At 37.6% G+C, this 68804-nt stretch overlaps 4 protein-coding genes across 8 annotated transcripts; 1 reads left to right on the forward strand and 3 right to left on the reverse strand.

Moving 5' to 3' along the window:
- Nucleotides 1–4092: 4092 nt before the first annotated feature.
- On the reverse strand, nt 4093–32437 carry LOC129769198 (transmembrane protein 64). Of its 4 annotated transcripts, none has more exons than XM_055771301.1 (5): nt 32054–32437; nt 30748–31486; nt 11355–11478; nt 5257–5424; nt 4093–5192 (listed from the first exon to the last, which is right to left on the reverse strand). In XM_055771301.1, the coding sequence occupies exons 2-5, from the start codon at nt 31428–31430 to the stop codon at nt 5073–5075; spliced, it is 1095 nt and encodes a 364-aa protein (XP_055627276.1). In that variant the 5' UTR covers nt 31431–31486; nt 32054–32437; the 3' UTR covers nt 4093–5072. The 4 variants fall into 4 exon arrangements, with proteins under 4 accessions (XP_055627276.1, XP_055627278.1, XP_055627275.1 ...); XM_055771303.1 differs by having other exon boundaries at nt 31880–32437; XM_055771300.1 differs by having other exon boundaries at nt 31814–32437.
- Nucleotides 32438–36971: 4534 nt separating this feature from the next.
- On the reverse strand, nt 36972–43640 carry LOC129769125 (protein disulfide-isomerase). 2 transcript variants are annotated; one of them, XM_055771172.1, is made up of 4 exons: nt 43500–43640; nt 43048–43237; nt 37903–39173; nt 36972–37842 (listed from the first exon to the last, which is right to left on the reverse strand). In XM_055771172.1, exons 2-4 carry the CDS (start codon nt 43205–43207, stop codon nt 37783–37785), a joined length of 1491 nt encoding a protein of 496 aa, XP_055627147.1. In that variant the 5' UTR covers nt 43208–43237; nt 43500–43640; the 3' UTR covers nt 36972–37782. The 2 variants fall into 2 exon arrangements, with proteins under 2 accessions (XP_055627147.1, XP_055627146.1); XM_055771171.1 differs by lacking the exon at nt 43500–43640 and adding an exon at nt 43346–43372.
- Nucleotides 43641–49067: 5427 nt separating this feature from the next.
- LOC129767987 (tRNA (uracil-5-)-methyltransferase homolog A) lies at nt 49068–51331 on the forward strand. The gene is made up of 4 exons (XM_055769326.1): nt 49068–49367; nt 49430–50738; nt 50800–51176; nt 51235–51331. Exons 1-4 carry the CDS (start codon nt 49164–49166, stop codon nt 51268–51270), a joined length of 1926 nt encoding a protein of 641 aa, XP_055625301.1. The 5' UTR covers nt 49068–49163; the 3' UTR covers nt 51271–51331.
- Nucleotides 51332–54593: 3262 nt separating this feature from the next.
- LOC129767741 (beta-1,3-glucan-binding protein 2-like) lies at nt 54594–59068 on the reverse strand. Its single transcript, XM_055768901.1, has 3 exons — nt 58276–59068; nt 57915–58221; nt 54594–57861 (listed from the first exon to the last, which is right to left on the reverse strand). Exons 1-3 carry the CDS (start codon nt 59026–59028, stop codon nt 57305–57307), a joined length of 1617 nt encoding a protein of 538 aa, XP_055624876.1. The 5' UTR covers nt 59029–59068; the 3' UTR covers nt 54594–57304.
- Nucleotides 59069–68804: the final 9736 nt, after the last annotated feature.

Below are 68804 nucleotides of genomic sequence, written 5' to 3' on the forward strand. Positions count from 1 at the left end.
CCTCAATCCGTTGGTTTTCATCTTGGTAGTAAGGAGACCATATGACCGATGAATATTCCAGGATGGGGCGCACAATAGAACAGTACAGAGCTTTCAGGCAGTAGATATCCCTAAACTTTTTGGCAAAACGAAAGAGAAAACCCAGCTGCGAAGAGGCTTTAGATACGACGAGTGTAATGTGATCCTTGAAGGTAACTTTCGTATCAATCAGGATGCCCAAGTCCTTGATAGCCGATTCTCGCTGTAATTGTACACCTTCCAGACTGTAACCGAAGTGAAAAAGAGAGCGTTTACGTCCAAACGAAATTACCGCGCATTTGGACACGTTTAGTGACATTCTATTATTATGACACCATTTAGCGAATGTTTCTAACTGTTGTTGTAGAAAAACCGCGACTTGTGGCTGCTCAATCTTATAGAATAGCTTCAGGTCATCTGCATACGAGAGTTTGAGGCAGTTTAGTACGAAGTTGACATCATTCATGTATAGTAGGAATAGAAACGGTCCGAGATGACTTCCTTGGGGAACACCGGAGCAAGCTGGAAAGGGTTTCGAAACATGGTCTCCAATCTTGACAGACATGCTACGACCACATAGGTAAGATTCCAGCCAGAGTAACAGATCGCCATCCATGCCTAGTTTGCCAAGTTTAGCTATTGCGATTTGATGGTTCATTTCATCGAATGCTGCAGATAAATCCGTGTATATAGCTTCCACTTGCTGACGGTTTTCTATTTGACGAACTACATAGGAAGTGAAGCAAGTTAGGTAAGTCGTCGTTGAACGTTTTGGCATGAATCCGTGTTGGTCCTACGATATATAATGCGCGTATCTGTGCACTAACTCGTTAAGAATGATCAATTCAAATAGCTTGGACGTGGCACTTAACGCAGCTATACCGCGGTAATTCGAAACGACCGTTTTGCACCCTTTCTTGAACACAGGGAAAACATACGACTGTTTCCAATAGTTCGGAAATACGCCAGAGTTCAGTGAAAGATTAAACACTGTTGCGAGTGGTTTAGCCAGCGAATGCATGCAACGTTTGAGCACAAGTGATGGAATACCGTCAGGGCCACATCCCGTGGAGGACTTCAATTTCTTTCCTGCTGTGCTAACCATATCATCGGTGATTATAAACTGTAGCAAAGAAGTAGAAAACCGAGGAACGTTTAGGGTGGCAGCTGCCACATCCGGCGGATCGAGTTGTTCGTCAGTAAAGACGTTGCTGAATTGAGAGCGAAACATATCGGCAATGTCAGAGATCGTATCAGCCTCAATCAAACCGTTGGACATCGTTGAAGGCAGTCCAGTTTCCTTTCGTTGTTCATTTACGTAGCGCCAGAAACTTTTGGGGTTATTCTTGATGCGTCTTTGCAAATTGTCCTGATAAGCGTTGTACAGACGATTGTTAAGCTGTTTGTATTCGTTATTTAACTTCAAGTATCTATTCTTCGTAGAATCCGTACGGTATTTGGCGAACCGTCTGAGTGCAGCTCGTTTCATCTTCTTAAGAAATTTGAGATCGGCATTTGTCCAAGCTGGTTTCAACGGCTCGCGTTTGAACTTCAAAGGGACAAATTGGTCGATAGCATAAAGCAGGATACCAGAAATAGTAGAAGCAGCGAGGTTAGCGTCGCAATCTTGGAAAACTTCGTTCCACTGCACACGTAAAAAGAAATCGTTCATGCCATCGAAATCGGCCTTACTGAAATCGTAAAAAACGCTCTCAGTATTGTCGCAAAAGCGTTGTTGTGGACATATTTTCAATTCCGTTAGTATGGGAGGATGATGTCTACAGATTTTAACGAGCGGTGATGGAGCTTGCATAACCCTAACGTCCTGGCACAGCTCTTGACTAACGAAACACAAATCGAGCAAACGATTGTTTTCGTTTCCGATTCCACTCATCTGTTTGAGTCCAGCAGTGCAGTATGCATCAAACAATTTTCGCGATGTTAATCCAACCGAGGATCGAGAGTTGATCGGATAGAGCGATCCAACCGAATTGTGCTGCCACGATATCGTGCCCATGTTATAGTCGCCAATAATTATAATGTTATCTCTAGGTCCCATCTGTGAAATCACCCAGTAGAGCGAGTCAAGATGATTCTCAATCAGATCCGCGTCATTCACTCGATCGGGAGGAATATATACTACACATAGGTAGAGTTCTTCAAACATATCGCCCAGCTCTTCACTTCACTTCTTCACAATCGGAACTCGATGAGATAATACACGAAATATTTCTTCTAACGATTCGCACTATTTCGTCGTCACTACTTCCCTCGCTTTCAGATTTACTATTACGCCGTCCGGTGAACATTTTGAGGATGAAAAAAACAGGTGCGTCTAAAAAAAACGTGTTGGAATAAACAGGGGCCTATCAGAGTTGCGCAATTATTATTTTCATTCTCTTGCAACTTTTCAAACTTGCAACTTGCTTCTTCTTTTAGCTTTTTATCTACCAAGCGCAAAGAACAATGAAAACGAATCGCCTGGAAAGTCGGAGTTGCCAATGGTGCTATAGTTTATGACGATTATCTTCCCACAAAAGTGAAATATGTTATTGGTATGATATATTCACAGAATCTTCGCAATCGATTGAACAGAATATTCCATATTCTCCAATAAAATTGTAGTTATTCATCGTCATCGAATATAGTTTATAGAGCAAGTACGTCAGGTTGAACCAAGCGCCAAAAAATGTTTTTTGAGAAAAAAAATCAGGATAACGGTAAATCTCAAACATTTTTTTAAACCCTCATTTTTGGTGATTTTTCGGTTTTCTAAAAAACTTAAATTTTAACGTCAACTCTAGTAAATGAAGTTCGAATGAGGTAATATTTTGCATAGAGTATAAATCATGGAAATGAACATTTCTCAGGAAGTTCCGATTGAAAAATCGAGATAATTTTTTTTGACACCCAAAACCATACGTTTCGCCTCGTATTCCGATAAAAGTCCTAGACTGTCGATTATCGATTAAAAATTATCGAGATGACAGTAGATCTCATGCAATTTTAAGTTATTTGGCAATAAATTTTTTTTTCAAAAATCCCGATTTCCTGGAAAAGACCAGCCGGAATCATATGAGGTGAATACACGGATTTTTGTTGAGTCTTGTTTTCAATTAAAATTCATTAGAAAATAGTCGAGCGACAAGGCGTTTCATGCACCTACAATTGTGTAATATATCTCAAACATAACAGCTTATTGGCGTTAACCCCAGTTGAGGATGTTGAGAACTGTCCATAAACCACCCGGCTTTTATCCGTCTTGACGTTGTGGGATATGATCCTTAGAGCGGAGAATATTCTGCTTGGCCGTCAACGTGAAGGCATTACTGGGAAAAGCTGATGGTTTTCTGTTCTTGAGGTTATCGAAAAGAGCCCAATTCCTACCGTCTGGTTCTTACTTTTCAAGTAGCTGTTCACAAACAAACAAATGCCATCTGTGGCTGTCGGTAATTGTACGTCACACAATTGTCTTGTGTTTGAATTATTTCCATGAATTTGGGCGGTTTTGTTGATCTATCTTCGATTGTGAAGCCTCATGCCTACCATTCTACATCTTCGAACGTCTGAACAGTCCCTACGTTGTTCCGTCCCGTTAATCATCATTTTCAACACTACGAAATCACCCACAAAAATTTCCAAATTTCAAAATGTCGTTTACAACTCTACAGTTGCCCCCATTGATGGTTTAATACTTGGTCTGCCAAGAATCTAAGAAGGCCTACCGATGGCTCCCCTTCGTCTCATACACACTGATGGAAACGATTTCATTCGTGGAATCCGAAAAAATGAAGTTATGAAAAATGTATAAATGCTGTATGTTTGCACCAAAACAAGCGGTCCCAGGCGTATGTCTTACAGATTTTTTTTGCGGTCCTTAATATGTGAACAGAACATATTTTTCATGCTGAAATATTTTCTTTTCGTGTTTCCATCTCACTTTTAGTTCTTGCCACTTAATTCCGCGTATAATCGGAGTTCAACGAACGACTTTTCGCCCGAGATAATCATAGTGTTCAATGCTATCGGATGAGTTTCAGCTGATATATTCCTAAGTATTATCAATTTTGTGGTTTTTTATTTAGATTTTAGAGTCTTTTTAGGAATTCTTACGTTTATCATTACATCATTGGTTTTCTAATCTTTATACAGGAATATAGGACATAAATAACAAAGGACAGTGGACACTGAAACTGCATCCTTTGCGCTGCAAACGTCTCCTTTACTGCACTTAATTTTACCCTATTGATCGTTGACGTAAATTTCCGAGCATTTTTATCACATGTTACATATATACAAGATGATTAAAGGACATACGAGATTGTTGGAAAATCATTCAATATTTTTAAAAAATCATCCGCAAAATGCACAGAAAAATATTATCGTCAGTATATTTGTAAAAAACGGGAGAGGTTCAAAAAATTAAATATCAAATCAAGAAGAATACGAACGCGCGCACTGATTTGTACTATTCGATGGCTTAAATTTAATAATCCAATCTAGAGATTTCACCGATGCTGGAGAACAGCGAAAAACACTTGGTAGTGGGAAGATTTCTGAATGTGGGTATGAAACCTAAATTCTTAGATTCGTCGTTGATGTGACCACTAACCGTAAAATACAAGCGCAAATAAACAATATCAACATCTACCCGGTACACGTTTTTTGTCGCAAACATGCGGGAAGCGCCTTTTTGCATCGCTACTGACATGTAAATGTAATCACTATATCGCCGTTGTTCTATGTTCACGGTTTGGAAAACTTGTAAAACTATAACAGCCATTACACATACAAAACACTTGGACGGTTCATTAATAACAACTTAACGATAGACAAGACTTGATAGCAAAATTATTCGTTACAACTATAATAATTCCTCCAATTGGAAGGCTCTAGGATTCTGTCAGTTTCGTGGAAACAAAAAAAAACCATCATTAACCACAGATCATCTCGTAATAGTCTTTCCTTCTTTTAATACTTAACTTATATATTCGACTTGATTCGTTCTTTGTTTTCCGATCCACGGCTTTCACTCAGCTGTCCTCCAACAAATTCTATGCTTCAACTTCGATAATGATTTTCTCGTCTGAGTCCATATCTGACAACAGTGCTACGGATAGTTCTGTTCGTGCCTTCTGAATGACCCAAACCATCAACGCAGCACCAACAATAACCTGCAATGGACAAAATTGCATCAATGGAGTTATGTGTATTCCAAGAATGACAAAGTATAGTTACCTCTACCACAAACACACCGTACCCGGCTAGTCCAAGGGCTGCGTTATGATCGTTTAGCACTTCGTGGATCGAACGTAATTTTGAGCCCAGATACACGTTGATTGCCTGGGCAGGCAGCAAACCAATAACGGTACCTGTATGATAACTCCGCGAGTTTACTGCGCTGATCTATTGATAGTATTATGAAAAAATATTAGTGTTAATGAGAGAATTATATTCTATATTTTTCTTCCAAAAAAAATATATATTTGTATTAAGGCTGATATGGTTTGTTAATATAATGGAAATAAGAATTCATGTTATCCATATAATGGGGATCTTGAAGACTCACGTTATTTGAAAAACTATCAATTTCTACAGGATTCATTTTTAAAGAAATCGAAATGATCATTGAGTGTACGAAATCAAACAGAGCGCGTAAATGCAAGGTAGACCCCCGGGCGATCCTTCTCGAACCAAAAAATCTTATTGGACGCTCGAAACAGGCGTGCTGCTCCGCCCAATTGAATCTGATTGAAATGATTCATGTGATTGACTAAATTATTAGTGATGGAAAAGACACTAATCTACATTAATCCACAAATACCAAATTTATCATCCAAACATTATAATCTTCGAAAACAGTTTCAGGAAATTAAGAGCGATATCTACATCCGAAAGCTTGCAATTGCCGATCGTAAGCCCCACTATGACACACTGGGTTACGATTGTTCCAGTTTAAACTCGATCCAGTCATGCAGTCATCCTGAAATCTTCCTTTTTTAATATTATCCAGTTTTACCCAGTTTTTTTTTATATTTGTGCATCAGTTCTACCCATTTTATGTAAAATAAATTTACAATGTATAAATATTATTTTTCCCTCTACCTTTCTATTCATTGATCAATTTTGTTTTTGACATTTATCGTTCGATCAATTCAAGTTGTATTTACCTTGGATCGATTTTTCTTTTTCTGTCACACTCAACTCGGTGTTTTCTTTCTCTTGCCTACACTTCCGATTTCAATATGGTTAGCGCGCAATGCGTGTGGTGAAAATATACTGTTTTCAATAGTGTTTCATAGACACCTCATAGACTTCTGCGACAGGCTAGGCTTTAATTTGCTTCTTCCCATATCGTCCAGTTCGTCGTTGTTTTGTCTAAAATACCAAAACGAAGAGTTTTCAGGATTTTTTTCTCTATTATAGTGATTTTCAACAGATTTCGGCTGGTTCGTCACTTTTGCTTCCATTTTTGGAAGAATGTCGGGAGTGAGAATTGAGCTCGTGATCTCTGCGTGAGAGGTATGGATGTTACCACTACGCCAGATCGCCTCCATTTTTCAGGAATTCTGGAAGCTTGTTAAAGTTATAAAAAAACAGGGTATCGTATTTATTCTATTCTTTCTTTCTTTGTTTGTTTTTAAGAGGCTTTAAACTTTGCAGTTCATTCGCCTCTATTTATTCTATTTAACAGCCTACACAAGCAGCAACGTGCAACACTGTCTTTGAATTTATATAAATATCATATGTTCTTGCTCCTCCAAAACATTTTGAATTTCAGACCAATTGATCTACCATTCCGTCCACGACTGGTGCAATGTTCATAGCAAGAAAACGTACCCAAAATAGTTCATATAGCCCGTGTGCTATGCTGGCTTTGACTTTATGTAAACGTCAGATGTTATAGATCCTCCAAATCATTCTAAGGTTCAGAAGGTCATAACAGTGAATGTGCGCCATTGACTTTGATTGATATAAATATACAACCCAACTAAACTTGCTTCCGTTTTCGTTAATTGTATTTAGCAATAATAAGCAAAATCATAAAATTTCATGAACATGACAGTATAACACGACAAACATATTAAAAGGGTATATCACTATAAAAAAAGACAATAAATCAGTTTTTTTTAATTAAATTTAGAGGGAGATTGATAAAAAGCTTATTTGTTTTAAATCATATCAGAATTTATAATTTGTGGCTAAAATTGATTGTTAACATTGTTAACAAACATTCGATATTTTGAAAATTTCTAAAAATTTGATGTTCCACAAAATTCAACAAAAATAGTTTTACCATCTTGTGCTCATTTTTTAAATCTTCTACATGACCTCTACAGTGGAACCCCGATTATCCACGAGCGGATGATCCGCGGTGCAAATTATCCGCGGAAGCGAGTTCCATAGTAATTTCTATAGATCTTCCCAAAATTTGTCAGTTAGACGAGGGCGCTTGCTCTTTTGTTTTGATCACAGCTTTCATATTTTCTACAGTTGGATAGTTTAATGATTTGTGCATGCTGGAATATCCATATTTCACGTTTATACCTCATTTTTAGTCGCATATCGCGTTACTCGCGATTTTCGTTATTCGCGATGACCTAGCCAGATTATTTCGCGGATAATCAGGGTTCTACTGTAGATTGAAGATTTTGCTTGAATTGTTTATACCGATATGGCAGCGAAATTAAGAAAGATGGAAGTTGGGTGTCAAAGAACAAATGGTAGGGCGGTTAGAGAGCTTCAATTTAATTGATAGAAACATTCAAGTTTAATATGAATTTTTATGATAAAATAATAATAACACATAAAAAATTACTTTTAAGTTTTCACTTCTGAAATGTTATTGAAATTCACTAATTTAAATGTTCCACTACTATATCATGTACTCAATTTTTTTTCATCTTTCAAATGGAAGCAACAGAATCGTCTTCCGTAGCATACTTTTGAATGTAGAGCCAGATTGAGGCAACAGAGTCCGAAACAGAAAAAAAGGTCTTTTTCATTAAATATGATCGTCTATCACCTCCTGAGAGATTCTTTTATTTACTTTTTTTCATGTGAGAAAGGTGTTTTTTGACTTTAAGGGGATGAATAGAAAATTAAATTCTTCTTAAAATTAAATACAGGATTCGATAAGATACAGTGAAAAGAAATCGAAGACTGTATATAATCGAGTCCGCCCGGTATTTTAGATATCTCATCATATCTTTTTTCGTAAATAAAAAAGAGTACCAATTTTTTCTCAATGTATATTTTTTTCACGTTTGAACATCAATACTCTATCACTCATTCTGTGACACTATTTCGGCACGACTCATAGTTTTTGAGATATAAATTATCAAGGATTTCTCTTACTAAAATCGATACGCCCTATTTACCGGAATCGGTCACAGCGGACCGGTTTTTACCCGGGAGGTGCCACTGGACGACGTGATGAAGTGGATCACCAACTTTTTTCGCACCTTTTGGACTAAAAGTTGGTTAGCAGAGAATGGGCAGTTTCTCAGAAAAATTAAGGACTCGACTGTCAGGTTCAACGACGAGAAAAGAATGAGAGAACAACGAATCCTGTTCAGACTGAGGACCGATCACTGCTCGGTCTCACATGCATTCAACAGAGGACCTTTCCATCTTCTCTGCGACCACTGTCAAGTTCACAACTCCGCCGAACATTCCTGTAATATGATGATCTGCATGGAATTAGCGGGAGTATATGAGGTGTCTTTAGCGGCGATTTAGCGAGAGTAGCAGCGCTTTTTTACTACTTAAAAGATGCCGAACTATTTTTCAAAGTTTAGTGTCTGAACAATGGATCAGTCAAGAAGGTCCTTGTTCCTCCCCCTCCACGATGAAGGGGAATAAGAACACTTTGGCATCTTCAACGCTACGACTTCCTCTCCACTGGCCTGGAGCCATGGTCCGTGGACATCCTTGCCATCTGGTTCAGCAAGCAAACACTTTTTTTGTCAAATTATGTTTTGAAAATGGTTTTATATGTGTTTAATTTTTCGTGAAAGTCCAACTTTTATGTAATAATTTGATCTCAAACCATGCGACATTACTGACGATAAAGAGGCGAACCAGCCCAGGAGAACGAAAGCCTCTCAAATAAAGAATAGAAAAAAATATACGCCCTATTGAAAAGTTACAACAGCTAATGATGATGATGGTCCCGCCTCCTTCCCCTACAGAGATTTGAGCAAGACGAGTTATCTAAAAGATAATTTAGTTATTTTCTTCAACATTGAAATCAGTTAGGCAAACAAAAAAAAACAACGAACTGATTTTATTTACAGATATAAGTTCAAAAAATTGCAATGTCAAATGACAAGCCAATACTCAGTCATGTCCGCAACATAGCCGATACGGTCCCGACGAGGCCCTTGCAGCCGAGTGGTCCACCAGAGCACAAGCCCAACCGCCAGCCTTGTATTGGATTGACTATGAATATCCTCATCCAGAGAAATCGAGAAAATTCCCTTAACGAAAAATTTCTAGACCGGCACTTAGAAAACTTTCAATTTAATATCCTTTATATCTGTGTTAAGCGCGCGACGCTCAAACTTATGTAGACTACTTTTATTTTTTTAACTAATATAATATAAAACAACAAAATAAAAATAAATAAGTTACAAAGAAAAAGTCAAAAAATTCCCAATTGCTGTGGAAAACTCATATTTCCTCGAACCCAAACGGAATACAAACTTTCATTCGAATAAAAATACTCATGTTTTGTCATTTGTCGATTTCATTTGGAATTGCTATTTTCAAATGTCAACGAATGGGAGCTGAAACATGAAAAAAGGAGAAACGTCAAACCGAAAGAAAAGTTAGGCGTCTTGCATTGATTTATTGACTTTTTTGTTCCACACTAGCTGACCCTGAAAACGTTGTTCTGCCATAAAAATTATTTTCAGTGAATATTTTGGTTGGTAAAAAGAAAATAACGAAGGTATCGTAAGAGAGTTTGAATGCTATCGTAATATATATAAAATTGATCTGATTGATGATTGATCTGAAAGCAGTTTATCGGTCACGAAAACATTTGAGGACATCATTAAACATTAGATGGCAAATTCCAACAATTTTATGATTCTTACCTGACCATGCCGAATTTTCGTTGTGTGTGTTCAAAATATTTTTTTTTACTGGCTTCCATCACGTACAACTCTCGAAAAACAAGACAGATTGTAACGCCAATACCTGAGAGAGGAATATTTTCATAACAAACTGAAGTCAAAACATTTCAGCATCGACCACCAGGTGCGCTGCTAAAAAATGAGCAGGGATCTCGTTTTTTAAGTTTTAATTTAATAAGACAAAGTGCTGTTATTTTATGTCCATACGTCATGTCGAAAACACCAACAACTAAACATTCAACCAGAGGTCAAAGCATTCTACTCGAAACTGGTAACGACAGGAAAGTGCTGACAAATTGTTTATATTTTTATTTTGCAATAAAAAATGGGTCACTCTCGTTTCTATCCGATATTATTCGGCGGCGTGTGCGAATGAAGCATACGTCCGTTCCGTCGTTGGTGCTAAACGTCGACCAAGCGGTGCTGGGGCTTCTGGCAAGACGCGTGAAACGGAACAAACAAATGTAAAAATACTGTCGATGTCGCGATCACAAAGAAATAGATGAAAACTTGGGGCAGCAACACCGAGTTTCTCGCCAATCATTCCAATTTGTTTATTTTGCTGTCGCTACAAAACACGGCATTGAGCTTTCCACGTTGAAATTGTTTTCTTCTTCTGTTTTTTTTTCTAAGGTGACACGTTAACTCCTCACATGTTCTTGAATAATGAACGAAATGTTTGACGTTTGACGAAATGTCTCTCTCAGGTGTAAGTTCAGGATCGACTGTTCCAAAATGATCGCACATTACTACATATCCACTATATCAGCAGCTCTGTGTGGCTGCTATTTACGCAATAATTTCTCTCGAGTGTCGAAAGAAGCATTCGTTTTACGCTGAGTATGTGGAAAGCAATTTGAAAACGTAGTCACATCATTTCAGCGTTACGTTTGAAGGCAAATGAGGGAAATTCGAGTAACTCAATTGCATCCGGTGAAATGCTACCGGATTTTTGCGCACCAATAAGTGCCATTTCTCTCCCATAATACGGAATGTGCCGAAATTATAAGGAAAATCGGGTGGCCAAATAGCTCGAAATCGTCAAATTTTTGTCAATGGATTTATAGATAAATAAGTTCAGACTGATAAAATGAATAACGATGAATAACAGAGGGAACCGATAAAATGGATAAAAAAAAATACTATCTGTTTCATAATTATAGATAATTATTTTCATGTTTCTATGAAACTTACCCCGAAGATTGTGTTCTGCAATCCGAAAGGAATCGGCGTCAGTCTGGCGAATAATACTATCTTAAATGCGCGGGGTCCAGAAATCACGCGCAGAATGGCTCGACCCGTTTCGTTCTTAATTAATCTGAAATGCAATGAGAAACAACACGTGAATGAACTGATTCTTGTCGCTCGAACTGGTAAAATTATAGGGAGGCAAACAAAAGAAACCAATGAAATGGACAATAATTAAAATTTGTGTGTAAGTGAAACGCTCAGATTACGGTTGGTGATCGTGCAATTGAAGCTTCATCATTTCTCTGTTAATGACTCATATATTTGTTCGCATTTCTTGTCTTTGATAATATCAAAACGATGAACATTGGTTTCTAAAAAATCAATATTCACTGAGTCGAACTTTATTAGAGAATTTAGGATTCTATCTTAACATTGCTTAACATTCGAAAATTACGGTAGCCCAAACTCATCGTACCGAAACTGGTTCCAACGAATGAAAAGCGATGACATTGACGTCTTGATACAAAGTGTGGTACATATTACATATTATGAGGATTATACTGCCGTTTTACGCATAGTTGTCCCATGTTACCTTTTTACAATTTTAACTTTTCTTCATAAAACGATGTTTTCATGCATAATCTTTCGGAAAACACCAAAAAACTTATCGTTTGCTCCCAGCTTTTCAAAAAACAACATCAAGCTCAATTGTCCCATGTTGATATTCTAGACATAACTGTCCTTCTATCTATTATTTGTAGATTCATAATAAATAAATCGGTTCAAGTACAAGAATTTTATGTCCTGCTTTCAGCAGAACTAATGTACTCGGGTTTGGAAGAACGAACTAGTTCTCAAACAAATAAAAAAGTTTAACAGAACACGCGTACACCTTGTTAGCGAATGCCTAATAACAATGAGATTTATATTCTGCAAATGTGTTGCAGATCACTCTCTTCTTCATAAAACGATGTTTTCATGCATAATCTTTCGGAAAAACACCAAAAAAATTATTGTTTGCTCCCAGCTTTTCAAAAAACAACATCAAGTTCAATTGTCCCATGTTGTTATTCTAGGCATAATTGTCCTACCATATATTTTTGAACCGTAATCAAGCTTGATTGATTCAATTGAGGGGAATTCTTCACATTTCATTAAACAATCGTTTACTGCTCATAAAAACCCGGTGTATTGCCAAACTGAAATACTCAAAGCTTCTGGTAGACAAATATGCCATAAAACTTTGATTGCGTTTTTCTCAGTTGCTGATTTTGGAACATGAGACAACTATGCGTAGAACGGCAGTATAGTAAGGCAAATGCGGCTGCCGCTAGAGGTGTTTAGTGTTTGTGAATATGTAAAGTATGCTATCCAATCTGTAAATGAATAATGGATGGAATCAGAGTTTCTGCGGAATTCGGGATGGCGGTAACGCTGTTTGACCGACTCGTCCCGAATATAACAAAAATCTACACGATAAGTACTGACTCGCTCATAATACACGCTAGTTTGAAGCCAGCAGCATGAGTTTTGATAACAATTTCCCATCTCCATGGTGGAAGGAAAAATAAATTATGCTTTAATAACCATTATTCTCTTTCAAGGTTATTTTTTCTTGCTTTTCACACCGGTACGTTAAGTGTTCCACAACGACGACGGGCAATGGAATCTTCCGATAGAGTGATATGCAAATTAAAATTCAAACAGTATCGAAGCGTAGTAAAAACAAATGTACACTTCTCGCTCCTCTGAACTACTTCTACTACTCTCTTCATCCCATCCTCCAGTAGTCAAATACAAGCGATGGGATAAGGTTAACCGAAGAGATACTTAAGTAAAAACAAAAAAAGTATCGAAGCGTGTTTTATCGGCATCTACCGTCCTTCGTGTATCACATACATCTAACAGCGGAGACGTTTAGTAGATGCTGACGTATGTGTTTTTTTGTTGTTGTTGGCGAGGCAAGGTAAACGGCTATTCGTCACTCACATATAATGTTTGATTTTGTAGAGTGATGAGATTTTTTGTTCCAAGTGTGTTTATTCGTCGATATTAATTCCCAACAAAAGTACAGGTAAACCTGTTTTTATACGAGGGATAGGGATCGCAAAAGAAACGCATAATGCGTTGTCCATAATTACACAAGCAGCTTTGAAAACTAATTTTTCTTACACAATTTGAAAAAAAAACTATTTTTATAAGATAGACAGAGCCCGCAAAAAGTTTCATGTACAAATAAACTGAAATCTGATCTGAAAACTGATTCCGGTTTGAATCACCGTTCAATTTTCTTTTGTTTTTCCTACTGTATGTAGGTACATATTGCTTCATCGGTTGCGCGTCGAAACTTGCTGTGCTTAAAGCTAAATGTCAGAACTTGTTGCTATTAGAAATCATGTCATGCACAACATATTGCATTTGATGGAATATGAGAATATGAGGATGAGAATGATTGAGGGACTGGAAAATTTGGATGCAAACTCGCTCTGTCATTTGCAAACAAAATACGAACAAATTACAAAATTGTACGCCTTGAAATAAATCTTATCGTAATGGCCCAGGAACGTGAACGTCAATTATTATTAGATTCAAAAATTATTAATTTTTTATCTATATTTTTTTTATTAAGCGGCCTTCTCAGTTGTGCAAGTCTGAAAATCAACTTTTTGTTCCCTTGATACGCTCCTATTTACACGTTAGAATAAGTTATAACTTTCTCTTTCTCTCTTTTTTCTCTCCTCCTCTTTCTCTTTTTTTTTACATCTCTCTATCTTTCTTTCCATCCCTCCCTCTTTTCTTCTCTCTTTCTTTCTTTCCATCCCTCATTCTTTCCTTCTTTCTTTTTTTTTCTCTCTCTCTCTTGTACTTTTTACTTTATCAGAACGAGAATTATCCTTAAAAAATTGCTGCGAGTTTACCTGTTTGGAAAAGAGGACTGGCGTTATAGTGCTCCGGTTCGCATATACATAATACTCAGATTACATTTAATTTTTTTGACACAAAGGTTCATCTTATCAAGCACTTTTTTTTATCTATATGTATGATCGTTGCGAAAAGACTGAATAAGCTTTTCCAGAGTTGTTTTCAATACTCACAAAGGTTTTGATGTTTTTCAAAACAGTGCTACATAATTTCATGAAATCGGAATATCTGACGAATATAAGAAATAAATAAGAACGAGATTAAGTTTGAGGAACAACAATACCTTGTATGATGATTATGTACAAGTAACCGCAAGGTCATTGATGAGGGAATACGTTTCAGAGTGTAATAGTACTCAATAGAAACTTATTGAATTCAAAGTCAATATAATTAGATTTTATATAACATTTTCTCGTCTAATTCAAAGTAGAATCAATTTTAATGATGAAATCATAGCAAATATATCTATAATCAAAACATCAAATAACATCAAAATAAAAAAAAACCCAACAATTCATCCACAGCTGATCAACTGCTTGATGACAAGAACTTCAACTCTATGACCAGCATAAAAAATACGAGAAAACAAACATGTTCTAGGAGGAATTTTTGAGCTGCCTGAAAGATGGCGAAAGATGGCAGGAGATTGTAGATTACAGAATAAAATTGAATATATCTAGGTCTGCCTATAAAAATTATGCTTTTGTTTTCCCAAAAATCGGCACGAACTTTCCAGACAACTCAATATGAGCTATCCTGATTTCTTCTTGATTTTTGAAAATTATAGGTGGCAACACTGGTTACATCGATCAGTTGAATTCCACGGTTCGAAAGATGTTTCAAATGCATTAAGTTCATCGAGTCTACTATAGTAAACTATATTCGAATGTAGGCTTGCAGGCTCAACCGCAAAAAATTGCTCGAAAACGGAAGCTTTTAGGAAATTTATTGTTTCGAGCTTATGATTCGAAATAACCTTAACACTTCGACAATCGTACCAATCGACCAATAGTTTAACTTGTTGACTTGTTTTTATACAGTTTCCGGTACAATTTTTAAATAAATCTGGTATACGCGAAAAACATTCGCTTGAGCAGAGATGCCAACCTTCCTGATTTTTCATAATTTTCAGACTTTTTACAACGTTTCCTGATATTCTGAAAAGCACTCGTTTTCAAAAAAATTTCTCGAAATAACCTTATTCTTTCCTTTATTAGAATAAAAATCAACCGCATTGGGCTCCCTACAAATGTTTCGCTAGTTGGACACTGTCAAGATGTTATTTTTCGATATCACTATCGATCCTAGGGGAACCTCGCCATTCCAATGTAGTATTACTTACGTAGTTTTGACAGGCACTTCTTCTTCTTCTTCAATGGCACTAACGTTCCTAGAGGAACTTCGCCGTCTCAACGTAGTATTACTTGCGTCATTTTTATTAGTACTTAGTTGAGATTTCTATGCCAAATAACACGCCTTGAATGCATTCTGAGTGGCAAGCTCTAGAATACGCGTGATCACAGTGCAAGTCGGAGGAAATTTCTTTGACGAAAAATTCCCCCGACCAGAGCGGGAATCGAACCCGAACACCCAGCATGTTAGTTATGACGCAAACCACTCGGCCAAGGGAGCACAGGCACTTATTTCCATCAATCCATCAATCAATCTCTCCATGCACAGCATGCATGCATCTTTATTGTGGGTGCTTGAATGGATCTCCGAAACGAAGCTTTAGGGAAAATCAAGATAAAACTGATACCCTAAGGATTCCCGGATATTTTGAAGACCTCCAATATTTCTTTGGCCTCGAATGGTTACAGAACCTTTCTTAAAGGCGGTAGCACATCATAAAAAGTAAGTGATTTTAGCGATTTTCTCAACGACAAACTAAAGTACTATGATTGATCTGATGTCTTAGTTTTATTAGGTATATATTACTTAACAAACAAAAAAAAAAAATTAGTGTCAATTGGGCTATCTCCCGAATAGCCGCAACCGGTTTGTTGAACCCTTGCTGCCAAAACCATATAAACTGGTGAGAGGGAGTTCTACAAGTTTTTCTAGTGGACCAATTTAAACCACTCTTTTTTTACGTAATCTTAGATATATTTCCTGTCATCGGGCGTAGGATTTTTTCGAAATAATAAATTTTGTCAAAATGGCGAAATTCTTTGTGAAAAAATTGAGTTTTTGTCTCAAAAAACGAGACAAAAATATTTACCAAAATTTTATTTTTCAAAATATGAAAAAAAATCCTACGTACGACGACAGGGAATTTCGTGGATAATCTGAGAAAAATAATTTCACCTAAATCGGATGACCGTTCCGGAGATAGAACTCCCACCAGTTTGCAAAACATGGTTCCGAGAAAAACGCGTTTTAAATTTTGGATAAATTTATCCCTTTTATTTCATTTCTGCTCGTTCGATTCGTTCCTTACCCGATTTTCCGCAGAAATTGTTGTAGTTGGCTTGTAATTTCGAAACAAAGCATCGAGCAAACCTGGGACAAAAACTACAGTAAAGTAGACATCCCGAAGAATATTTTAGGCCAGTTTTTTAAAGTTTCCATAGTGTAGTAACCCCTTAAACCTTGCATTAACCATTTTACAAAATCTGTTCATCATTTATTGATTGGAACTCGAATACAAAAATTGGTGTTTTTAGATAAAATTAATGGAAGTGCGGGTAAAATCATCACCCTCTCGGGGTAAAACCAGAACCTTGAGAAAAACGAATGAAAAGTTGTTACTGTAATTTCAAAGAACTCTCCATGTTCTACGTGGATACTGGCTTTTAACAAAACTTTTGAGCATCGATAAGCAACAAAAACGCCTACCTTCTCACAGAGTTAAGCTTACAAAAAATATTGAATTTTACAAAATTTTACGACTACAATACTTAAGTTTCACTAATGAAATTTTAAACGAACTGTTTTACTTTGGCTAACCGCTTTTGTTTTGTGCTTGTTTTGACAGCAACGCAATTTCAACAGCTATAGGTTGTCGTGCTTCCGTGGCCGGGTGGTTAGCATCCCACATTATCATGCCGGGGGTTCGGGTTCGATTTCCATTCTCGCCGAAGGGATTTTTCGTCAAAGAAATTTCTTCCGATTTGTACTGTGGTCACGCGTATTCTAGAGCTTGCTACTCCCGAATACATTCAAGGCGTATTGTTAGGCATATGAAATCTCACCTAAGTACTACTAATAAAAGTAATGACGCAAGTAATACGCAAATTGAGACGACAAAAGTTCCACTGGGAACGTTAGTTACATTCAAGAAGAGTGATTTGAAACGTAAAACATGCTTAGTGTGTACAGGGAGCATCGGAAAACTTGCAAAAAGTAGATTTTATTTGGAAAAATTAGCAGGTGTCAATTTTACCCTGATTTCCCCTATTGTTGATGGTGCCAAAACATGAGTGGGAGCCTAGAGACTCCTGGAGACGGAGTTTACACTGATGCTGATGGAGACCTGACCTGGCTGCAGGCCAAAGCAAAACTTGTGGAACATCAACTGTAGAAGTCTCCTAAGTCGGATCCATCATCGTAGCGCCATCAGCGAATCGAACTTTATAGTAAGAAAATGAGCATCAGCATATCTTAGACACATAAAAATACCACTCAATCCAATGCAATCCTAGACTGTTTTTTCTCAAACTTCGGATACCACGAACGATAAGCAGTCAAAATTAATTTGTGAAACAACATTGCACACGAGATTTGTGTTTGTATTTGCACATCAATTGATTAATGTATAACATGATGCACATGATTAATTTTGATCGTCATAACAGAGATTCCACACACATTTTTTGCTCAAGGTCTGATTCTTCCTACTGCATCTGTCTGTCCATATCCTTCTCAAGCATGCTCTCGGAGAATCGCAATTGCATATGTGGTTCAAAAATTGAAATGCGCAATTTTGATATGAGAAACGAGGAACGTGTGAACTTTGCTTTGCTCAATACGACCGGAATATCAGGAAAAGCAACACAAAACGATTTTCTTTGATGACAATGCCACATCACTCCGTGCAAGAACGGATAGGCAAACGCAGAGGCGTCTCGTCTGCCTGTACAAACTGTTCATAGTACAAGTAGATAATCTCAGAATAAAAAGATTTTTTTTTTATTTTTTCGAAATTGGTCGGTGTTTAATCAGACCGAACTAAGTAACAAAATAAGAAAAAATGAATTAATAGTAACAAAAATCAAGAATAGGGGGTCTTCGTAGCCTAATTGGTTGCGTGTCCGCGAACAATCATGAGCTCATAACTCAGGGCTGACCATCTGACCATCTTTGTGTGTTATTCTAGCTACTACGTCCACGCAACAATCATCATGTGTCGTTAATCCCAGTCCCTTACCGCTTTCATAACGGACTGCTGCATCGGTTATTGGTGCTATTTATAACACAACAATGGAAGTCTCATATCAACAGTCCCGCTGTGTATACAGTCCAACTGTGAACATTCGAACAGTAAGAATATTCTTACGCCGTAAAAGGCGCCATGTGTTGTGTATCGATAGAATAGGAATACTCTTATGCATAAATGGCTACTGTGTAATATATAAAAATGTGTATCAAAAATATAAGAACACTCTCACGCCTAAAATGGCTACTGTGTAATATACAACATAAGAAAAAATGTACACAATTAATTCGGCTCTGTTACAGCTTAAATGAGCCTAATAAAAAAATAAACTGATGGGATAAAAATCAAGAATTTATTAACCTACATTTTCTTTCTATCAGATCACACTTATGTTGCAAACAGTCAGGTTATGGCATAAATACATACCAATCGATTATTTTTAGTAAGTCGAATACAGTTTCAAGTCATAAAACCGTTTTTTGTTGATGTATAGGTTTAGTAGAGGAAATTCTACAACATCCATTTAACATCAAATTGTTCAGTCATAGTCAACTAAATCTCTGAAAAATATTTTTGGTTCAGTCAGAGTAGACAAAGTACACATAGCCAGTCGTTAAACTCTCTTGATTGACCTCAAAGAGATGTTTTTTTATTGAACAATATCATTACTCTACCTTGCTAAAGAGTAACTAAGAGCTGTAGATGAACAATGGGGGAAAATGAAGGATACTAAAACTACACAGATTCAAACCTTGAGTTCGATTTACTCGGAAAAATAGTTATGTTATTAGTCCGATCTGACTGAACATCGACCATTTGTAGTATGGATGAGGAATTATCGAAGGTAATTAATTTGTAATTTCCATATTAACCTGAATATCTGGATTTTCTTTTCTGTTTGGGTGAACCTTTTTCACCGTGAAGAATGTTACACTTCGTTGCTACACCACCCAATTCGCACGCAACACAAAACAACACTACGAAACAAGCAATAATGACTACCGGATTCAAACCTTTCATCTAAACCCGCCGTTATTCAAACACATTTCTGCATCTTTCAGGGCAAACACAGCAAGCTATGATCGCTATGAAGCGATCACTACTACTATTGCGTTGCCTTGCGTAAAAATGATATTTGATGTTCAAAGTTTCCTACTGAACGATGCCTATGGTAACGATGGAAAACACACATACCATTGTTGATAGAACAGGTAGCTCACGTGGTCACGCCGCGCCTCTGGCCAAACGGTTGAGCTACTCAATTGGGACCAACTACCTCATGCGATTTATTCACCAATCTCAGCTTCCTTCGATTACATTTCGATGCCTTCAATGTTTACGAAAATGACTCGATTACTGGTTTGGGTTGAAAACAATAATTTTTTTGGCGAGACATCTAGAAATTGTACAAATGTACATCTTCCAATGGTCATTACTATGATCAAAATATTTTATGCCATGCAAGAATAATAAACGTTATATGCTATCTATCAAACTTTTGCATCATCTTTTGAATAACAAGTACATGGTCACTTATTGTGAATTACATAGTCGCTGTATCTAACTACATACAATTTTCATTTGACTCCCTCACGTTCGCCACAAAGAAGAGAAAGGTAATCAGACGAAACTGGCTTATTTGAAATTATCGCATATGTTTCCATCGTACACATCATCAGCCCCCACTAACTACAGAGGCAACCGGACGTTATTTGCCGTTGCTACCGCCTCAGCCTTTCTATTCATTACAGCGTATGAAATGCTCTCGCACCTCCTGTTTTGGTTTGTCATTTCTCAATAAAAAAACATATACAACAACCAACGCTTATCGTGTTCCGCATTATCTGCAGTGACACTAAAAGACACGTGTAGTTCAACATATCTGCTCATGACAGTGCTTCTTGGCTTGCATCACGAACAGCAGGAGCTATTTCAAAGTTCAAGGCAGTTCCGTCTGAGGTTTACATAACACCTTTCGAACGCACATCAGGCGATGTTGTAAACCTGGTTTTCAGGGTTCTATCGCCATGCAGGCTCTAGGCATAACAGATCCTGTATAGTTGTAAACTTGTTAACCTCCGGACTATTAATATAATGAATAAATGCATTGAACTTGAAACACGAGTGTGACCTTCTATGCGTACTCTAGCACTCGGCATTCATTTGATGACACACAATAAGGCGACTGCGTATAAATAGCTTACTTTACAGTAATAAACCACTGAATATATGTCAATTTTTCGCCCGATGGAAAAAAAAACAATCCAAAAAGAAAGTCGAATAATAAAATTCAATTTCAGCGCTGCATGTTGAACAGTTTTACAGTTTCCAGTCTCGTTTTCGCCAGCTGTATGAAATAATTTTCTCTCCACCCAGCGTGCATCATGGAGGTATTTAGAAGGCCGCCCAAACAGAGTCAATTAATAGTCGAAAACAGATTCCCGGGTTTTTCCAGATTGTGAGTTCAAAGATAATTTGTGACTGAGAGATATTTATAGCAATATCGTTTCCGTTGTGTTCTACTATTTGATGGCTTTTATTTTCGAGTGCGCCGAGAACTGAAGCACTCTTCTCTATTAGAATGACCTCGATTGCATCGCTAATTGCGGCATGTCAACGCTCAAAACCGTCTTGGCAAACGACTGAGAATGGATGTATTTACTCCTCAGCTGCTTACAGTTCGCGCACATGTTTCTGATTTCTGTTCACATGAAAATATTTTTCGATTGGTTGTAAATACCCTGTAATGCTTGAGGCAGAAATAACAAAGCTCAATTCACAAACAGAATAAATTTGAACAGACTCAGGGAATCCCAATCGTTCTCTAAACCGAATAACATAACATGGAGCGACTGCTGCTTCCTGGACGTTCGATTAATACAACGTTATGAAATCCCCTGAACTGGGTTCTGATTAAGTACTGTCGACCATGACAATCACGTTATTGTGTGCCAAGATTTACTTATTTCTTCGCCTAAAGCGCCAGACAAGTTTAGCGCCATAACGTGTAAACGATTGAGTCATTGACACGAACATGAGAAAGTCGTGTTTATATTTGCACACGCGACAGTCTCCACTGTTACGAAACCACATAATGATAAGACATAATTCGTGGGCTTAGCATTGTGCGTTAAGGTGCACCCGTGGCCGAGTGGTTAGCGTCTCACATTATCATGCCGGGTGTTCGGGTTCGGTTCCCGTTCTGGCCGGGGCTTGCCCCTCGGAATACATTCAAGGCGTGTTATTTGGCTTAAGAAATCTTAACTAAGTATTAATAAATGACGCTAGTTAATGCGTACGTTGAGACGGCAAAAGTTCCACAGGGAACGTTAACGCCATTTAATAATTTAATAATACCATTGTGCGTCAGTGTACGTGTCAATATATACGTAGGATATGTGATTGACAAATTTTGCGGTTTTTTGATGTAGGATTACGTCTTTCGGGACATATTGGGGGTACAAATTCAAAAACGAAAATCGATCGCTGCGTGAAAAATGTCTAATTTAAAACGCTTATTGCTCAGTCATTTCATGATGGACTGATAAGATTTTTGCGTCAATCGATTCCGGCACTCCATAACATTATGAAAATAAAGAAAATTGTTTATTTTATGAAACTATCAAAAAAAATCGAGTCTCAACCGTTAACCAAAGGGAAATACCGCGTTCTGATTGGTCGAAATCGAAGATACATGTTCCTCTTGTACTCACAATTATTGCTCACTCATCTCCTGATAGATTTACGAGAGTTTTGCAACAATCGATTTGGACACTCCATAACAATTCATTACAGTCGAAATTAATAAAATAATATATTTTATGAAACTAAGACGTTACACAATTTACGTAACGCCAAAAATGCGATTAATGCTCACGTGGTGCTTTCAAACCATCTAGCGTTTTGCTGAGAGGAACATGAGCTGGTATAAAATGATGTTAATTAATACAAAAAAAAACTCTTTGGTTCAATGCAGCAGTTCCTGTTGTTACATTTCACTACATGCAAAAGGTACTGGAATGTTCTTACGTGACAAGCAAACTACTTGGTTGAATATCCTACTAATTCCGCTTCATCGATTTTGGGAGTTTGCGGACTCTATATACAGCCATTCCATGCCAAACCGATATAGTGGTTCTCCGATTTTCGTGAAAAGTGGTAGTTTTGTTCTTTATTGCAAAACATTAGACCCGTATTTTTAAACGGTTTTATTTAGCTTGCCCTGAAATCTGTTTGTCTATTTGTATGTTAATAGAAATTTGACCTGTTGACCGATTGATCTGAAATTTGGAACACACCTTTATCTCTGTAGTCATTATAAAACTGCGTATTTCATGATCTTTAAATTTCAAGATAGCGGCCGCTACAAAATGGCGGATCACATATTTTCTCAAAACCTCATCGATATAGGTTTTCCAGAACCCCATCAATATAGGTATCAAATGAAAGGGCTTGACTAGTAGAACACGGTTATTTATGAAAAATGCAAATCCAAAATGGTCGCCACCACAAAATGGCGCCATATATATTTTTTCTTTCAAAACACTATCAATATGGGTTTCAAATGAAAGCCTCGTTGATATGGGTATCAAATGAAAGGGCTTCACTAGTAGAATACGATTATTTATGAAAAATGCAAATCCAAGATGACTGCCACTACCAAATGGCGGACTACATATTATGTCAAACCCCCGATAATATGGGTGTCAAGTGAAAGGGCTTGAATAGTACATCACTGTAGATCATGAAAAAACCTAATCCAAGATGGCCGCAATCACAAAATAGCAAATTACTTTATTAAACGGTTTTATTTAGCTTGAACTGTTTGTATATATATTTGTATGTATGTAGGGTTGTCCCACATTAATAGAAATTTGACCAATAGGAACTGACCGAATTTATAAAACACCTTCATCTCTGCTATCACTTTAAAACTGCTTATCTTGAAAAATATAATTTGCCGCTGCTACAAAATAGATGATTCCATATCATCTCATAAAAAATGTTGATTGAGATGTGTGTATCAAACGAACGAATTTGACTTGGAGAACACACTATGTATTTCTGCAATCCACTCAATATCGGTATCGAATGAAGTTATTTGACTGATAGAATAAAGTACAATGGTTTTATTGTAGAGAAATATTCTAATGAAACAGATAATTTACTAAAAATTAAAAAATAATATAAGTAAAAAAGAACTTTTCAAGTTAAACGGTTTAATTGGGATTAAACATAATAATGTACTAAAAGCTAGAAAATAATTAGGCAAGTAGCAGTTAGCAGTTATTACACCTCTCCTTCATTAGTCTAGGGCAATGTACTGGAAAAAAGGTAATGAAGATGGTCGAGTTTCGAGCGACATAGCATGCGCTGCCATAACTATTTCGCAAATAGTGACGTCAGTCGTTGTGTTTATCTTCGATTGCCCACCGCATCCATGTAAAAATGTTATTTTCAGGAACGAATTTAGCAATTAAAAACGTACATTTTTGTAGAGCTCCCGCCGAATATAAGGCTAATGTGACAGCGTGGAGTGAATATTTGTGAAATCACGTCGAAAAAGACGGATAAAAGTGATATTTCCATGTGCCACTTTCACTCCCCCACGTTCATAGAAACGAACGAAGTTTCATTATTTTACCGTTATGAAGTTGATGTTTCGAAGGCTCTCAGTGTCGGTGGGATAATAATCGCCAATTAATCAAAATTTTACCGAAAATGTTACTGTTTTCGAGAACTAAGCATACGACTGCTCTCTGGACCTTTTTACCACACGAATAATCGAAATATACCACGATATAATTGTCATCTGTTAAAAAACAACCAGTTAACTTTAACCAGTTAACCAGTAACCAACGCGTAACTTTTGAAAAGGTCCTATGTAACAAATGTAAACAAATCGAGTTAATGGATGCACGCTATTAGATTTCAATCATTGAATGTATTACAAAAACAATCGTTCACGTATCTATCTTCTTCATCTTTTTGTCGCCGATACAAAAAATATCCAATGTACAGATTCGAATTTTAAGCACAAGGCTGTTACTTCGGACGCCACTTTCCTCCGACGGCCGAAACGTCCGAAGTAACAAAGCAGTCAATACAACTCGCAGTCGTACTTCGGTCGTTTTGGAATTTGTTTCTTACAGGTGTTGTTATCGATTTCAGTGCAATTCAACGAGTGATAACAATAATAATCAGTCTTTAGAACGAAATGCTGATATTTGGATTGTTGTTTATTAGTTAGTTTCAATTTTTCAAACGCGGGCAGTCAAAACGTCCAATGTAACATTTTTCGCTCCGAGGCTTCAACCTTAATCTCAAATCACGGAACAATAGTTACGATTGGTTTTACGCAGTGATAAAGATAGATAGCTTTTAAGACAATTCGCGAAACAATGTTCGGGTCTTCAACTACGTTTTTCTCGAGTTGGCGAAAATGTTACATTGGACCTTTTCAAAAGTTACGCGAGATTTCATGAGAATTTTCGCTCAAATTATCATGCAACCGTGAGTACTTTCAACATTGTTTTGTTTCTTCCATATACATTCCATATTGAATGCAAATAATTACGACACGATATTTTGCTTGTCAATACAGATACACTTCGCCTACTGCTTCACCTCTATATGTACCTCATTGAGTCTAGGGCATTGATAAGACTAAAATAAAATCTTGGGGCGCGTTGGATTTTCATTATCCACAATTAGCGACTTCATCCTATGTCCCACGATTTTATTTTAGTCTTATCAATGCCCAAGACTAATGAAGGAGATGTGTGATAACTGCTAACTGCTATTTGCCTAATTATTTTCTAGCTTTTAGTACATTATTATGTTTAATCCCAATTAAACCGTTTAATTTAAAAAGTTCTTTTTTACTTATTTTATTTTATTTTTTCATTAGGGTGACCATTCCCATTTTAGGGTTGTCCGAAAAATCAACTTTTTCCTTTTCCAATAATGACTTTTTTTCAAAAATTTATTACTTTTGAACTACTGGACCGATAGCCTTTTTTTTTAAAAAAAGACACATTTGCCAATTAATTGAATTCTAGTCATATACACCCAGTCTAGTCGCATGGAAATATTGAACGAAGACTGAAAACATGTTAGCTTCGAAAAATCATAACTTAAAAACGAGAAATAACACATCTCTGATTTTCGGATATGTTATGTAAAAAAAACCTCAGCTTTCAAGAAAAAAAATATTAAAAAAATATAGCATCCTTGGTCCCGAAACCATGTAAACTATAGAAAACTAATACAATAAAAAATTGCGAAATCAAAATCCATTTTTTTTCACAAGTCTAATATTTTTCAAAAAAGACTGTTTAATTGGCTTTAATTTTATGTGTCGATCATCTGAATCGGTCCAGTAGATCAAAAGTTATGAATTTTTGTGTTGGAAAAAAGAGGATGAAATAGATTTTTCGAACCATCAAAAAATCAAAATTCAATCAAAAATGAAGAAAAACGCCTCTCTGGTTTCAACATATGTTATGTGAAAAATCATCAGCTTTCCAGAAAAAATATAAAAAATATAGCGAATGAAAACAATAAAAAACGAATGCAATCAATAATAACGAGGGCAGAATTCGAATTTTCTACAGGTATAGTATTTTCCAGGTACCAGGTTATTGGCTTTAATTTGATATGTCGATCATCTGAATCGGTCTGGTAGTTCAAGTTATGATTTTTTGAAAAAAGTCATTTTTGAAAAAAGAGGAAAAAGTTTATTTTTCGGTCAACCCTGATGAAAAATTACGGGTCAAATGTTTTGCGAAAAAGAACAAAACTATCAATTTTCACGAAAATCTGACTTTATCGGTTTGGCATGGAATGGCTGTATATTCTGCTTTGACGAAATCGCAAGGTTGTTCCACATCAGCTAACGGTTCTCCTACATACTCAAAATGTTGAGTTTTCAGTTCCGGGTTTTTCATCCAAGTGACGGATGGTCATAAGGAAGGGATAAATCTGCTAACTCCCCGGAAAGAGGAGCCAGCCGATGTTCAACTTGATTGAAAGCACTGCGTCTTGGAGCATTTGTAGCACTGAATATTACATCGAAATTCAATCGAAAATATATATGATCTTTTTTATAATGAGGGTACCCGTATGTGGTATTCGGGACGTAACACAGCAGTGTCACGATGGTCCTCCTGCGAAATAATTAGTGCGTTGGTCGCAGGCCTTGCAAGCCACACCACAAAAACACCAAACAATGAATGCTACACGAGACATTGTGAATCAGGCCATGTAGTAAAAACGTTAATTCAAAATAAATGAATAGTCATTTCCGTGTTCCGCTCTAATTAACTATATCTCGTTTCTAATTGCTGAATTCCTCAGAACTGTCCTCACTTGGAACATGTGAGATGCTCTTCAGTAGCGGCTTCACAGTAATCTGATAAATGCCCCATTTCTGGGACAAAGCCGCTTATAGAGGCGTTAATCCGCTATTTCCGGGTTTTTGTAGCTTTACTTGGAGACTGACAATGCCCATTTGCTCTTCCCACCACTCCCTAGACAGTATTCACCTGAACCAGTGCAAGCCAGAAAAACGATCTTTGTCGATAGAATTTCTGACCCAAACGGAAATCGAACCCGAAGCCCCCATCTTGGCGAGCGCCACGCTAACCACTAGACCATGGGGAACTCACCTCATGAGCGAGACGAAAGTAACTAAAGAAGTTTAATATCCTTCCAGGAACCAGCATCACCGCAGAAGACATCGTCGACGGCAGTTTTAAGAAAAATCTTCATATATAAACATTTTCATCCCACTTCTAAATGGATTGACACTATTTTCGTAACTCAAATAATCATTCAAGACACTTACATGTTGTCAAATTATCTTGAAATTATTGAGAAATTGATTTCCAAACATAATTCTTAATAAAAAGTATTATTCACTACTTTGACCCATTATCACCCCCTCTAAGGGGAGAGTTTGGATCAACTTTAATTTAATCGTAGTTCAGTGAAAAATGAATTAAAATTAATAAATTATTCAACAATTATTCATCATTAAAATTTCGAAAACTACCTTTATTGACCTATTCTCACCCCCATCAACGGTAAATGTAAATTTCATAGTACTTCTACCAAAACTCGTCTCTATAATTCAAATTTATTTTCAGACATAATTTACGCTCAAGATTCTTGTTTGTTCGCTACGTTTTCATAATTTTTATCTTCAAAACGCGTTAATCTTCTTGAGAATCTATTGTCATTTTCGCTTCACACCAATGAAACATGGAATCCAATTGGACTAACAACGATGTCTTTGTAGGACATATGGGAATTAATTTTATTCGAACTGTTCCTCAAGGTTTTTCAAAAATTTCATAATTTTTCCTCACCTTACCATTGATTTACGAGCAGAGAGGAATACAACAAAATAAAGACGACTCAAATCGGATCATTCCTTCATCGGGTTTCGCGCTTAGCAATACATTTGGTTTTCAATTTTTATTTATATAGATAGAAAATATAGGAGTGCAGTGCCTTTAAATGTTTTTCAACGTGACTTCTAAACATATATTTTTACCATGGCGGTATAACACGACAAACATATTAAAAGAGCCTATTTACAATAAAATACAATAAACTAGAAATTTTTTTTTTCAAATATTTCGAGGATGGCTGCATTTAGAAGGAGATTGATAAAGAGGTTTTTTATTGTAAATCACATCAAGATTCATAATTTGTGGCTAAAAATGATTGTTAACATACAAAAATTCGAAGTTTCGATGTTCCACAAAGTGCGATAAAAATAGTTTTACCATATTGTACCCATTTTTTAAATTTGCTACATGAATTCTATTTTACATGAAAAATATTTAAAAAAATATATATATTTATTTTAGATATAGCAAATTAAAGTTTTTTTTTGTAAATAAAAGAAAGAGTACTATTTTTTTTCTCAGTGTATATTTTTTTTACGTTTGGACATCGATACTCTTTCTAAAAAACTATTTCGGTAGAACTCATAGTTTTTGAGATATAAATAATCAAAGATTTCTTTCACTAAAATCGATACACCCTTTTCAAAAGTTACACATGAGTCAAAAAATTCCCAAAATGCTGTGGAAAACTCAAGAAGGAGATTCAAGGATGAAATTGACGAAAAACCATTTTATGATTTATTTTGTTGTATTGATACGACTTTAACAACCCATATATAAGAAAAATAAATTCAAAAAGAAAACAAACCTTCATTTTAATTTTCCCAAAATTTTTCGATACTGATTTTTTTTTTGCTATAAATACAGATGCACACATTTTTTCAGAATTAAATGTGGCAACCCTGTAGGAGTGCCTTATTTCACCTGAAAACCATTTCCACTTTCAAGCAAACATCAATTTCGTTAGCGCAAACATCGAATAAACTGACAACGTTTATCACGTGAAACAAATGGGAATTCATTTTTCCGAATTTTCCTACCATCCTTCAGGATTTTCTGAAAGATGTCTGAAATCGGACCATTGACCAAACACGACAAATGAAAATTTTCGGAAAACACTAAAGGAAAATGAGGAAAAATTGAAGTTCCATGTGTTCTACAATTACATCGTGATAAGCGTTGTTAGTCCATTTGATGTTTCATGCCTATATAAATAAAAATGGATCGCCAGATGTGTTGGTAAGCGCAAAACTCGAGAAAGTAATCGTCCGATTCGATTATTTGTAAGTGATTGAAGATTTTTGAACGAGAAATGTGAATATTATAATGACGAGTTTTGGTAGAAGTACCAGGAAACTTATAGTAAAAAGGAAATTGTAAAGGGTCAATTAGAACGATGAACGCTCGTTTATGAGAAAACGTGAATGTTTGAAAGTATTCATAACAAAAAATTTATTCTGGGCGGAACGAAGTTTGCCGGGTCAGCTAGTAAAATATAAATTTGGAACTTTAGTGTTGCTTGCTTCCTTGCATTTTAAAACGTTTTGCACCAGAGTAAATATAAAATTGGATATGGTAGCGGTGTTGTTTAAATGATTTCAAATATGAAACGATTTGTTTCAAATTTCTTCTTCACCCAAGTAAAGTTCATGCGGCGAGAAACATTGGGAAAGTAAAGAAATATTCACAAAAGTAATTCCCCTTATGTTCTGTATATCATATTAGGTGTTTTTAGTCCAATTCAAATTCGCATTGAGACATATATGTTCCGTTGGGTTTGAATCGAGTATGGAAATGAGTTTAATAAACACACTTAGAAATTAAAAATTATAAAAGAAGATTACCTTTTCCATTTCAAATATGTGTTCTATATAATAAAGTAACACATTTTTTGTGGTAAGAAAAATTGACAATTGTGTTCGATAATAATAACTATCTTATATTATATTGATGAGCTTTGATTATTTCATCCATCTTCTTCTTGAATGGCGTTAACGTTCCCTGTGGAACTTTTGCCGTCTCAACATATGCATTAACTAGCGTCATTCATTAATACTCAGTTGAGATTTCTTAAGCCAAATAACACGCCTTCAATGTATTCCGAGGGGCAAGCTCTAGAATACGCGTGACCACAGTGCAAGTCGGAGGAAATTTCTTTGACGAAAAATCCTCCGGCCAGAACGGAAATCGAACCCGAACACCCGGCATGATAATGTGAGACGCTAACCACTCGGCCACGGGTGCACCCTATTTCATCCATACAGAACACAATTATTTCATCCATACTCGTCCACAGAGGGCGGTTTTTATCATATCCCATTCCACTTCGGCATTTTCCATCTTGATACGCACCATCCAATGACTAATTACGGTCCTTCTGCCATCATCACTCAAGTGGTAACACTGGTGGAGTGAACAAACAATACCCAACAATCAAACAAAACGGCCCTTTTCAGGCCTACTAAATCTTTATCAAAGATTTTAACGATTTTTTTAATTCAGTTCTTCAAACATGTCCAAGATCAGCATGCAACAGATAGCTTACGTCAACTATGCGGTCGTGTCTCGGACGCAACACTCCTGTGACTTTTTCTATAGAAATAGCTTACATTTTAGCAACTTCAACTATCTGTAATCCTAGAAAAGGTTCATTAGAAAGACCTGGTACATATATACTCACTTCTGAAGAGGCAGCTTCGACTGAAGACTCTTGATGGTGTTGTGTGCAATGGCAACTCCTAGGTTGGCACCTATGACTACGGTGAGCAAGCCTTTGATGAAGCCGAACAGGTAACCACTGCTGATTATCAACACTAAATAACCCACAGTTACCGGGAAGCTCACGATTGTGAACAGACACAGGAAGATGCCGAATATTATCCACGAGTTTTGCGTTTCAATCCAGTACAGTATCGTTTTGGCGTAGTCTCGGAAGGCATATATCACAAACACTAGCACCGTTATTGCGCACAGTGGCAGCAAGTAGTTGAGCACTGGATTCCTGGAAATGAATCGTTGCGACTGATAGAAACAGTAACTGTCTCGCATGTTGCTGGTGCTAGGTGCTTTGCTGGTAGAGGTGCCGGTCTGCTGTAGCTGCAGATTGTGCAGCTGATGTTGACTGTGGTTCAATTGCAGATGATGGTGGTAGGGTCGATCTTTCGCTCCGACCAACGGTGTGTGCAAATCTAGGTCGCAAATGAACGATCTGCCTATCGTGGGAGGTATGGGGCTGATTGATATTGACGTGCTGTCTTCCTCTTCAATCGAGGATAGTAAAAACGTTGGTGTCGAAACTTGGCGAAGTTTTTCGTTGTCCCTCGATGAAATCCCATCATATGGTTCATTAATGATTATTTCCATGCTTCTTCCACAAGCGCTTGTCCCAATGATGGCGACTGCTCAGATTTTGCAATTAACTGTAATTTTTGTACAGGTATTACTTTCTTTCACACATTTAAATTAATGATTCAATTTATTTAATTAAACTTGCAAAATTATAACTTCAGAGATAGAATAGGTAACCAAAGAAAGTTATTTGTACTTATGAAGACAAAGAAAAATTACAAAGATGTAGTACCAAAAATCCTTTCCTGATAAATATAGCTTATCAAATAAATGACTAAGGTACAGCCGAAGAGACAACATAAGTCGCGTTCAAAACAATAACACTGAGGCATATGAAGAAAACATATGATGTGTATGGGAAATGGAAAAAAAATCAATAGTAATAAAATGCCACCAACATTTTGAATATTTTTTTCTATGATCCCATGCACCAATTATCCTTGCTTTTCACTGCCGATATTTACACTAAGATGAATTGCAGATTATGCACTTTCTACTCAATGTTAAAAAGCGAGATCTCCTTTCCAATAGCCCCACTTCGATCCACCGTCAATGAGTGCTATGATTGTCTAACTTTTCTAATTTGTGTTATTTTGTGATTTTTTTGGTAAACTTCTTGGGCTAATCAAAAAACGCACTGCAAAATTGACACCGCTCGATCCATTTTGGTGTGTGGGTTCCCTCCTTCCTGCTTTACTGCTTCATTGAAGGGATAAACGAAGAATAGTTTTCACCTCCTCCTACACATATATACACGCACGCAGGTACGACAAATCAGGCATTGACGATCGCAGCAGACAAAACGTTTTATTTTGATAATTTTCACACTTCGTTCTCGTCCCAAACACGCTAAATAAACTGAGCTTCTATCGTTCGAATGTTGCAGCATCCAGCCTGTAGCGTATTGAAAACGGACCGATAAAGGCAATTGAAGTTTGTTCTTGTTACTCAACCGATTAACAAAACAATTTACACTCCTTCGCATCGAAGCTGAAACGAATATACGTGCATACTATTCCGACCGCACCACTGGACTGATTGCGGAGCGGACTGCCATCCACATCTTTTTGAGAGAATGCTACTTCTCTCTCGTTTTCGCAGAAACGAGAGGAAGTTTTTATTTATCTTCCCGCGAGGGGTCCATTTAACAGCGCCCAACTCTATTCTGCAGTAAAATTCCTCGTTTGGAACCTAAAAGAAGAACTTGAATCCATCTCCCACATGTGGAAGTTCTAGCGGAAATCGAAACTTTTTTAATTTTTTTTAGCTTTTTGGCAACAACTACTGGCGGGATGGAGGTTGAACGGAAGAAGGTTTCATTTAGCTTTTCAGATGGAGAAAGCAGTTCGTAGTTGAAAGGCATTATCAACGTTCAATCAATCAACGTATTGTTCATCCGAATAAAGTGCGCTACACATACAGCGTCACCGTCACCGTCCCGTCAACCATTCTCTTGGACTTATTTTGCCGACGTCAAAGTTACCGCTGATTGTGTATGTGAATGCTACCATACGCTTTCCATGGGAGAATATTTGACATTTCATTCCTTTACGTTGACTTCACGGTGACGGGACGTTGGTGTAGCGCACTTAACTCTACAGGTTGTATCTTGGATCAATGCAAGGCGCCTAGAAGTATAAGGTGGGCCAACTTACTAAAACCACTCTTCAGTCATCTAGGAAGTCTACTGTGTTTTGTTTTGACGTAGGACTACGTCTTTCATTTCTATACCGGGGTGTAAAATCATAGTTTCGAAAACGAAAGCGTTACGCCGGACACCGAGATTTTGGGCGTTAATCGCTCCTAAACAACTGAACGAAATGGTATGATACATACTTCATTCGAAAGATAAAATGTCTACGCGTTATATACTTGTTACTTTTTCATCCAAAAACTTGTTTCAATAGCCTTAAAATTGCTTTCAAAACAGGCTATTGAAATCACCAATCGGTATATAAGCGAGCGCCGCTCGTAAACCCACTCAGTTATAATTGAACAGCGATTGGAGCATATTGTCGCTGTTGTGATGAAGCTCTTCGTTTATCATGAAAGCGCGGATGAACGGTGTCACCAAGAGTCTGTTTGTGCACCTTAGGCCAGAAGAGAATCCATCAGGAGGAGAGTGATGCCACAAACGGTTCCCCGGGAAGAGATCGGAGCAGCCGCCACACACACACACACACACACATACACGCGCGGAACTCTTCGTTTGGGTGCCATTCAGCATCGAGAAAATTCCGGAAAGATTCAATCGTTGCTGAAAAATAATCTGCCAGTTCCCCTGAGAACTGGCAAAATAATAAAAAAAACAAAAAAATACATTCATGCGAAAGAGTTTATTTTAATGTTTTCTAATCATATAACACAGCGACCAAATACATTTGGTTTTGTGATTTTTCAATCAAGTGCAATTAACAGGTGGTTATCAAGTTAGAATTAACCACTGGTGGTGGACTTCGAGAAAAATCGAGAAGAATTCAGAAAGACGTTACTGCAAAATAATCTGCCAGTTCCCCTTGGAATTGAAAATTACATTCAAGCGTAAGAGTTTATTTTAACGTTTTCTATCCATGTTATACTGCGACCAAATACAATTGGTTTTGTGATTTTTCAATCAAGTGCTATTAACAGGTGGTTATCGAGTTAGCATTAACCACTGGTGGGCTTCGAGTATCGAGGAAAATCTGGAAAGAACTAATCGTTGCTGAAAAATACTCTGCCAGTTCCCCTGGGAATTGAAAAATACATTGATGCGAAAGACTTTATTCTAATGTTTTCTATCCATACAACACTGCAACCAAATACATTTGGTTTTGTGATTTTTCGATCAATCGCAATTAACAGGAAAGCTTCTGAAAATTATTCTTCCCCATCAGTAGAAAATTTTCATATCCAATATTGTATGCGCGCCAAACGGAAAATGTTTCGCTTCGTGAAAATTATCAGTTGCCGAAAGTTTCAAACTCAGAGAGTTCATTCCCCTCTAGTTTGCCTTCTAAATTGCCATCGTAAACCACACCTTCTCTTGAACCACACCTTCTTTCGATTCAGTCACGGACAAAAAGCATACTTAAGCGATATTCTGGTGGTGAAACGCACCATTCTTTGTGTGGACACCGACTGGACAACATCGTTGCTGGACGAGCTGGACGGCGAGGGATCGAGTGCCTTTCTCAAGGCAATGAGGGTGGAGGTGTAATGCAGGTGTTAGAGTAGAGTTCCAAGGGGCTTCTTCAAGGCTAGAGACGAATGAACTGAAAAGTTTAAAGTCTCTATAATACAAAACCATTCTATCCATGAAACGCATTCATTTTTCGTGAGGACATCGACAAGACAACATCGTTACTGAACGAGTTGAACGAGCTGGGACGAGCTGGATGGCCTCACCTAACCTGAAACGCATTCAGTTTGTTTGGGACTGTGACGGAGCGCAGAAAAGTAGATCCATCAGAAGAAGAGGAAACGACCGAGAGAATACCAGCATCGAAAATTGGTTCCCCTTGAGACATCGGAGCAACCGCCACACACACACACACATACACGCGCGCAACTCTTTACGTTTGCTGGTTATCGAGAAGAATCCAGAAAGAAGTGATCGTTGCTGCAAAATAATCTGCCAGTTCCCCTTGGAATTGAAAATCACATTCAAGCGAAAGAGTTTATTTTAACGTTTTCTGTCCATATAATACTGCGACCAAATACATTTGGATTTGCGATTTTTCAATCGAGTGCAATTAACAGGTGGTTATCGAGTTAGCATTACCCACTGGTGGTGGACTTCGGGAAGAGTCCGGTAAGATACCGCTGCTGCAAAATAATTTGCCAGTTCCCCTTGGCATTGAAAATAACATGCAAGCAAAAAAGTTTATTTTAATGTTTTCTAACTATATAACACTGCGACCAAATACATTTGGTTCTGTGATTCTTCAATCAAGTGTAGTTAGCAGGGAAGCTTCTGAAGATTATTCTTCCCCATCAGTAGGATATTTTCGTATCCAATATTAGATGCATAAAACCTTGTAACTCCAACGTAACGCTCTCGTTTTCGAAGTCCCCCAAATATTAATTTATTCATTCATTCAGAATGGATTCAGATTCAACAACACTAAATCAACGACAGTCCTACGTCACCATTGCGGTTATACCATAGATATAACCCACTCCCTGTTTTTTTGATTTGGAGTTCTTTGGAAGTTAAGATATTTGACCTATGAAATTTCATACGCTGAGCCGACACAGTATCAAAAATGGAAATCATTTGAATATCGAACAAAACGGTTTTATTTCATAAAATTCAACTTCAACAACCATTTTCATGATTTATTAGCACTTTCGTTTACTGCCGTTCTACGCATAATTGTCCCACGGTTCATAGGGATTGCATAGATAGCAACTTGTCGTTCGCATGTTCAATCAAAGATCAAACCTTGAACAATTTGTCGGACCCATCATTAAGTGAATTGTCGTTGAAATGCAGATATTTCATGATTTGCTCAAATTTAGTCCTTGGCATAGCATTGGCTATCAGCATATTTTACGTATCTTCCTTTTCTTCCCAGTAGAACCGCTTACTTGGTACTTTTACGTATCCGGAAACGAGCACAATTCCTAGAAATTTGTACATTTCCGGTACGGTCACACGGAATCTTGTATCTCCTTTTAGCAGTGTGTACTTTTTTGTCTCTGTGGTGATTATTCCGATGAAATCTGCGTCAAATAGGTAATGGAACATTTGAACGGCAGAACATTTATGTTTCGAGCAGAGATCACTGCGATCAGGTGAATGTCCTTCAAGAACAACGGCTGCATCTGCATCCGAATTAAAGGTCATTTTTTTCCAGTGTCTGGCTCTCCGCTTCTTGCTGCTGCCCGAGGAGCATTCTTGTGATTGGCCTCGTTCAATGTTGCTCTCGACATTCACCAAAACCGGAAGGGCCGTCCTCCGAGTCACTATCCCCAGCATCCACATCGCTGTCTCCACCGCTCGAGGGCACGATGACAAAGTCAATATCATTTGTTGACACTAGATTTTCGAAAGCGTCTTCGTCCAAATCAATCAGATAGTTGTACAGCTCCTCCGGAATATCGGGAAACTGATATATCCTATTGAGAAAAAATATACCGTAGTTGCACAGCGTATAAAATTTCATACGCTCAAAAGTAAACATAGATTTTTTTGCGGTTTCATAATTTTCTTCGGATTTTTTGCTAGATATCATTTTTTACACTCGTCTAGTAGTGTTGTGTCACATATTTGAGCAATTTAGAATCCTTTAAGAGGTAAAACTTTAATAAATTTATGTTTACTTTTGCGACTCCATTAATCTCGAACTTTGCAAGCTTCAATACACAACAAAACAACTAAAATGACACTGACACATAAAACACTCTTGAATTGTCATGTGGTATCATTTAAAATGCGCTTAACACAACGGGCATTTTTGCGTATTAAATTTCATACGCTGGGCACTTATGGGTTAAGGGGGATCCCTCTCTGGAAGGTCGAAAAATAATGAGTGTTCGCGTTACATAAAATAATACACAAAAAAACACCCGTTTGTCTATAATTTTCACTATTTTTTATTACTCTTTCTGTTTTACAATATAATAAAAGCTCCGAATAGAAGAAAAATCCAACGTTATACAAAACGAGTAAAAATTACCCATTACACGCAAAAATAAGTCAATCAAAGTCAAGGGTAAAGCAATTAATGCCCCTAAAAAATCGTACCGGTAAAAATGTGCTGCTCCGTGTCCGAAGGAATGTGTATGAATCGTTGTCGAGGATGGCTCACGTCGAGTCGGGGCCGTTTGATTGACATCCCAAATAATGTAGTTGTTTGAATAGCAAAGTACAGATGATGAAACTTTATCAGTTCAGTGCATATGGGCGTCGTGTTTTGTGTACTCGTTTCGTACATGAACATTATTGAATGATGGAAGCCTTGAAACAAAACTTGCATTTCGTTCTGATTTTTCCCCTTTTTTATTTTTTAATGTTAATATAACATTTGAAAAATGCAACTCACTTCAACCCATCTCTCTAGTGTCTCTTTTTACATGAGTAGATGTCTGGAACCCATGTTTACATCCTCGCTGTTTTTCCCTTGATAGCACATTGAATAAATAAAACAGTCTCATGCAAAGTTAAATTTCTACCCTTTTAGTCATCTACAAGTCTTAACCGCGTCCTTCCTCGAAATCTCGTCTGAGAGCGTGGAATTTACAAATTTTGTTTTCCTCCTTTCCTGTTCAGTAATAATTCTTGTCGATCACACCGTGGATGTTTATTTGAATGTTAAAGATGTTACTGTCTTCGGTTGTTCTGTTTTATTTGCGCTTATGAAGAAAACACTGTTGTTTACATTTACAGCTCATCCTTGCTTGGCTTCTCCTCTTCACTTTCGGTTTCCTCCTTGGAGTCGTCCTAAACAAAAAATGTAGACAATGAGTAACAGTCTTGCTAGTAATTCGAGTTAGTACAAACCTCTGATTCCTTGCCCTCCAGGAAACTGACGAATCCTTCGAATGTGCGATCTCCTCGGAATTCAACCTTCTGGTTGTCACCCTTTCGGTACAGATAGATCGTGGGGAATGAGTTGATCTTTGTGTGCTCTAGTTCGTTCGCGGTAGCATCAATCTTAGCGATAACGATCGAATCGGAATTTGCGTACTTCTCTCCCAGTTTGTCATAGATTGGAACAAGCTGTTTGCAGTGTCCGCACCATGGAGCGTAGAATTCGACCAGAACATCCTTGGTGGTGTCCATGACGACTTCATCAAACTTATCGGCGACCAGAACCTTGACTGGGTGCTTGTCCCAGTCCTCAGGCAACTCTTGCGACAGCAGATGCTGCTTCACTTTTCCTTCGAGGAAGCTCTTGACAAAGTTTTCCACTGATTCGGCATCCAATTCGCTCGTTTCGGGTTTGAACTTAGCCATATCTTCCTCGAGACGGATGATACGCACCGATGGAACTTGATCCTTCTTCATTCCGAAGAATTCGAGAATACGTTGGTGATCTTCCTGGTCGGAGTCAATGGTGACGAAGAGGATCTGTTCGCGGTACTTCTTGGCAGCTTCCTTTGCAGGATCAACGTATTTCTCGTAGTGTCCGGCTTCCTTCGAAACGAAGAACAGCAAATGGTTCTTGATTTCACCACCGAAGATTTTCTGAGCGGTTTCGTGGCTGAAGTCAACGATCAGTGGCAGAGCCTGAGCGGCAACGAACTTTTTCAATTCTTCTTCCTTAACTTCCCCTTCGAATACAGCCTTACCATCGTCAAAGTGTTTGAACAGAATGATTGAGCCACACTTGGCTTCGTAATGGCTGTAAACATCGTCGCTGGATGTGATGGCAAACGGATAGTCATCGACGGCGTTGGCTGTAGCTAGGAACACTTTGGCTTCGGCGGATTCGCGATCTTTGAAGAAACCGACAACAGCAACGTTGTTTTCCTTCAAGAATTCCTCAGCACTGGCAACATCTTCCAGTTCCTTCGCGGCCGGACCAGTTTTCTTCTCCAACCATGAAATGATAGTGTCCTTTTCGCGGCCTCCGCTGTACTCAATTGGAGTTCCGCTGCGGAAGAATTTCAACGTAGGATACCCACGGATGCCATGCTTCTCCGCCAGTTCCTGTTCTTCGGTTGCGTCAACTTTGCCTAGTTTGATGTTGGAATTCTTGTCCGCGAGAGCCTTAGCAGCCTTAGCGTACTCAGGGGCCAGAGCTTTGCAGTGTCCGCACCATGGGGCATCTGTTTGAAAGTGGAAAATTGTAAATAACTATTTGCGATCTATCCGGCTTGCGAATGGCTATCCATCTATGCATTATGTCTGCTATTGTAATTTGCATTCAATTATAGGGAGCATATCATTACGACCGTATAATCATTTTTCGCTGCTTTGCCCCAATGGATGAGATTTTATTTTACGCATTTCTTTTTCCTCTGGAAACAATCGACTGGAATATGACTCGAGCAAAGCAATGAAGTGGGTAAGAAAAATTTCCTTTTCTTTTTTAACTAACTGGATGAATATTGAATTTCACGGCTCAGAAGCTGCGCCGTTTACAACAATTTGTCTGGTACTACCATCCTGATTTTTGTGTGCACATTTTTTTCCCCCGAGTGCTGATCAAATGACCGGCATGACAGGGATTATTTTTAATGGTATGTTGTGATATGACGGGCGACATGCGCATGCTGACATGTTTTGACACCAGCGGTATTGCCACAATAGACGGTACTATCATATTGCTCTGAAGAAAAGAAGCAACGGATAACTTAGGGTTAACTTGAATGCATTCATAAATAAGAGAAAAGGTACGATGTTCATTGTGATATTTGTTCTTAGTTTGCGAGTCAATATTTCGTTCTAAAACGTGTACGGGACGGGGTTTTATTCTTAAATGATAATGGTCCCACCTTATTCTCCTACAAAGGTTTGAGCCTGATGAGTTATCTTATTGATAACTAAATAATTGAGGACAATTTTTTTTATGGCATCTCATTAACCAGTAAGTAAATTAAATTAAAGAGAAAACGGACTGGTTATCTCGCAGACATAAATTTCTCATCAAAATAACCACTAAGCCATTATCCAAACGTATTTATTATATGGCATTTAAATATAATTTCCAACCCGGGGAGACCATAGACCGATCGAGATGAACCCAAGACCTGTGTCAGTATCAGCCATGAATTTACAAGGGAAATCCCGCTTTATCAGATTCCCGGCCACGGTCTGCAAATGCGGTCGTTTCCGAGTTTTAGCAGCTCAGCCTGCTAGTAATGGGCCTAGTTTTATATTATATATAGTATTCTAGTCAATACTTCAATGCCCATTCATTCACGTATCCCAAGACATGTCAGGAAAATTTCCAACTCGAAAAAAAATCCTAGACCGATCAGGAATCGAAGCTAACACATATGGCAGATTAGCCTTGAATTTACAATAGAACTCTCGTTTCACTATATACAGCGTGGACTCGATTTTAACAGTTTCTGATTTCTTTTCACTGTATATAATCAAATCCTGTATATAATCTTGTCTAATTAGTAATTTTTTATTCGTTTTTTTTGCATGTAATTTTCGATTTTTTAATAAAAAAGAGGAATTTGATTTTTGATTCATCCCCTTAAAGTCAGGAAACACCTTTCTCACATGAAAAATTTTTTTATCCAGATTCTCTCAGGAGGTGATAGACGATCATATTTGATAAATATTGAAAGTGAAAAACTTAAAAGTTAATAATTTTAAATGTAATATTTTTGATTTTTGTGCTCATTAGACAAGTTGAGGACGGAATGAGTATATAGATTCTATCTAACACAGGCAGCGGTGTGCAGCCCGCTACATATTGTTTGTGGCCCGCAAGAGAAAAAGGTTGAGTACCACTGGTCTAGAATAACGTCAAGATATTTGATCGATGATGCTCTTTCCACCGTTTCAACCATATGTCTAAGTTTTGCAGTTCCAGGTTCATATTTATGAAGCAATCTCGGAATGTCTCAGCTAAAACGAATCGTTGTAGTTGAGACATTCGTCAGTTTGCGTCACTGTCATTTAACACTGGTTTGATGTCATTGATATAAAGCAAGAAAAGCAGCCGCGCCAGAACACTCCCTTGAGACACACCCAGCTTCACTGGTTCCATCGATGATTTACTGTCCATTTTCTTAAATCATTATAAGTATTTTGGGTTTTTTGCTGGATATCAAGAACTCTATTTCATGGGAATGTGTGCGTGATTCTGTCACATTTAGATGAAGTATATCATATCCTTAATATGAAACTCATTTCACTGTTAAGGCAATATTTTTTATATGAACACACTCAGCTATGAATTATTCTTACACATCAGGAAGACTCGCTTTCGCTCAGTACACGTTACAGCTCAGCAATTTCTCATGCGGCTAAATTACACGTTTTCTGTTTTCCCATCTTCAAGAGTAGAACTTGATCGAAAATTCAACAAATGGCTCATACTGAATTACATCATTATATCGAGCTTTTTGTTTCTATTAACTACACATGGATTTATATGTGTGCGCCACGCAACGATGTCTGTGGTTGTTTTCTTTTTTCCGGCTTAAAAATTATGCGTTTGCGAAGTTTTAGTGAAAGAGAGGCCGGCAAACATCGTAAATGAAAATAGCTGTACACACAAGTGCCACGAGTCGCGGTATGAAGAGAATCCACAAGATTGGATCATTGAAAAGCCTCAAAAGTATCTAGTTTGTCAGGTCTCCTTTTAGGTGCAAACACTTCCAATGTGGGATCAATCAGGTGCATCGAAATCTTCGGGGTTAGTGACCGTATAAATAAACTATTCCATTTGGAGATATCAATGTGTTTGTGATATCTCGACTCTGTTCATGGAGTTTCCAGTATACGGGTTTGCTTGGTTCAAAAAGAAGAGAAAAAATAACATCCTTACCGGGCGGCGAATTAATGTCGCAATCATTTCGGCTTTTTTTTGTAACATGGCAACAATGTTACACGTTTCTTTTTTCGGCGCTTGTTGACAAACTGTCGGCACAGAGAACCAAAGGAAGTAAATTGACAGTATCAGTATGCTCATTTTCGATTGCGATATATGCAATTGATAACTCGTTGATAAGAAGTACAGCAAATGTTTTAATATTATGTTATTGCTTTCTTCTGATTAGAAAAGTGAACGCTAGAAATTTGCTGACGTGACTTTTGGACACGTATAAACTTTTGACACGAGTTTGAAGACACAGTGAATCATCATTTTGAATATCTGCGAAGTTAGTTAGGTAGTAGTTAAAAACCAAGTCCACGTTTTTCATACAAATGAAATGAGGAAATATATCTTCAATTCATCTGCAGCTGAAGTAACTGTAAATATCATTAGGCCCCATCTGAAGAGAATCTGCAATAATTATGCTCGAACATCAGATCAACCACCAATTACATGTCGCTCAACCGGATCAAGCGTCATCCCAATGTATTCGTCATCAGCATCGCGAATTTGCCGTGCTGTAATTGATGTGCCGTTTATCCACACGACCATCAAATGGTGATGGTGTCGGCTAGCGTTTTCGTATTGGTAGAATTTCGTCGCCACATGAAAAACGAAATACACATGCGTTCCACAAATCGAAAAACAATGCATTAAATAAAATTAGCACAATTTCTAATAGATTCAGATTTAGAAATATCCAATCATCATAATGCGAGAAAATGTGCACATCTCATCTTAGTATTCGTAAGACACCGATCGTTCCAGTGGGCGACGCCGTGAAGATAGAAACAAGAAAATTTCCACGTATTCAACAAGATTGTTTGCTCACCAGAAGAGGCTGGATCTGGGTGAGAAGCATAGGAGAAAAAAAACTCATAACGGAGCAGGAAAGTCTAGCCATATGAATATAGGAGTGGCGATACGAAGAAAATGGGAAACAGTTATGTGTTGGCGTACCATACTGCCTGTCATTATTCCTGTTTTTGGAAATACATGCTACAACTCGAAATAGGTCGAGTCCCTCATTCGAACACAACAGAACAATTCTTACGGAAAAATCTGCACAGAATGTGATATTCAAGCCCGGTTTTTTTCAAGATGGAGAAATCGATTCAATATCGATTGACGATTATACTCACAGAACTCGACGAGGACGAAATCGTTTCCTTCCACCACTTGCTGGAAGTTGTCCTTTGTTAGCACCAACACACCATCCTCGAGTTTGACTTCCTCCTCGGATAACACCAGGGCGCATCCAGCGATGAAAAGCACCGCACTGAACACAGTTAAAGCTCGCATATTTGATATTCTTTCTAGCCCACAGCTGCTCTGCAATTCCGGCACAGGATAAGAAAGAAAAGACTATTAATCTAGCGTACGGTTGTCCTGTATAATGCAATAATCGCCGATTCAAAGCGAGCTGAGCCGGAATCATACGTTTGCCGACATACAGCCGTAAAGAATTTCGATTGCGCACAATATATTCACTCCGTCTTCTTCTACCAGTACAAACGAGAAGCAGAATTGTGCAAATGGCAACTTATGATTTACTCCGTTTCCGAGCACATTATATCCAATCACAACTACTTACATTTACGACCAAACCACAACTGAGCCGATGTGGAATCGCAGTGAACGAAGTTGATGATGCCACGAGAAAGTCTGGACGTGGCAAGTTTATGTTCGTGTGCTGCTACGATTGGCCGAACGTCTAATGTCAGTGAAAGCAGAGTGACTAAACGAAATGTAAGTCTGGATGTACCGTTAGCGACATCATTATCTCTACCATAATTTAAATGAACCAGAATTCGAGTTTCTGTGTTTACACAATTGGCATTGAACATGTTTGGTTACGAAATTCAAAATGTTGATTTTTTAGCGTTAAATTATCAACATTTTACTATATTGTTCACACTTGCAATTTAGAGGAACTTTATATCCGTTCGTATATCGCTTATCTGTCATTGCACGGGGGACCCGCACGACAAGTGTGTTTCCACTCATGAAATATTTCAAAGATTTGATTTAGATTTGCCTAATTGCAGGTTACCTAATATGTGAAATTGTATCCTATGAATTGATGATGTCTAATCTAACGTTAGTCACTCTTATTTTATACGTGCTCATTCGTTACGTTCATTGGTGATTGTCTATTCATATTAGCCTAGTTCCAGTTGTCCAGCTGGTAGTTGACAAATTTTCTCTAAGGGAATTAAAATTCAAAATGAAATGCATAACAATTCCGTTATTGTTGATACACACATAATTTCTACGGTAAATTATGGACACTCCCAAATGTAGGGGAACAAGGGGTACGAAAATATTCATGCCTGTCCACGTTTAGCTTAGATAATTCTCTTTACTCCGCGCGCGAATGACGTGAGATGGCTCAAGTCAGGGTGTTCCTGTAGACGTGTGTCGTGTCCTCGTATGTTATCGACTCTGGTATCAAATTAGAGCTGAAATATAAAGTGGCTTTCATAATAAAGCGAGAAACTTCTCTATCTCACGTTACTCGCGGCGCAGAACAAAGGGAAATGTTAAATCTCATATCCCCAAAAATGGCGTACAGAGCCAAGCGATGTAATATCGAAATTATTCTGAAGATTATCGAACACCTCGTTTATTTCGGACTCACTGGCACTGCCAATCATAGATCGTCGACGTAGGTCAAAATCACGACAGTCGGTTTCCCACAACGAATATTAACATGAGTTCGCAGTACTTGGCTTGAACTTGAGCCCGAGGAGTACCGAATGTAACGCCTTGTTCCAGCATCTGGCAGTTTGGAGCAATCCATATATGTTCTTGCGAAGTTTACACACGCTTTCCTCTTGTCTCGGAACCGTGAACCTGCTGCATATAGATTTGAATTCAGAGCTCTTCTTCGGCACTACCGTTGAGGTAGGTCGTTCATATATCGTACAGCTTCAGAATGCACTGCTTCTTCCCTGCAACGGCTAACAGTGCTTGACGCGTGATTGGTTATTTTTATCTTCAAACATCAATACGGAATCTTCATCACTCTCCGTCACTGGATCATCTCGGTACCAATCTACTGATGGTAACGGGGACATTCTCGGCATTCCAGGTCTGCACCTGGCAGATGTCCGCGAGTTTCTTGCTGGAAATCAGACTATTGTTATTATTATCGCTTACCCCAAATCCAACTCCCGATGGTCCTTTTGAGCCGTCCGAGTATCTGATCTCGTGGAGACGGTATTTTTCTGCTATGATGGCCTTGAAATGTTCTAGCAGACCGATCGAGATCGCCCTGGCTCGAAAGTTGTCCCTAATACCGTTCTCGACGAGAACAGTTGCGAACCTCCAGTCGTTCGCACCAAAGAGTTTAATTTTTATTATTGAAACCTGTTTGTATTATTTAAACGATGTTTGGTTTTCATTAAGACCATGTTGACACACTTCAAAGGTCGATTGGATTTGAGACGAACGGATTAGGATTGGGCGATCTTTTAAAAAAGATCGAACTTGTCGAATCGATTCCAAACGGCGTAGGGATCGATCCACCGATTAAATCGGTACCAAAGAATCGATCTTTTCCGAATCGATCTTTGAAAAATTAAAACCCTTTTTTTCGATTTATCTGTTTATTCTATATGAATGTCGTCTTTTTTTTCATTTCTATTCAAAAATCAAAAGAATTTTGTTTTGTTCCTTAGCATGAAGGCCACAGCCACAGAGCAATCAACTTGTACGGGCAGGCAGTGTTTTTTTTTTTTTGAATAAATTAATAAACAAAACATTATTAGAAACACAACAACCGCCCAGAACTTAACTGACAATGATCCCATAAAAGCCAATCGTGCCATACATCTGTCATTAAGCCGAAGCCGATTCTTGATTCTGGCGTCAGTTCTAAAAAACAACCTTTCACCTATAATTGATGTCAACATCAGCTTCAGTGATCCTATGCACAACCGGGCAACCCTATCCCATTCAATGCAAATTGAGCCTAGGCAGCATAAAACCAGGGGTTAGACATCAATTGAATATAGGCTACCCAAAATCAAAATCAATATGGCGTCATTTGTTTACTAACATATCATTTACGAGGATTGAAATCATTGAAATCACGGAGATAGTATGCTTTATTTTTAACTGCATGAGTGATTTTCATATTTCGGTTTCACATGGAGGTGTTCAAATTTAACATGGAATTTAAAGTTAGCCACTATTCGACTATATAACCGGACCGAGTTGTAAACAATAGTAATTGATAGAACCAAAATGTCAGTAAACCGCAGCAATATTGGGTACACTGGCAATACGAGGGATTTGACGTTTTAGTCATACCCGTGCATAAAACAGGGTTCGCGCTTAGGGGGCTCACGTATGGTTTAATGTTTGAAGTCATATATATTAATATTTGATTACGTTGGAAAGTTTACTTTGGCAAGCGATGTTTGGATACCCCATCTGGAAGCTTTCTTGACTATTTGCAATTAAAATCACAGCTGAAAAATCACGCGGAGCACTTCATTTTTAATTTGAGGTTATGATTTCTATGCTCATGATTTTTTATGCTGGCTACTAAAAGGCGGCCATCTTAGCAATCCCTTGTGCACAACTGGTTACAGTACATCCCCCCAGTCCCTAGTTATGTCTCTGTTAGCAGTAAATCGTAGAAGAAGTGATCCAAAAGTTGCAATTATGTTTAAAAAAAATGTTAGGTGGCCTTTGTGAGATAAACAATCGATGTATACCGAAAATCTCAAAAAAAATGTCTAAGATCGAAAAGAACGAAAGCAAAAAAATAGGTGGGTTATATCTATGATATAACCGCAAGGTTGACGTGGGACTACCTTAGCTTAGCCATCATTTGTTTGTATTGATTTAATTTTTGATTTAATGAAACAATTTCCGAATTCAATTGAATTCAATATATTAGCTTTATGTTCTTCGTTACAAGTAAATTTAATGACAGTCCTTTTACGTTTGGTATGATGACATCTTGATTTTGAAGTCAGTGTTAGACAAACACATTTCAGTCGGAACAAAAATGCCTCCGATTTGCATATATTCGCAATTCCGAGTTCCCCAGACATCTTCGTTTAGAAGTCTGTAATAGGTAAACACATTTCAGCCGGAATAAAAATGCCCCCGAATTGCATGTATTTGTAATGCCGATTTCCCCACGCTGCTTGGATTTGAAGGCTATGTTAGAGAAACACATTTCAATCGGAAGAAAAATATACCCGACCTGAATGAATTTGCAATGCCGATTTCACCAGACACCTTGATTCTGAAGTTTGTGTTGGGGAAACACATTTCAGCCGCAACAAAAATGCCACCGACTTGCATGTATTTGCAATGCCAATTTCCGCAAGCTCCATGGATTTGAAGTCTGTGTTAGGGAAACACATTTCAGTCGGAATAAACATACTCCCGACATTCATGTATTTGCAAAGTGGATTCCCCCAGTCACATTGATTTTGAAGTCCGTGTTAGGGAAACACAGCTCGGCTGGAACAAAAATATCCCCTACTTGCATGTATATTTGAATTCAATATATTAGCTTTGAATTGAATTGAATTCTCGCGTAACTTTTGAAAAGGTCCTATGTAACAAATGTAAACAAATCGAGTTAATGGATGCACGCTAATAGTCTTCAATAATTGAATGTAATACAAAAACAATCGTTCACGTATCTACTTTCTTCATCTTTTTATCGCCGATACAAAAAATATCCAATGTACAGATTCGGATTTTAAGCACCCGGCTGTTACTTCGGACGCCACTTTCCTCCGATGCCCGAAACGTCCGAAGTAACAAAGCAGTCAAAACAACACGAAGTCGTACTTGAGTTTTGTTTCTTACAGTAGTTGTTATCGATTTCAGTTCAATTCAACGGGTGATAACAATAATAATCTGTCTTTAGAACGAAATGCTGATTTTTGGATTGTTGTTTAGTAGTTAGTTTCAAATTCTTATCGTGCAACGTAATATGTCCAATGTGCAAACGCGGGCAGTCAAAACGTCCAATGTAACATTTTCGCTCCTTGGCTTCAACTTTAAACTCAAATCACGGAACAACAGCTACGATTGGTTTTGGAGAGCTATTCTTGATCGCTAGTGGTGAGAGGAGCGATAAAGATCGATAACTTTTAAGACTATTCGCGGAATAATGTTCGGGTCTTCAACTACGTTTTTCTCGAGGTGACGAAAATGTTACATTGGACCTTTTCAAAAGTTACACGAGAATTGACAAATAAATAAATAAATTTGCTAAGCGGATTCCCATAGGTACATTGATTTTGAAGTCTGTGTTCGGGAAACCGTAAATCGGGCCAATCAAAACTAGGCAGTTAGGGCGTTTAGATAACGCTTGATATTTCACAGTTATTCAATTGTTTATGTAATGAAAAATAACATTTTACTAATTGCGATAGAAGCGTAGAAATATTTCGTATCAATTAATGCAAACATCTTTCCGATCCAGTAAGAAATGTTCGAGTTATAAGCATTTGAAATCTTTCATTTTTTCCTGCATGTTCTGTGTCCAGGTTTTCATTTTACCCCCATATACTTCGGTTAGACGTAGTCCCACGTCAAAAATCGATTTTCTCAAGTACATAAGATCGATCCAAAAAATCGGAAATCGGAATAGAAAAGATCGATCTTCTAAGGATCGATCCGAGATCGCCAATTTCTATCGAATCCCGATCGAATTTCAGAACCATTTGGATTTCAGAATATGGGTGATCATACCGGAAAGTATATAAAGTTTTGGAAACAGCTGCTTCAGTAACTCCTAGTTTGTTTTCATGTTCTCTTCCATATTCTCATACTCTCTGAATGTTGTATGCGAAAAAGTTTAATCACGATGAGCTTCTTACAGTGGTCGATGAATTCCTACTACACTTTTCAAATCAAATGCGTTTAGTGTTCATGAAACAAACGAGCCATTGTTCACGCAAACAATTGAGCATACTGACTGAAGGTTACTCATTATTTGCACAGAAATATTCGATATTAATATAGCCTTCAAAAAATACATTCCTCTCGACACCATTTAGCAACTAATTTTGTTCGGATTCTCAATTATTTTTACTGCAGTAATGAAAAAAGCGACAAAATGAGAAGCGGGTTGTCTGTTGGAAATCATCTGTGTTGTACACAAAACATTGACAGTGGAACAGCATCCCTATTTTTCTTGTTTAATTTGCAAAACACACGTGTAGATCCAAAGCGGGCTGTTTTCTAACTTGGATTCCGGAATATTTAGTTCGGACAAATGGAGCCAGAATCGGTTGTTCAAGATATTCCAACACTGGACCCTGCTGGTGCGAAAGATGGATGTAAAACAACAGATGAGGGCACTGATAAAACCAACGACGTTGAGAAAGAGGATGAGTTTGCTTATCTTGACGCTACCGGCTTTACATCCGAACGCTTCAAAATTGAAATAAAGAATCTGCCGAAGTATTATGGCATTAGTGTAAGTATATTTACTATTATGTTGAGTCTTGAATATTTTTCAACTGTGAAACATGTTTACAGGAAATGAAGAAGCTGTTGAACGTAAAACTAAAGCTTTCAACAAACAAAATAAAGATAATGCGACCAGGGTGTCCCTTTATTTTTGTTTGCTTTCGAGATGAATCCGCTCGACAGGCGGCTATTAAGGCATTAGATGGTTTCATGTGGAAGGGCAAGAAGTTACACGCAATCGAAGCAAAACCATCCCCTGACCCGTTGGTCAAGCGAAGAAACGAATCCGCCGGTGACGTAGTGAACATCAAGAAGAGGAGAACTCTCGAAGAATCGGTCACTGCTCTGTCGTACCTTAGTTACGAAGACCAGCTGAAGCAAAAACAATCCGAGATGAGGAATGTATTAACATCTTTCGGTAACGAAGCTTGGCGCTCCTGTTCTTCTCTGAGGCCTTACATTGAAGCGCAAAGGAAAGAACATGATGGGCTTCCCTGCCAACTTGAGGATATTCGTGCATCCCCGAAAACGGATGGTTACAGGAATAAGTGCGAGTTTTCAATTGGTAAAAATGAGCACGGCGAAATTCGAGTGGGTTTTCGCGTAGGAAGCTATTCAAATGGTTTCCTTGAAGTGGAATCCCCCAAGAATTTGAAAAATGTCTCGGATTCAATGAAATATACAGTTGAGCTTTTCGAGGAATACGTTCAGCAGTCCAAGTATGAAGTATATAGTGCGGAGACATACAAAGGCTATTTCCGACAGCTGACTGTTCGAACATCGACTGATACTGGTGAGATTATGGTTGTCGTTGGTATTCATCCGCAATCTCTAAGTAAGGAGGAACTGCAGGAGTTGAAAGACAGTCTGGTTCAATGCTTCTCGACGGAGAAAGCTAAGGAAATCGGAATCAGTTCAATATACTTTGAACCAATGGAAAAACGAATGCCAGGACAGAATGTAAATTCTGTAGAACATCTTTATGGAGAGACACATATAGTTGATGTTATTCATGGGCTCCAATTTCGTATTAGTCCATTAGCTTTCTTCCAAATCAACACTCCTAGTGCTGAGGTTTTATATCAATGTGCAATCGATATGGCACAGCCCTCGAAGCAAACAAGTATTCTAGACATTTGCTGTGGCACTGGGACGATTGGACTTTGCTTCGCCAAACATTGTAAACAGGTTCTGGGGGTCGAGATAATTCCACAAGCTATTGAAGATGCGCAGTACAATGCAGATCTCAATAAGGTGGACAACTGTAAATTTTACGCTGGAAACGCTGATGATCTTCTCACGTGTTTGATTCGAAATGCCAACATTCAACAAGATGAAAGTTTGGTAGCGATTGTGGATCCTCCCCGCGCTGGACTACGTTAGTATAACTCTCTAAATTTGGGAAATAATTCAAAGTTATTTTTTTGGTTCATCAACAGATATACGTTCAATCGCTCAATTGCGAAATGCTCGAGGACTCGATCGTTTGATCTACGTGTCATGTTCGCCAAAAAGCGCAATAAAGAATTGGATCGATTTGATGCGACCTTGCTCGAAGGAATTACGCGGGCTTCCGTTTGTTGCCAAGAAGGCCATCCCGGTGGATATGTTCCCACACACGCCCCATTGTGAATTGTTGATCCTGTTTGAGCGCAAAACCGAACGAGATGGATCGGATAAGGCATTATCAACGTCTGAAAACAAAACGAATGAAGCCGACGAAGAAGAGCTCAATTCGCAAACTCCGACAAATGAGAGTGAATCGACGGAAGAGAAGAATGGTAACGTGCAATCAACGGCGGGTAGTCCGGAGAAGGTAAAATGTGTTATATATTTCTATATATGGTTTATATATTTCGATTTGTTATTTTCAGATTGAAGAAGAAAGTAATAAGCAAGTTGGATCATAAATTTTGTAAAACATACAATTTTTGTAATAAACTGTAATAAAGTGGAACGATTTCACCCAAATCGTGTGAAGGTAGTATTTCATTTATTGGATACAAAAAGCGCAAAACACAAACTTTTTCGGAGGAACGCGTGGCGTGGTATTTACCTTGTATAAGATAAATAACGTTGGTTTTTCCGATTTTAGGTGTTTTCACGCAACTAGTAAACGCAAATCGATTTTTCTTTATGCAAATCACATATGAGTGGGTCAGAAGGAAAGGGATGTATGGAATTGTTTGCAGCTTAGTTATGACCGAAAGAGAGAGTCGATGTAGAGAAATCGATATAGTCACTCACTCTCCTTTCATTTTGAGCCCCTCATATAATCAAGACGAGTTTGAGTTTGCTGAAAAGCCCCAAGTATCTAGTTTCTAATAATACCGTAAGGCATTCAAATTATCATAATTTTTATGTTTTTTAACGATTTTCTTCAAAGAGAAATTATGGTCAAGGTTTGTTCGGTTTTAGAATCACCTTTTTTGAATGAAAAAAAATGGAATTTTCAAGCAGATGTTCGTTAGCGGCGAATGAACTGAAAAGTCTAAAGCCTCTTTAATTTAACATCATCATCAGTAGATGTTGCATTTCTTGTTGCTTTATTATATTGATCCACTCATAATTTAGGCTTTTTGTCTTTTCTTGGGCATTTCAACGGTGAACACTCAACACAGAGAAACTATATTTCTGCTATACGCGAAGCACACCATAAATAAACATAAACATACTACAGCGCGCCAAGCGGTTGCCAGATTTGAGGTTATCGAGATTCATTAATTACATGATTTAGATATATAAATCTGATACAAATGGTGTGCAAGCATGATGATTACGATATTTGTAAGATATTATAATTCAGAAAAGGTTTAAGTTTGCTCAAATTAGGGACGCATTGGCACCAATAGAAGGTGAACTCCATAAACCTTTAAAACATGTGAATTCGCATAAAATATCCTATAAAACTACTGTAAATCATTGAAAAGCTTATACGCTTGGCAACATTTGAATACCTGATTTGACACAGGTGCACTGAACTAGAGCATTCAAAAAGGTGGGCAAACCATGATCATATAATCGACTGGACAAACCAAAAATCATTTACCCTAATAGCCGTGGAAGTACATTTGCTCTTATTTCTTTTCTTTGTATGATGTTTGTTCTATATAATAGCGTCCTGCTTCAATCAGTATTGGCAATGTAATGTTCTGTGTGTAAATTAGTGATAGTGGTATGCAATCTGTCAGTTTGCTGTATCGGTAAGTGTAGTACCGGTGTATTCTACTACAAATTTAAAAAAAAAAATGGGTGGGTTATATCTATGATATAACCGCAAGGTTCACGTGGGACTACCTTAGCTTAGGAATCATTTGTTTGTATTGATTTAATTTTTGATTGAATGAAACAATTTCCGAATTCAATTGAATTCAATATATTTTCTTTGTGAGTTAAAAGTTGTATAATGCCATGTGAGGTCAATTCATGCATTTGGATAGATTATGTTCTTCGTTACAAGTAAATTGATTGACAGTCCATTTACTTTTGGTATGATGACATCTTTGTTTTGAAGTCTTTGTTAGACAAACACATTTCAGTCGGAACAAAAATGCCCCCGATATGCATGTATTTGCAATTCCGAGTTCCCCTGACACCTTCGTTTAGAAGTCTGTAATAGGTAAACAACTTTCAACCGGAGTATAAATGCCCCCGAATTGCATGTATTTGCAATGTCAATTTCCCCAGACACCTTGGTTCTGAAGTTTGTGTTGGGAAAACACATTTCAGTCGGAACAAAAATGCTCCCGACTTGCATGTATTTGCAATACCAATTTCCCCACGCTGCATGGATTCGAAGTCTGTGTTAGGGAAACACAATTCTGTCGGGATAAAAATGCACCCGGCTTACATGTATTTGTAATGCCAATATCCGCACGCTCCATGGATTTGAAGTCTGTGTTAGGGAAACAATTTTCAGTCGGAACAAGAATACTCCCGACTTTCATGTATTTGCAAAGTGGATTCCCCAGGCATATTGATTTTGAAGTCCGTGTTAGGGAAAGACAGCTCCGTTGGAACAAAAATACCCCTACTTGCATGTATATTTGCTAAGCGGATTCCCACAGGTACATTGATTTTGAAGTCTGTGTTCGAGAAACCGTAAATCGGGCCAATCAAAACGAGGCAGTTAGGACGTTTAGATAACGCTTGACATTTCACAGTTATTTAATTGTTTATCTAATGAAAAATAACATTTTATTGATTGCGATAGAAGCGAAGCGAAGCGTTTAGGTTTCCATTTTACCCCCCATATACTCCGGTTAGACGTAGTCCCACGTCAAAATATCACGGAGAATGTAAATGTCTTTTGGTCGTTTATCAGACCAGGGTTGTGGGGGAAAAAAGCGATCTTATTTCGGATGTGCGAAAGTTCTAACGAAAATATCAAGCAAAAAATGGTTTGCAGAAATACTCGTTAACATTTAGAATTGAATCTTGATCCAATAGAACACTGATAGAGATGGATACATCATTGTTGAATGCGCAACTGAGTCAACGTAAATTATGTAAAAAATGATATTCAAAGCAATGTGTGTGACTATAGCGCTGTTGTTCCCACATCGGTGCCGAGACTAAAACTTGTGGACATGAACGATCAGCATTCCTCCGATGTCTTCACAATAAAATACATGAAAGCTTTGAACATGTTGTAAAATCCACGCTTCACATACAATAAGTTAAATGTTAATAATTAATTAAATAATAATTAAAATAGATGTAGACGCATATAATCGTTTCTTAAATGCGAAAATCGTAAATGTCAGGTTTGATCGGTGCTACGTAGTCCTCGCGATTAATGTGTTGCGATGCTTCCAATGAGGAGAATTTGGACATAAGAGGACTAATTGCAATGAATGTGAAATGTGCTCAAGGTGTAGTCTGAAACACAAAACATCTGAGTGCTAGTCAACTGTATTGAAATGTGTTAATCGTTTGAAAATGAAAAAAGAACGGAAAATGAATTTGGACGACAATTATGTTTAGTACAGTGGAGGCCAGGTATAGGCATATACGGATTTAACCGGTTCTTCCTATGGCTCACTACAGCATTGAAACAAGAAAAAAAATTCTATTTTATAATATGAAGACTTGTAACATGATCACGGTTAAATTGGGTGTTCTTTCGGATATTAAAAACATATTACAATATTTAGATTACTTTTTTGAGTCAGTTTATTGGACGCTAGAGGTTGCTACTGAATGAAATAGAAAAAAATCGAGAATTCTCTCATGTGTTTTGAAGTGCCCAAATCTGCGAGTAAACCCAGCCTTCGTCGTCTGGAGTGCGTCAACGTATTTCTTAGTTGACTATACTTTGAAAATTATCAGTACACTCAGGTTTTTTTACGTGGATTTTCCAATAAACGCGGTTTTTTACGCGGATTTTCGAATTAACACGGTATTTTTTACGCGGATTTTCCAATTAACGAGGTTTTTTTACGAGGTACGTATCTCCCGCATAAAAAAACCTTGGTGTATCAGAAAATAGGCAGAATTAAATTTTCTCATTTGTTTTTCGAATAACACGAATTTTCTTTCGTTTTATTTATCTGGTTGAGTCATGAACCGATTTGCCTTGCAGGCTCAAGTTCAAATTGTTCGGTTAGCTTGGGATGTTCTTTAGGGTGCTCATATACTGTTTGACCGAAGCAAAATATTTGACTCTTTTTGGCAGACAAAATTTGATCAACGTGTACTGATTAAATATATTCGACACAAAACACGACAAGCAAATATTCAGTTATTGGATGCCTAAAATATTTTTCGGTCTGTTCTTCGACCCTATCGGTACAAGGTACGGTTACCTTACATATTTCAGTCGAATGTTTTCCGTGTTTGACATTGCTGCAACTGATAATTGTGATAATGTGATAATGAAGAGTGGCAAACAAAACAGTGCTTGTACAAATCTCAAACCAAACAGTATCCTTCAAAAAGTATCGAATATTTGACTTCCGGACAAACAGTTTTTGATCGAGCAATATTTTTTCCGCTACAATGTAGCTTGCTTCTATGCACAGCACGATCGCTGACTATTCAATTGTTCTTTTAACTCAGTTTTTGGGCACATACTGTTCCAGAAAAACTTGTACATTTTTGACGCATGCTTCGACTCATAATATCGTTACAGATTGGACTGTCCACTACAGGAACAGCTTCGCTACAAATCGAACCTCCGTTCCATAAAAAAAGTAAATTTCGAACCATTTTGACTGCGAAACAAGTTCTCTGTCATTCAGTTTTTGTTTTTGCTAGTTCCGGGGCTTACATTTCGATTCAACATACATAAGACACGCAACTGCAAGCAAAAAGAAGTGAATTCCAATAGACACTGAAATGGAAATGAACTCGACTGTTCTTCAATGGCGAAAGCACGGCAAAAATCAACTGAAATCAATTTATTTTCAGGTTTCGTCTTCGAAAATGTTGAGCCCTGCTTTCGTGCATCATGCTCTCTCTCATAAGAAACTTGGAAAGATTGAGGGTATTTACGTATTGACGTCATCGGAGGAAAAATTTTTCGTAAAAAATATGTTGAGGTCAATGTAATGGGGGTGAAGTCCCAATCTAACGAGGGTGAGGAACTGAAGAACTTTTGCCGGCCCGTGCAAAATATATGAATGATATATTCCAAAACTAAAAACCAGGCAAAGGTAATACACCAGGCAAACGTATGCCCGTATGACCTACTGTTCAAATGAAAACGTCTCTATTATAATTGATTATGAGACTATTGATCGCGTTAAGGAGATTGAATATCTTGGCGTGATTATTGATGACAAACTCAAGTTCAACTCTCTAAATGGACAATATCATCGAGAAAATTGCCAAGAAGTATGGAATCTTATGTCGGTTGAAAAACGATTTAACTGTTTGCAACTAGACAAATCAGTCATCTCTCCTCATTTAGACTTTTGCTCTTCCATTTTATTTCTAGCCAATGCTACACAAATATCGAAATGACAGCGCTTGCAAAACGAAATAATGCGGTTGATTCTAAAATGTAACGTATTTGCTCCTCATTTTAATATTGGACGCTCTGCAATGGTTATCTATGAAGCAAACTATGGTGTTGATTTTTATATAGTTAACGGTTTGCTGCCTCGATATTTGTGTGTTCGAGTTGAAAGCGGAAATTATTTCTATAGATATAACACTTGAAATGCAAATGAATTGAGAACGCCCCATTTCTTGACATTAGTTTCCCAAAATTCATTGTACTTCAAAGGAATAAACGTTTTCAACTCGATGACAAGACATATTAAATGCGCAACAACACTTACAGAATTCAAGAGGCGCTGTATTCCACACATTAAAGCTGTATTTTCTTAACAATCGATTTTTTTTTATGACGAGCCAGATAGCAGATAACTGACGAAGTTTTCTACGCGCGGATAACTTAGTTTGGATAGTTCATTGCATATAGTGTTTCTTGTTCTAGTATTATGTCTGTCATGATACTGGTGATAATGGACTATTTTATTTTTTTGTTTTGATGTTTTCTTTTGTAACATTAAAAAAAAAAGTATATAAAATCTTGAGCCTCGCGCGCGTCGCGCAGATGCAAAGGAAGGTCGGTCTAGGATTTTTTCGTAAAGGAAAATTTCTCGACACTTCTCTGAATGGGGATATTCGTTGTCTATCCAAAACTAGGCTAGCGGATAGAGTTATGCTCTGGTGGACCAATTGGCTGCAAGGGTCTTGTCAGAACCGTACCGACTCGGCGACTGAGTATTGGCTTGGTTTTGATAATGCAAAAAAAATAAAAAAAATTAATTTCAATTTCCATGTAAAATTTTTTTTTGTTAAACTGATTTCAAAGCTGAGGAAAAAATAATATGTTTTAGATAACTCGTCTTGCTCCAACCTCTGTAGGGAAAGGTGGCGGGAACATTAACATCATATATGGGTTTATAGGAACATTCAAAATCTTTATCGTAATTAAATCGCGTACACCTTTATATAATCTACAAGTAATGCACTATCCAAATTCCACGTCGGATACCAGTTGCCGCGTGCACTCCAAAAGCTATGCATTGCTTTAACGGACAGATCTTTCCACGGTTTGCCTTGGAAATCGTGAAAATCATAGTGTCCGCCAACTCCTACACCCAAGCTTATGTAGAACTCTTTATCGAATGGAGCCATCGGATTTCGACTAAGCTTCCACAGATTGGCAATTTGTGGCTTGCTGGATACTATCTCTTTGTAGAATCCTTGTTCCGGTTCAATGTGACAGTAAACCTCTCCATCAACTTCCATGTAAATGCCGCGCGGGCTCCAACTTAGGCCAAACTGATGATAATTTTCACTCCAGTTGTAAGTTCTAGTTAGGGTACATATTTTGGCGCTGCGAAGAGGCTCCACGTTGTTCAATATCAATCCACCAGACAATTGATTTCGAAGTCGGGGTCCACCGGGGATAAATGCAATTCGTATCAACCCCGACGCGTATTCATCCCGTCCATAAAATTCGCTGCTTGGTCTCAGGTAAAGTTCTAATGAGAGACGTATGGGTTAAAAGTTCGATACATTCAATTATTACACTCACGTGGGAATATCCAATCACCTTTGGGCAGTTTTGCTCTGATGAGAATCTTTCCGTATATAAACTTGAACGAATTGTAAGTCGAAATTTGTGCTGATAGTATCGGTGGAATCATATCAAAATCGATCTGGCGATCTCGTATGCAGTCTCGAGAGTTCAGTACTCCCGTGCATTCTTCAGCAAACATGAACTTAGTATTAATTGACCCTGCGCCAAATTTATCCTCAAACAACGTAGGTTTTATTACAAGCTTTCCATTGCGTAGTTGAATATTTTCCTGGAAATCGGCGTACACGACAAATTCGTTGTCCTGTAAAGTGTATTTATGAGAGAAAAACAACCAATCACACACAAAAATACTTACGGGGTCCGAGGCGAAGCGATTCTCGATGCGCCACTTTTGCTGATTCAACAGTCTAGTATCAAAGTTTTCCTCAAAGATCAGCCTTCCACTACATATCTTCCTTCCATTGATCATCGTTTGAGCTCTATCACATTCTTTATGTCCTATTTCTTCCTCACTCGTTTGCGTTGCGATTGTTCTGGTACGAATTAAGGGTGGCGAACGGTGTTCTCCCGATTCGTAATCGAACGGACCCATTGGTACGTACGCATCCTGATCGACACCTTTCGTTCTCCTTTCATTGTTCTTGTAAACGAAAGGAGGCAATGTTGAACTAGACAACGGGAATCGGCTTCCCCCACCTGCTCCTGCATTACTTCCGCTGTATCTGCTGACCTCATAAATTCCATGGTTCCCACGATACGTCACACCGTTATGCGTAATCATCGTTCGGAAGTAAATTGTGTCTCCCAGCTTAAGTTCCGCTTTGCGATCGACAAACACAAATCGACCATCTTTAGGTCGATTGATAGTTTGGGCCCAGTGACCACTTTCATAATCATCCCAAAAGCGTTGGTTAAGCTTGGCATGGAATGAGAACTGAGTGATACCATTTTCGGCAGGGATCCATACAATTAAACCTTTTGGCTTGTACACTTCAAATCGGGGTTTTGGTGGTCGATAGCGAATCGCCCGGCGTGGTGTCGTTTCACAAACCAGCATTAACTGGAGCACGAAGACCAAAGCAATTGGAGGAAACATTCCACTGAACATCTTGACTTAAATAGTTCTACTGGTAGTTCTAAATATATAATGAATAAGGGCCTGTAGGATCGTATTTTCCCTTCCCAGAGTCCAAACTCTCAATTGGCTCCTCATTGTAACAGTTTAATACGTAGTATGAACGATCACGACTATCAAACGAAATTAATATTAACGCATGCTGTGCGCTCATTAACGCTCGAATCGAAGGGTGAAAAAATGCGTGGGAAACTGCTTAGCACAATGGATAGTACATACATTCACATGTTTGTCTTTATTTGTTCATGAATGGGATATCAGGTAAGTAATGGTAAATCTTATTCCAAGAAGGAACAAAAATCGTAAAAGGCTACATATTTCATATCGTTAGGATCGTCAGATTATTATTTTCAACGATAAACGAAGATGCTTTTCGGATAATGATGTAGTTGTAGATGTAGATCCAGTGTCTCTGATAAAGTCTCTGATTTAAACATTCTAGGATATAGAAGAATCCTTTATATATACAATAGAGTACAAATGGATGTACGGGAAAAAAGTGACCTTCGTATTTCCAAACGGGACTTGATTAAAAATGTTGATTCCCACGAAAAACTACCATATGCAAAATTTCAGCTTCATCGGACTTCATTTACTAGTGTCGCACAGCCTTAATAGTTTGGGTTTTTTTAAAACTCAAAAATACTTCAAATATTAATAAACTAATAAGTTTTCCAATTTCAAATCTGTAGGTAAGACGTCGTACACAAATTACGTAACGCTAAAAATGAGGTTTTCGTACTATTCTTTATTCTTTATTATTATTTGATTCATCTGACAGAAAATAGTCTTAATGAATAGTCTATCGCGTTTTAAAACACATGCAGTCTTCTTATACTATTAACATATTATGACGTAGACATTTCAAATTCAAACACTGACGAAAACATGCGGACCATTACATAGGAATTATAGGAATCTCCTATAGGAAGCCGAGTTTTCGGTTTGCCCTAGAGATGGTCGAAGTATAATGAGAATGGAAGGAAAGTTTAGGATCCAGCACTACGCCAAGATATATCACTCCATCTACTCTCTCAAGAACATTCTCAACGATGTAATAGTCAAAAATGATTGGGTCCTTGGTTCTATGAAAGGTCATTACATGGCATTAACCCAATGTCCTGGAAAAAAAAGGTAATGAAGATGGTCGAGTTTCGAGCGACATAGCATGCACTGCCATAACTATTTCGCAAATTGTGACGTCAGTTGTTGTGTTTATCTTTGATTGCCCTCCGCATTCATGTAAAAATGATATTTTCAGGAAGTAATTTATCAATTAAAAACGTACATTTTTGTAGAGCTCCCGCTGAATATGAGGCTAATGTTATAGCGTGAAGTGAAAATTTGTGAAATCACGTCGAAAAAGTCGGATAAAAGTGATATTTCCATGTGCCATTTTCACTCCCCCACAACAAACGAAGTTCCATTATTTTACCGTTATGAAGTTGATCTTTCGAAGGCTCTCAGTGTCGGTGTGTATGTTGTGAAATAATAATCGCCAATTAATCAAAATTTCACCGAAAATGTTACTGCTTTCTAGAACTAAGCATACGACTGCTCTCTGGACCTTTTTACCACATGAATAATCGAAATAAGCCACGATATAATTGTCATCTGTTAAAAAAAACAACCAGTTGAATGATTTCATGAGAATTTTGACTCAAATTGTCATGCAACCGTAAGTACTTTCAACATTGTTTTGTTTCTTCCATATACATTCCATACTGAATGCAAATATTTACGACACGATATTTGGCTTGCCAATACAGATACACTTCGCCTACTGCTCCACCTCTATATGTACCTCATTGGCATTAACCTATGCTAATAACAAGTTTGTTCTTACGGCACCAGTGAGCAAACTCATCGAGTAGTCTTTGAAGGCGTAGACAATCCCCGATGCAGCGTAGCACGACATAGATGTTCAAATCATCAGCATACATAAGTTTGTTCTTGAAGCCTAACGAAGATGCAGCGTCATTGAAATATAGCCCGAAAAGTAAAGTAATTGTATTTCCCATATGTTTTAAAAATACATCATGATAAGCGTTGTCGGTTCGATGTTTGCAATATTGAATTGATCTTTGTTTGAAAGTGGAAATGGATTTTCAGGTGAAATAAAGCACTCCTATATCTTCTATCTATCTATCTATATAAACGAAAATATAAGGGCAAATGTGTTGCTAAGCGCGAAACCCGAAGAAGGAATCAATCATTTGAGCCATCTTTACTTTGCTGTATTCGTCTTTGCCCGTAGATCAATATTATGGAGAGAAGAATCGAAAAATTTTCAGAAAACTCTGAAATTTATTTCCCATATGTTTTAAAATTACATCATGATACGCGTTGTCGGTCCATTCGATGTTTGCACTAGTGAAATTGATCTTTGAAAGTGGAAATGGATTTTCAGGTGAAATAAAGCACTCCTGTATCTTCTATCTATCTATCTAACTATATAAATAAAAATATAAATGTGTTGTTAAGCGCGAAACCCGAATTGAGTCGTCTTTATTTTGTTGTATTTATCTCTTCCCGCGGATAGAAAAATTGGAAAATTTTTGGAAAACTATGAAGGAAGTTAAGAAAATTCGGTAAATTTAATACCCATATGTTCGAAAATTACATCATGATAAGCGTTGTTAGTCCATTCCATGTTTGCGCTAACGAAATTGATATTTGTTTGAAAGTGCAAATGGATTTTCAGGCGGAATAACGCATTCCTTTCTATATAAATAAAAAAGGAAGGCCAAATGTGTTGCTAATCACAAAATCCGAAGAAGGAAAGGTATCTTTTGGGCTGTCTTCATTTTGTTGTATTTGTTGTATGATAAGAAAAAGGTTAGAAATTTGTTAGATATCAAAACAATTATTTTGGGCGGGACGAAGTTCGCCGGGTCAGCTAGTGCTGAATAGAATGTGGTATCTTGGCAGAGTATTTATTAAACCCCTTCGGCTATTCATCCCTGGGCTCCTTGTGATTATTCTAGTGCCGTTCATTTATCGGGGATCGTTACCGGCAATAGATGTTCTTAATGATAATTTGATACGGGTTATGTGCGATTCACATAGAACGTTACGGAGAAGAACGTCTACGTTCCGTCAACGTCTCCACCAATTCACACATGCAGTCAATACTTTCACCAGCCCGTCACGTCAAATGTCAAACGAATGATTTATTTAATGTTATTCATGGTGTCGCCATCTACAACAATTTTAAATTGCAATGCCCTCTTTCGAATCAGCATGCCTAGAAACAGTCCTAAATTTTGAAAAATTCAATGAAAATCATTGAATTAAAATGCTTGAACCCCGTAGTCCGACCCTTATTCAACAATAATAATATAGAGACCAAGACGGGTCTATGGTACTAGGTGAGGCCGTTTCGTCACTAAGTTGTTTAGGGGAGCGGTATATGTAAACAGCACGGAAGAAAGCAGAAGGGGAATTATTTGCTTGTAGCGTGAAAGAGACAGACTAATCACGAGCGAGTACAGTAGACTTTCAAGATGGCTGAAGAGTGGTTTTAGCAAGTTGGCCCACCTTAGTATATACTTCTAGGCGCCTTGATATAGACTATTTCTCTCAGCTAGGCGCGAAATATTTTCACTCCGAAATTTGGAACTAAGGGTGCTCATACACTGTTTGACCGAAGCCAAATATTTGACTCTTTTTGACAGATAAAATTTGGTCAACGTGTACTGATCAAATATATTCTACACAAAACACGACAAGCAAATATTCAATTATTGGATGCCTAAAATATTTTTTCAGTCTGTTCTTCGAACCTGTCGGTACATGGTTAGGTTACCTTGAATATTTCAGTTGATTTTTTCCATGTTTGGTGTTTGATATTGTTTACTACTGTTGAAAATTGAAGAGTGGCAAACAAAATAGTGTTTGTACAAATATCAAATCAAACCTTATCTGTCAAAAATTTCAAATATTTGACCTCCGGGCAAACAGTGTACGGCCACCTTAAGAGATATGTTGGCATAAAAAGTACAGTATGTTACTTATAATGCGACATGCCGAGGCACCATTTAGTGTCGCATTGGAGGCAATCTTGACCAGTAATTGGACATTTGCGACAGGTGGCGACTTTCAAAGTGGGGCTATAATTTGGGCCGAGAACTCAATGTTTACAAAAATGTCCAATTAGAGGTAAAATATCTAATTAAACATCACAGGTCTGTCCAATTAGCAAAATGTCGAATTAGATGTAAATTACTGTACAACCAAAATCAAAACAAAAGCCGTGACACAAAGCCCAGACAAAAACCAAACGAGCCGTCCGTCTCCGTCAATTCTTGCGTAACTTTTGAAAAGGTCCTATGTAACATTCACATCAACTCGAGAAAAACGGAGTTGGAGATCGGAATATTGTTCCGCGAATTGTTTCAAAAGGAATCGATCTTTATCACTACTTTTACCACTAGCAGTCAATAATAACTCTGAAAAACCAATCGTAACTGTTGTCATGTGATTTTAGTTAGAAATTCAAGCCTTCGAGCGAAAAATGTTACATTGGACGTTTTGACTGCCCGCTTTGTACACTGGACAAATAACGTTGCACGATGAGAATCTGAAAATAACTACTAAACAACGATCCAAATACTTGCACTTCGTGCTAAAAGCAGATCATTATTGTTATAACTCGTTGAATTGAACTAAAAACTATATCAACACCCGAAAATAACAAAAACTCAAAATGACCGAAGTGCGATTTCGTGTTGTATTGGTTGTTTTGTTACTTCGGATGTATCGAGCGTCAGAGGAAAGTGGTGTCCGAAGTAACAGTCGAGTGCTTAAAATTCGAATCTGTACATTGGTCATTTTTTGTATCGGCGATAAAAAGGTGAAAAGGATAGATACTTGAACGATTGTTTTCTCAATGCATTAAATGATTGATAACTAATAGTTTACTCGATTTGTTTACATTTGTTACTTAGGACGTTTTCAAAAGTTACGCGAGAATTATTCTTTTCTACAAATCCTGCCGGTCGTTTTCGTTGAACGTATGCTGACGGGTCGTTACGTTGCCGGTGTATGTGAATGTTTCTATAATAATTGCTTGATAGAATAACTGACGTAACGTGACGTGACGGGACGTGAACGTGACGTGGATGTTGTATGTGAATCGCACTTTAGAAGTACGAACACAGAACTTGTGCAATACAATAATTCATATATTAATATAGAACAATTCATCGCAATTCCAATAATCCTAAACACAATCGATTGTGATTCGACACTCTTCATTACTTTAAATTTTGTACATACTGTAACAACGACATACCCTCCCTACCCCTTCGTAGATTGTCCCACTATACCGGTTGGGTTGTAGTGGCCGGATCGACGGAGCCCTGACTATTCATCCCGTAGTGCTGATTCGTGGTGTGGTGTTGAGATGAATGTGTGGAAATATTTTAATTTTTTTGAAACATAAGGTGGTACAGTAGAAACCCAATTATTCGCGAGCGGATGATCCGCGGTACGGATTATTCGCGAAAGCGAGTTCCATAGTAAAACTGTAGGTCTTCCCGAAATGCGTTATTCGCGACAATCGTGCACGACTATTGTGTGGATAATCGGGGTTCTACTGTATCAAATTCTTTTTGTTCGATGGTCGAGGGCCAGAAGAAGAGAGCCGGGGAGCATCTGGTGGCAACGTGACCTGCTCATCTGCAACAGTGGCCTTTGACGGATGTCCTTTGGCGGTTGGGTTCAAGATGTTCGTTTTTTCGATAGAGTTACGGGAGCGACTGCGTTGTTTCTTATGGCGGGTTTACATTAGGGAGATCTATAGGTATAGATGGATTTATTCACGTGAAACTAGGTGTAAACGGGTGAGAATAAATATGATACACTTATTTGAGGTATATATAACTTGAATAAATTCAGCATATGTAAGCGCTCGTGAATTTCTCACTGGTGAGAAATCGCTAAAGTTGGATGCAGTTCTACTTCAGGTGAATGAATTCACCGAAAATATATATTCATTATAGAAGTTTACGCTAGTGTAAAAGGTTGATGCGATTTCTATAAATCTCATCATATTTCTTCACATGAATATATCACTAGTCTAAACCCACCCTTAGATGGGTAGGGAGATGTACTGGTGTGGACGGTTAAGTATTGTAAGAATGTGGTGTGTTTCTTCAGAATCTGAAATCGAGAGTCGGTGTCGTAGAGGCGATAGGCATCGCAGCACAAAACACCCTAGTTTTGTGCGGCGATGCCTATCGGTTCTTCCGGGGAGGTTCGGGTCGAATATTATGTCAACGATCGACCCCAAAAACTGCCACTTTACAATCGATTTATCGACCTTTCATATGGGGCTCTAGAATTGAATAAACAATGTATGTTTCCAATTGCAACCAACAAATTTTCAAATAATGTTTCTCTACTTTACTACTGCAAACAATGTTTCTCTGCTGAATTACATTGCCGTTTCAATTATCGTACCTAGATGTTTCGGAGTTTATTGCTATGCATGTGATGAAAACCCATATTACGTTATTGTATAACTATCAACGAAAATACATGCATATAGATTTAAAACTTTTCATCATAAATCCTCGATAAGGTGAACAAACATTGGCCCCAATATTTTCATGATAACGAAACATCCTGGTGATGAAATTGTATACTGGGAAAAAATATCAATAAAACAAAAATATATATGAAACTTATTCCTCTCCTTATGATTTTAGGTTATTGGCAATGAGAAAGGGTTATTGATTGTTCAATTTTAGAAATGTTTGCTCTGTTTGTTATATTTCTCAAAATAAAAGCATGCCTTCACATCTGATATCACTGAATATAACGATAAAGTCTTTCCAGTCCACAAAAAAAACAGTTCAATGAAACTCGTGTACTGGAATAGGACATATTGCTCGAATCGTTAGTGACTGGAGCAAAGACGAGACGAATTGTTCGCCTCGTCATCTAGAATAGGGCCCATGCATTCGTCGAACAATTTGACGCCACTTTCTTGCCAACATGTGCAAGGCGTCGCACAATGGTCCCTGAGAAAGTTTAGGCGGCCAAAACCCAAAAATTGAAGTTGCATAAAAACAAAAAAAAATATTTAAAGTCCCTTATTCTAGGATGTTCAAGGCATGTAGGATCACGTGTTTCACCCCATCCCGAGCGCGCATCATTGCTCTGGCAACGCGATAAGATAACAGTTTCGCATGCTCGCCGGTGCCACTATTTCGCGTGAGTTTTTCTAACATGTGTTTTAGTGAAGTTTTTGTACGATTTCTTTTGGCTCATTATGTTTCTTGAAGCATTTTTAGCGGAGAATTTGCATTTGTTGTCAGTTTCAAAATTCGGTTGGTTGTAGTAACTCCACACAAAGTAAGTACTATTTTGGAAGCTTAATTTTGCTTCGGATGGACTTTTAAAACTTGCCCCGCATTTCCCCGCAAAGCTTTTTTAATGAAAGTGTTCCTCAAAATGTCTTTTATCACTCAGCACTTGAGTTTTCACCCGAAATTCCCCCTTTTGGATTTTTTTTCTCTCAATATTAACCCGAAATCAGCCATTCCATGCCAAACCGATATAGTGATTCTCAGATTTTCGTGAAAAGGTGTAGTTTTGTTCTTTATTGCAAAACATTAGACCCGTATTTTTATTGACGTAGAGCTACGTCTTTCAGGAAGGGTGCCAAATCAGAAAACAGGTCAAGTTTTTAGGAAATAAAGTTAACGTTAATAACTATTTTCACTGTGAACGAATTCTGATGATTTGCATACCAATCGAATCGGAAATTCTCTAAGATTTGTTTGATATGCTATAAATTACAATTCGCTCATCTCTAAACGGTTTAAATTCATGAAATCTGGAAGAACTTCCTTTTTTACCATTTGTTCTGCCGATTTGTGTGCTAACTCTACCCGTATTTCGAATGTATATAACTCTAACATTTCTTAACAGATCGGAAAGATGTTTGCATCAATTGATAAGTAATATTTGTACGCGTCTATCACAATTAATAAAATGTTATTTTACATGAGATGAACAATTGAATAACTGTAAAATGTCAAGCGTTATCTAAACGCCCTAACTGCCAACTTTTGATTGGCCCGCTTTACGGTTTCCCTAACACAGACTTCAAAATTAATGTACCCACGTTTCGCAAATATACATGCAAGTCGGGGGTATTTTTGTTCCCACCGAGCTTTGTTTCCCTAACACTGAGTTCAAAATCAATATGCCTGGGGAACCCGCTTTGCAAATACATGCAAGTCGGGGGTATTTTTTGGTGTTGAGCACTTTTGTACTCGCTTGTCGTTGTGCAGACCGGAATATGTTTGCCTAAAACTTTTGCGTACTTTTAAACTGAGGAGCCTGGGAAAATCAGCATTTCAGATACTAGAGGTGAATGAACTTTCGCGGTTCGAAAACTACGTAAACATGAGATATAATAATATGCAATAATTTCAGAGGAAAATGATCGTTTGACGATTTTCCGTTCAAATATTTTGGTAGTCCTAGGCATCATATCAAGCGTAAAATAACGATCATAAAATTTATTTGTAACGAAGAACATAATCTATTACAAAAATGCATTCTAAAATAATATTCGAAGTGGTAAACAAGTGGATTGCATAATATAGTTGCATAGTTCTACGTCGAAAATATGCGGTCTCGTCCTAGATACAACCCATTACATTTTTATTTTTTAAGCAGGGCATTTCCATTTTAGGGTTGTCCGAAAAATCAACTTTTTCCTCTTTTTTTCCAAAAATTAGAAACTTTTGAACTACTAAACCGATTCAGATGAACGACATATCAAATTAAAGCCATACACTCTTTAAAAAAAATACTACACATGCAGAAAATTCGAAATCTGTTCTCGTTATAATTGATTGTATTCGTTTTTCATTGTTTCCATAGTCTCGGGCCCAGGCCCTTCTATGTTTTTCATATTTTTTCTGAAAAGCTGAGGATTTTACACATAGTATATATCGAAACCAGAGAGGCTTTTTTTCGTTTTAGAGTTATGATTTTTCAAAGTTTACCGATGGTTCGAAAAATCAATTTTTTCCTCTTTTTTGATTTTTTTGGTGAAATCGAGTTGAAAAATGAACTCTGCGTATCCGAAAACATACATTTTGATACCAAACACGACAAAAAATGAAAATTTTGAACTCCTTGGGTTTTAGCTAAAAAGTCTGAGTTTTGGCCGCCTAAATTTTCTGAGGGACCACTGTGCGTCGGCCCACTTGCATCGCTGCTTCGAGCACTGCTTGCCTCTCGTGTGTATTGGTTTGGTATTGAAAAAAAATAAAACATGAAAAATAAATACATTGATTTGAATTATTTTATTACAAAAATAGAACATAAAAAATGCTTTAAATTAAAACACTATTGCAAACACATAGAGAACTATGTCACACATTTTTAATATTGAAGAGCTTGCTGAGTATTAGGCCTTGTTCTCACTGCAGCGGGGCGTCAGCGTGGCTTGAGCGGGGCCTGTAACGCTTACGATTAATCGTGTGTGATTTTACTGATTTGTTCACACCAGGCTGACGTGTCGTGAGCGTGGTTTTAGCGTGTGGCTGGCGTGCAAACGAAAACACTTCACGCCGGCGATATTTGTACTTCACTGCTTCTCTCTTGCATATGTTTGTTTGTAGTAGTGACATAATTTGAAATTTTTTGGTTTTCTTTTTATATTTTACGTTTTTAACCTTCCGAGTTTTTAGCCGAATACGTCCAACGCTGTTGGAATATTT

The sequence above is a fragment of the Toxorhynchites rutilus genome, chromosome 2 (assembly GCF_029784135.1).
Source record: "Toxorhynchites rutilus septentrionalis strain SRP chromosome 2, ASM2978413v1, whole genome shotgun sequence".
Classification (NCBI taxonomy): Eukaryota; Metazoa; Arthropoda; class Insecta; order Diptera; family Culicidae; genus Toxorhynchites; species Toxorhynchites rutilus.

What these genes read in the sequence shown, in the direction of transcription:
- LOC129769198 (XM_055771301.1), bottom strand. Translation starts at nt 31,430, where the DNA reads ATGGAAATAATCATTAATGAACCATATGATGGGATTTCATCGAGGGAC. An exon ending in TCGAAGCTGCCTCTTCAGAA is followed by an intron (nt 11,479 to 30,747) that starts GTGAGTATATAT and finishes ATTGCATTTCAG; the next exon opens with ATTAATTAAGAACGAAACGG. An exon ending in ACGGTGTGTTTGTGGTAGAG is followed by an intron (nt 5,193 to 5,256) that starts GTAACTATACTT and finishes TGTCCATTGCAG; the next exon opens with GTTATTGTTGGTGCTGCGTT.
- LOC129769125 (XM_055771171.1), bottom strand. An exon ending in TTTCGTCCTCGTCGAGTTCT is followed by an intron (nt 39,174 to 43,047) that starts GTGAGTATAATC and finishes ACTTTCAAACAG; the next exon opens with ATGCCCCATGGTGCGGACAC. An exon ending in TGGAGGGCAAGGAATCAGAG is followed by an intron (nt 37,843 to 37,902) that starts GTTTGTACTAAC and finishes TTTTTTGTTTAG; the next exon opens with GACGACTCCAAGGAGGAAAC.
- LOC129767987 (XM_055769326.1), top strand. Translation starts at nt 49,164, where the DNA reads ATGGAGCCAGAATCGGTTGTTCAAGATATTCCAACACTGGACCCTGCT. An exon ending in CGAAGTATTATGGCATTAGT is followed by an intron (nt 49,368 to 49,429) that starts GTAAGTATATTT and finishes ACATGTTTACAG; the next exon opens with GAAATGAAGAAGCTGTTGAA. An exon ending in CGGCGGGTAGTCCGGAGAAG is followed by an intron (nt 51,177 to 51,234) that starts GTAAAATGTGTT and finishes TGTTATTTTCAG; the next exon opens with ATTGAAGAAGAAAGTAATAA.
- LOC129767741 (XM_055768901.1), bottom strand. Translation starts at nt 59,028, where the DNA reads ATGTTCAGTGGAATGTTTCCTCCAATTGCTTTGGTCTTCGTGCTCCAG. An exon ending in ATCGCTTCGCCTCGGACCCC is followed by an intron (nt 58,222 to 58,275) that starts GTAAGTATTTTT and finishes TACACTTTACAG; the next exon opens with GACAACGAATTTGTCGTGTA. An exon ending in AGGTGATTGGATATTCCCAC is followed by an intron (nt 57,862 to 57,914) that starts GTGAGTGTAATA and finishes GTCTCTCATTAG; the next exon opens with AACTTTACCTGAGACCAAGC.